Source organism: Amblyomma maculatum, chromosome 8, assembly GCF_055883805.1.
Source record: "Amblyomma maculatum isolate TAMU_Amacu chromosome 8, ASM5588380v1, whole genome shotgun sequence".
Lineage (NCBI taxonomy): Eukaryota > Metazoa > Arthropoda > Arachnida > Ixodida > Ixodidae > Amblyomma > Amblyomma maculatum.
In genome coordinates this window covers 26,626,629-26,698,717 of record NC_139351.1, presented here as the reverse complement: position 1 = coordinate 26,698,717, position 72,089 = coordinate 26,626,629, and the positions used below count along the sequence as shown (strand labels likewise).

The following is a 72,089-nucleotide window of genomic DNA, read 5'->3' as shown; positions in this document are numbered from 1 at the left end:
ATTGTAAAAATAAAAAAAATTAAAAGTGACAAGCATTGTATGTGCGAAACACAATAACGTCTTAACAGCGGAGCATCAGTGTCACCCTTATTTTTAGATTTTCCGACGTGATCTAGGTAGGTTGCCTTGGAAGCGAGTGCATTCTCGCTATGCACACTCCTTTTTCATCGCGTTCCGTACAAATTAACGTTTTCATAATCATTATGTTTTTGAGCAATAACAGACACGCGAACCGAAAAAAATTTTTGAGGTGTATGTGTGAAGTCTCTCACAGTTGATGCCATCTGAACCCGAGGCTTGAGGCGATTAAAGGACTGCCTTATAAAGGATCGACACACCTCCTGTTATTGGGATATATTCCAACCTGACAGGTCTTGTATACTTGCATAACAGCTTTTGGCGCTTTCTTCGCCCCTTTTCTGAGTTGGTTCATTTGTTTCTGTGTTTTCTGCTGACTAAAACGGCACGAATCAGCCAGCCTCTCCAAATTACTGCCGCGAAGCGCACGTTTTTTATGGGTTAATGTAGTGCACTTTATGTTTTCTGAACCTTCATCCTTATCAAAAGCTTCAGACCCCTTTTATCGTTAAAAAGAAATTCGTCCTGTTTGTAGCAGACAGTCCCTCCGCTCTGAAAGGTCCAACGAGCCTTGCATAGTTTACAAAACATGCACAATCGCATCTACATCTCTTAGCGAAGTGGTTGTCAGATCCATACGGGCAACGTCGACACCAGTTTCCGCGGTTAGATATTCCGCAACTATAATGATCTTCGCGGACTGCGCCACTAGCTCTTAGTAATATTCCTGCATGAAAAAAAAAAATGAGCCTATGATCAATGCATATTTTTATCCAGAGCTGCCGATCTCTATGTAACCATAAAGCGCAAATTTTTCCCCCAATAAGTTGATTAAATTTCACTGGTCTGATTTGCTCGGTATCTTTCGCACATCGCTTTGCGTTGTGTCACTGAGTGCAACTTTGATGGTTCTTGTTTTTAGATTTTTGCCGTTCCTGATGTAGACAGATGTATGATTAGGTCATATGCTAGGAAATGTATGACGCCAAAGGGACCGTGCTGGTAGCTAAATTTTGACCACTTCTTCGGTGAACGCGTTTGTAGAATTTAACAATATAACTTCTTCCCAGAACTGTGCGTTGCACGCGCTTCATGTTGTTCGCAACAATTTGGCTCTCCGGGGTACCTACCGTTGCCTCCCAGTTGCATGACACACGACCATTTGGCGGCGGAGAGAAGTGTCTCTTCTCCCAGTTACGCCGGTGCCTTCTGAAACATTATGGCTCAAAGCACAATATAATATGCTTCCTCAGTCCAGACACATTCTGAAAAAGATAACTGAAAGAAACCACCAACCCTCTGAATGATTATTTTCAAAATTTTGCGCTCGATAAACGTCCGGCAGTGCGTGGTACTTGTAAATCGATTAATAATTCATGGCCAATGCCGGCGCCCACATTGAACTGCAGGGTAACATGTGCAGTACAGCTGAAGATTCGCAGGCACTAATACAGAAAAAACAACATAATTGTATGAAAAAAAAAAAAAACAACAACGCTAAATTAGTGCACGCATGCTAGCGCAGCACCGGCCGCGCTGCGGTATCGGCGCGTAGTCGGCGTGGATGATGATGATGATGCTCAGGGCCATACTTTTTGAAACGGTTCGGCACCAGAACGGGTGCGCATGCCAAAAGTGAGAGAAAGAAAGAAGAAAGTAAAAAAAAAAAGAACAAACAAACAAAAGACAGAGGACTGGGAGAAGAGAAGCACGAACAGGATGATGCCACACCCTCCCAGGTGGGGTTCGGGGTGGGGTAGCTGGCTCCACACTACACTCCTACACCACGCCGCACCACAGTCATCCACTCAGTTAGTCGCCTTTTTGTGACTGCCACAAACTTCGACCGCAGAGCCATCTCAGTGCCTAGGCGCAAAGCGCGGCCGCTTTTGGAGGCGCAGTTTCAGAACTAAAAAGGATCTATAAAGGATGACCGAGACAGCATGCGAAACCTCTTCCCGGCAAGGCCCTCTGATTCTCACTCTCTTCTCGTGTCATTATACCGTTCCTTTTCTTAATCCTTTTGCTGCCATGATAAATTTTCTTTTCTATAGCTACTTCCTTTCTTACTTTGCTTGGTTTATTTTAATTGCTGAGTTAAAGGACGCTTAATTTTTATTTCTATTTAATAAATTCGACCATACTAAACCAAGCGCCTTACCAGTCGTAATTATGGGCCGAGACTGAATACTGTCCAGTATTTCACGGCTGAGGTTGCTGGGTCAGAACGGCAGTGTTCAAATAATAAAAGCGTCCAAGGTGAGCAAGAGGAACTATATATTTAAAAAAGCAGAAAAAAAATGCTACCCTCAGTTGGAGATCGAACTTATGCCCTGTTAGCGCCAACTGCGCAAACAACTGCACCATAAAATTCTTTTTCTTTTCATTGCCGGTGAACAAAGTACATAATACAGGCATAAAAATCACTAGCCTACCTTTGGCTGAAGCAGTGTATTAAAAATTTTTTCTTTAGATTAATCTGTCGACCATATCCATCCACTGAGGCTGCTCAGGCTGACTACGGAGAACATCTCTGAGAAATGTTACATTTTCAATGAAGTTGTCTCTTTCTGATCTTAGACTTTCTTCTGCGTGCCTAAATGCCATGCGCGTTCTCCAAATGCTGTGGAGGCCAAGCACTATAATCATATCGTACGGGACCTCGTCACTTTGTACGGGTAGAAAGTGGATGCCTTAAGGATTATTGAGTAGTTCTTTTTTTAAACTTCTTTGTAATATACCCCAGTGAAAAGCAGGATCCCAGTAGCCTATAAAAACGTTATCCATAGTCTCTGGTTTTTTACAGATTGTGCAGTTGAGGGTCCAATGTACAAACGTACCTTTATCATTAAGCCAAATTTTTATGGGAAGGGTACCTGAATGAATTAACCTTGAAAAAAAAGCGATTTGACGGTCGGCTTAACCGGCATCTTCCTAACTCTCTTTAGGACATCTTGTCCTGAGCCTCCACAATATAAGTGTACGGGTAAAAGTAGGTTGAGTGAGTCCGTATATATATTTTTTTTCCTGGGTATAGTACTACGGTATCCCACCGAAAAATGGGCACACAAAATTTGTAAGGCGGAAACTTCTCTTAAAACTCCAGTGCCAGCGCGATTTCTGGCCGGATAACTTGACAAAAGAAAAGTCCGCCATAACATTACATAAACACATCTGAAGCATTAGGCTCAACAAAGGGTCTATTTGATCGCGCAAATAAAAAAAGAAAGAAATCGTAACACACAACCTGACTCAGAAAAAAGTTTGAAAGACTAACACTACCCCTTTTCCTGGGAAGAAACAAATCAGTGCGACTAGTGCGCTCCCAATTTGAGCTCCAAATAAAAAACTGGAAATACTCTGCAGTTTCTGCCCGTTTAAGCGGGACGTGTATACAATTTTCAGCAAATACAATATTGCACACACTTCAGCGATAGTGTCGCACAAAATTCTTTTCGCAATATTAAAACATGCAAATGTTGGCTGAGTGATATCCCAAGATGTGCGGATAGCGTATGAAAGCTATGTTCCAGGTACCATTGTGATTAAGCAGTTATCAAAATGTGTGCTTGTAAGTTTTTCAGTCCGCCAAGGTTGCCCGCTCTCACCTCTGCTTTTTGCTATTTTTCAAGAGTCGTTTCTGTTATCATTTATACATAATGAACGTGTCTATGGGTTCATTCTACAGTCTACGCAGTATTTGCTTACGGAGACGATATCGCAGTTTTTGCGCAGATCTGGAAAGCGTTAAAGTTGTTAGAGTGGCACGCGACTACAGGAAAAAGAGAGAATGCGAAAGCAACCGGGAGAAGAGCATTGGTTGTTGTCACGGGGAATGGGATAACACACCGGCAATGGTTGCTAATATGCGGTGGACGACGGTTCGGGCGCAGTACTTGGGTGTACCGTCAGAGCATTGTAAGACCAGCAGGAAGTTGTTGAACGACACACTAGACGATGAAATTCGGGTTTCAGATGATGAGATATGGTTTCAGGCATTCAGATGATGAGATATCGTTTTTGCTGATACGCTCTCTTGCAGTGCAAAAGTCGCGGAGGCAGTAGCAGCGATAGCAGTTTACCGCCTACTCTACAGTTAGGTACAGCCTTGGTCAAAAAACTTAAGGCCGCTGCGAACAGCCCGGGAGCGGTTGCTCTCCGCTATCGCGGCGCTGCCACCGCCGGCGCGCTTCGGCGCTCGCTGGCGCCTAGGATAAAGAGGGCGAGGGAAGCATCTCTCTCGCTCTCAAGCATCCTTTGATAACAGCGCTCAGGAAAAACTAGTGCGGCGTTCGTTCTGCCCGCTGCGAGCTCTTCTTGCGGCCGCCGTGATACGGCGGTTGTTGCGAGTAAATGCGATGGCCTGGGCGAGATGCTTCCTGAGCAGCCGTGAAATTTGATACAACGCAATATAGCAGGAAAGGGCGGAGAGGAGGGGTAATTTTTCTTTTATTTTTGTATTCTGCTCGTCTACTTTGATTCATTTTTTTGTGAAGGAAGCAGGAGGAAAAATTACAGATAACTGAATCAAGAAGAAATGGGCACGTTCAGCACACGCTTCGAAATAGTAGGGTGATTGGAGGCCGATTAAGGCAACGGAGTGCGTTCCAGGAGAAGGGAAGCGTAGCAAAGGGGTGACAGAAAGTCACGCGGGCAAACGAGATAAGTATGCAAAAGGGAACTGGCCACAATTGGCCGGTTAAAGTCATGGTTAAGCAGCTGGGTATGGGAGAGGCCTTTGCCTTGCAGTGAAAGTAGATAGGCGGATGATGGTTTGTCCTACAGGGATACTTTAACATAGAGCTCACCGAAGGGCTACAGGGTGTCTTATATTTATATTGGCAGACCATTTTGCAGGTTCGCTCTCATACTCTGTATTAGGAATACAATTTCTTTAATTGCGATTAAACCAAAATTACTTGGGTTGCAAGACTACCAAAACAGTGTTGCGACACCGTAGTAGGTTCTTGAAACGACTTATTTTGCTACTCTTATGTCTTTAAGAAAATTTTGAGAAGATGGTGGCAGAGATGAGAAGTGGGTGCTTTTATTTTTCTCACAAACAATACAAAAGTAGAAAAGATCACTGTTATTTTGTACGGCGGAATAAAAGAAAGTTCTTGAGAGAAAATAGAATCTATCGTGTGTAAGCTTTCGAAACGAAAGGTGACACTAATGACGTGTGAAGGCGCCTTGTGCCTCGACTATGTCCTGAATGCGTCCTGGAAGTGAGGCGTACAAACGCGACGTGAGGCTCCTGTCACTCCTGAGTTCCTCCCACACTTCGTGGATGACAGCCCAAAGGGCCTCCTTTGTTTCGGCCTGAAGAGTACGCCGCGAGATGCGGCGCTTCATCAGGCCCCAGACATTCTCGATGATATTAATATCCGCTCCCTTGGGTGGCCATTCCAATGTCTGGACGCCAAGATCATCCAAAGTAGAGCGGACCAGCCTAAAAAAAAAGGGGTGGTCGGGCCAATGAAATAAAATGCAGGAACAAAGATTTTACTAATAAAACATTTTTACATACTAAATAACTACAACGCGGAAAGTGAACTTTAGTGGCCAAGGAAAACGCGTACTTTTGACATCACATAATTTGAGCTACAAGGCCAGTTCTGGAAACCGGAAAACAGCGCTCCCATTTAATAATGACGATCATCAAGTTTTAATTTTGACGTTGGCTCCTATAGAAAACAATAAACAGTTGATTAGTTAAATAATTTAAGTTTTATTGATCATAACTTGTCCACCCTGTTTAATAATATAGCTGCTGAAATTGCAATAACCTCTCTCTAAGTTCATTTGCAACATAATTCTGTAAACCAAAAAATAAAACTTGTTTCATATGTATCCTTTCTTTCTTTTTGTTTTTTCACTTCGCTCGCGACGTCAAGGGGCCAAGCAGCTGAGGCTAGCCAGAAATTGTTGTACTTAATTTGACGTGCGAACAGGGCTCCTGTCGTGCTGAAAGACAAAGAGACCGTCGTGAAACGGTCCCTCAAGAACATAGGGCAATAACACCTGCTGAATTATGTCTAAATATTCATATGAAGTCAGGATGCCGTCGATGCGATGGAGCGGTCCAAGTCCATCATGAGCAATAGCTCCCCACACGCTTATTCCACATCGTCCACTGGCAGCAACTTGCTGGGTATATCTTGGCTCATATCTGGAACAAATCAATTGGTAAAACGAGTTTAGAACAGTGGGATTCAATCTGAAACAACTGGTTGAAAGTCCAAAATGATTATTCTTCCTTTCAAGATCCATTTAACTAGCACGTTCTATAGGGCCGCACAGGCTCACTCTTCCGGTATCTGTTAAACACCATTTGTTTCAATTCGAACATTTTCTCGAACACTCACATCATTTAAAATGCATTCTCAAAACCTTATACGCACAAGAATCCATAAACGGAATTTATTCGACGTCTGGAGTCAAAGTATTTTACTTCACGCTCATACCAATTTTACTCGACCGATACATTTGAGCAGTCATTATGAAATTTGTTACCATATAAAGGGGTTTTTACCTTGTCCCGACAATTCTCCATACACGTTGTTGCTGATCCCAGCGGGTGACGAACGTCGACTCGTCGCTGAAAATGACGGATTTCCACTCGTCTGAACCCCAAACCTGATGCTCACGAGCAAACTGTAGACGGGCTGCTGTTTCTCTCTCAGTGAGTTGAGGTCTTTGACACGCAACACGACTACGAAGCCCCGCTGCGTGTAGCCTGCGGCGAATGGTTGGGATAGACGCTGCCAATCCTAGCTCTCGTCGAAGCTGTTGGAGGGTGAGCGTCGGATCGCAGTTGACTGCCGCCACGATTAGCAGATCTTCTTCAGCTGTCGTAGCAGGAGGCCTTCCTCCTCGTGGCGCGTCTTCAACGCGTCCCTCATCTCGATAAGCACAGACAATGCGGTCAACAGAGCATACTGCTACAACCCACGGTCCTGGCGATATTCCGTCGGCTCATTCCTCCAATAGCAAGGCCTATTATTCTAAGCCTTTTCTCGTGGTTGATTCGCACCATTCCTCTCTTGACGGCAGCGAACCGATGCGTGGACGGGTTGCCTCTGACTTGTCGAAGAGAACTTATCGCGTACTCAGCGGGCGCGCAAAAACAAAATAATTTGGCAGGAGAAAAAGACGGCGTCATGTTTTTGACTTCTTTTATACGAATCTGCGCATGCGTGTCCGATGATTTTATTCCCAGATGCCGAACCACAACTACGCACGACAGACAACTACGAGTTCGCCGCTTGACTGTGATGAGCAAATCATTTTACAGCACAACTTTGTGTTGCCCGTTGGTGGGCTGAGTGGCACTTGTTGCCACTCAGCCATTGTCGCCGGTTTCACCAACCGGCTAAACGAGCCGGATCAGCGAATGAAAAAGAGCGAACATGGCAGATTAAAGCCAACAACAAAAGTCAGAACGATAAGAGAGCGAAGAGCGCGAGGAGGAACGTGTAGGAAAGGGATGGAAGAAGTCAATTCTACGGTGCTATGGGCCTTGCATGGCGCGCTATCACCTGCTCATAGTTTACTGAGGAGTGCAGCGAGCGCAGCGCGAACGATACGATGGCGAAGCAGAAGCCACCCGGCCGGCAATCATGTCATTTGCGGCGTATGCTGTATGAGCGGGGGTGGTCTGTGGCGACCACTGTCAAACGCACCGCATTCAAATTCGGCTATTCCGAGTATCGTAATCATCAGATATTATTTTTTGAGACCAAGTTAAAAGGACAGCGCAATGTATAGTCTTGTGTATGCTCGAAGACGAGCACTTTGCGAGGATCGTAGCTAAGATCTGACTTCAGCAGTTGAATGCTATACTATATAATGTTAGATGCAAAGTTGGTGTTGTGTACAGAATTCCACTCTCTTGTGAAGCCTGTTATATAAGAAAAACAGGGCGTTGTATCAACCAGAGACTGATGGAACACCGGAATAACTTGGATAGTGGAAAGGAGACAACCTTTCTAGTCTCGCATTGCCATTCCTGTAAAGCAATGAAGAAAGAAAAGAAGTGTGCGCCCCTATTCAACCAAGTTAGGATTTTGTATCGCCACAAAGAAAAGTTGACTAGGGAACTAGTCGAAGCATATTTTACTACGAAGGACATTAAGTGTGTCAGCAAGACTTCAGTGTCTCTTTCAAGTGAAGAGGTTTCTTTTTTGAATAATTTTTTTATGTAGCAGGTGAATCCAGGGTCTGTTTCAGGTGACTGCTTCTTTTTCTTCTTGTGTGTTTTTCTCTGGGCCTTGGAGTAAAGGCTTAAGCCTAGTTGTGAGTTCAGCGCTTGTCCTGTGCTTTCTTGTCTTGTGTCTGACTGTTGGCGCTGTTTGTATTAACTATTAACCATTATGAGAGCTCGTATTTGTCATCATTAATGTCACATGTGTCAAATTAATCAAGAAAGCATAAGCTTCGCCCCGCCGGGGTGGTGCAGTGGTAAGACGCCCGTCTACTGTGCCAGAGTACCCGGGTTCGATCCCGACCTCGGCGGCTGCGTTTCGGTGGAGGCGAAACGGAGGGGCGTCCGTGTGCTGTGCGATGTCAGCGCACTTTAAAGAACCCCAGGTGGTCGAAATTTCCGGAGTCCTCCACTACGGCGTCTCTCATAGCCTGAGTTGCTTTGGGACGTTAAAACCCACAAACAAACGAACAAACAAAAGCATAAGCTTCACAGTGTCACCTGCATCTCTCGACGAAATCCCGGGGGAGGTGGAAGGGGGGCATGTTTTTAAGGCATTAATTTTGATTTGGTGCTTGATTTCCCCGAGACATTGTAGCTTACCCTCATGTTTGATTGACAATTAGCAAAGACATCTACTTTACTTGAAAAGATGCTAGGTGATCCAATTTAAAAAAAAAGCTGCCTTTCGAAGCCATTTCTCGTAGCGACGATCGACGCCTGAGTACACCATATCCGAAATACCTCTTCCAGTGGACCCGTAAAAACGACAGCACCGCTACGTATTTGAAATATAGTAATGGTGGTTACAAGTCCTTTCCGAAGAGAGCCATTGTTGTCAAAATTACTGCTCCTACTCCTTTGTAAATGAATTATGGGATTATAAATACACTATGAGAGTATACCGTGAGATTATAAATACAACCTGGTTCAACGCTATGGAGCACTGAGAAGCGTATTCAAAATGCAGATCTAAAAGCATAATGTGAGCACTCTCGCCCTGGAATGTGTAGGGTAATTGCACGGAAATTGCACGGATTAGGATAACTTTTACATAATAGACCCTTTGCAAAACATCGAAAGTCACCTTTCCTGAGTAGCGAAATCCCCTTTACTCTTGCGGCGCGGCCTATCAATCGGGCAGAAGTTTGGTTGGGTTTGGTTTATGGGTTTTTAACGTCCCAAAGCGACTCAGGTTATGAGAGGCGCCGTAGTGGAGGGCTGTGGAAATTTCGACCACCTGGGTTTCTTCAACGTGCACTGACATCGCACAGCACACAGGCGCCTTGCTTTTCGCCTCCATCGAAAAGCGGCAAAAAGACGTCTCCAGCGCTGCTCCAAAATTCTGCCCCCAAAATAGGTTCGGCCGTGATGTTAAAGGGGTCCTCGCTGTGCAGAGAAGGATACTTCCAGAGGTTTGCAAATGGTCTTTAATGCGCTGCATAGAAACCTGGAATCTCGCTCAGGCCACCGCGTTTACTCGCACGAAGCGCCGTATCACGGCGGCCGCAAGAAGAGCTCGCAGCGGGCAGAACGAACGCCGCACTAGTTTTTCCTGAGCGCTGTTATCAAAGGATGCTTGAGAGCGAGAGAGATGCTTCCCTCGCCCTCTTTATCCTAGGCGCCAGCGAGCGCCGAAGCGCGCCTGCGGTGGCAGCGCCGCGATAGCGGAGAGCAACCGCTCCCGGGCTGTTCGCAGCGGCCTTAAGTTTTTTGACCAAGGCTGTACATAAACATTGGAGGTACATAAACCATGCTTTTTGCTTCAAGCCCAAGTTGGAAACTAACTTATATATCAGCAAATTATGAGGTTGAATTAATGACCTCTTGCACTGCACAGTAAATAAGGCGCCACATACATACACAAGGTATATTGCAATTTTCTTTCAGTAAGTAATGGTGTCAACGTTTTTGGGTAATTATACATTTCACATCCTAATATTAGTAACAAAACCATGCCTGCTAAGGTGGCTCAGTGACTAAAGCACTTTGCTGTTGAGACTGTGGTCACAAGCCTGATTCCTGCTGCGGCAGTTGCATATTGATAAATGCTGAGGCAAGAGAAAGAGGTACAGTTCTGCTTAATGACCAATACGTCTGGTCTTGCACAAGATTACCAGATGCATCCTAAGAAAAAAGCAGCAGATATGCCCCTCCAAGAACGCCGAAGGTGGCAATTTAGTGATTTATACATTGCAGTTCATATGATTAATGTGCCTGCCTTGTGACGTTAGAAAGCCAATATGGGAGTGAGTTAATGTGTGGGGGTTCTCACTAGGCCGTCGAGTCTCCTTTGAGGTCTAGGCCGCAAACGCCGAACTCCCGCTATCCTACACCGCGGGCTCTGTTGGCAGTCTGCGTTAGCTATTAAATTCTGTCAGAGCTTATACGGAGTCCAAACGTAGATCACACAGAATGAGTGTGTATATATATATATATATATATATATATATATATATATATAGCATAAGTAAATAGACGTACTTGGTTGCTAGAGGTTACATACACGTGAAAAATTGCTTCATATTGTTTCCAAGTTTATTTGGAGTCGACGTTTCGGCAGGAGCCCTGCCTTTCTCAAGACTGAGGGTGCATGATTCTTGTTCATCTACTTATAGTGTTGGCAAGAGGTGATACAAACAGAATATGGGCACATACAGGTGAACCAGCTGGACACGCACAACACACACATACACATACAGGTGCGGAGAGCAGGCTAGGCCCAAAGGGTCATTCACCCAAGGCACCGGCCGCCGGGAGTCATCTGTATACAATACACAATACAGGCAGCTGCGGAACAACCTCGGGAAAAAAAAAAAGGTGAGGGAATGCTTGCTGCAGATGGTGAGAAAATTATTTTTCTTGTTCTCACTAAAAGATGGGAGCGCCAAGTGTGAAGGAGGTATTTGGGAGGGTCAACTATCAATGGTCAAGGCGTTGGCTTTGAAGATTTTTTCTTTTTCTCTGCTTTACCTGTTATCCTCCCCACCTTTGCTCCGACCCGCGGCCCAACAGGATGAAAAAAAAAAAGACACCACAACCAGGTGGACATTGCTGGTTAGAAGAACCTGACAGCCGCGAGTAAAGTTCCAGCCTGCTTAGAGCGGTAAGCAAACTCGCGACAAGAGATGAACCTCAAAGAAAGAAAAGAAGAAAAAAAAATATGTGGGACAGTAGAATGGTGAAATACTTTGAGGTTTTCGCTAAAAGATGTGAGCGCCAAGCACGAAGAAGGTTTTTACGAGAAGTGGGATGTGGAGGGTATCAAAGAAGCGGGAAAAAAAAAGGCGGGGGGAGGGGGGAGGAAGAAAAAAAATGAGGAAAACTGTCAAGGGATAATGATTGTTATATGTGCTTAGCATTAAACTTGCAGGGCTCATAAGGACGACATTGCCCCAATGTTTTCATTTATCCCAGTATTAATTGTCCTTTACTTATAAATAAAGTATGACTCACGCTGCTCCCATTCCCGTGTACTATTGAATCCCCCCTAATGAATGTTTGTTTGACTGAGTCGAATGTGTGCTGTTTCTGGTTGATATGTTTTCAAAAAGGAAGGTTGGGCAGAGAGCGGACATGAGCACGGTGATTATTAAACCGCATTCGTAGAGGGGTAGCTGTCTGGCCAATATACTGCATGCGGCATACACCGCATTCTTGGAGATATATAACGTTTCAGGCATCGCAATCAAAGTTACCATCTATTCTCTACTTAAAATTTGACACTGTGCTTGTTGCGCAGCTTGATGTCTGCATGTGCCTGCACACCTGGCATCTACTCTTTCCACAAGGCCGGCACCCCAACCGCGGGTTATTACCTATTTTTGAATGGACTAGGATGTTGCGGATGTTTTTCGGTCGTCGGTAGACAACCTGGGGAGGAGTGGTGAAAATATTGGAGAGACATTCGCTCTGTTCCAGAATGTTGAAATGTTTCTTTAGGATTTTGTTCACGTTGGGGGCGTTACTCGTGTAGGTGAGTACCAGGCTTGTTCGACGGTCTATGTTTTCCTTTCGTGGACGTCCCTCCAGTATTTCCTCTCGGTTGAGTTCATATGCCTTTTTTATGTCGTCGTCAACAATATCTGGCGGGTACCGTTGTTTAGTCAGGACTTCCCGCATACGTTTTGCGTTTCGTGCGAAGTCCTGATCTTGGGAACAAATTCTTTTGAATCGATGAGCCTGAGAATATGGAATGCTTGTTTTTGAGTGATGATGATGACAGCTTTGAAAATGTAAGTATTGTTGTCGGTCCGTGGGTTTTCTGTATACGCTTGTGGTGAGCGAACATTCATGAACCGCAATTTCAACGTCCCGAAAGTTAATTTTGTTTCGGGAATATGTGTGCGTGAAGTATATGCTAGGATGGAGGAGATAAAGTTTTCATTGAAATGTAGGAGTGATTGTTCTGTGTCAGTCCAAATTAAGAAAACATCATCCAAGTAGCGTTTGTATAGGGTGGGCTTAATAGGGGAAGTAAGTAAAAATTCAAATTCAATGCTATGCATGAAGATGTTAGCATAAGTAAGCATAAGCATTTTTCTGCCCATGGCGGTGCCGTTAATTTGTAAGTAGTGTTCATTGTCGAATTCAAAGTTGTTGTATTCCAGTACCAGTTTCGTCAATACCTCTAGCGCTTCTGGAGTGGGGGATCCTTCCTTCCTATTCTGATTACAGGCCTCAATTAGAGCTTTGATTCCGACGGAATCAAAGCTCCGGACGCGATATTCAGAGATCGTGGGTTCGGTTCCCACCATCGGCATGTTTTTTTTCTTCTACTTTGTGTTTAATTCTCTTTCCCCTAAATAGACTACATTACTAATTTCTGTGTTTATCGAAGTAATAATTATAAAAAAAGGCATAAAGTACAATCCCCAATGCTTTCCTTGGCCTCGCCGACTGTTGGCTTCTTTTCTTCATGTATTATATCGATCACCCTCATTCCCCTTCATTTATCTGCTTGTAGCTTATGGGGGTCTTGGTTCTGGCAGCCTTGAAGCCATATGTAGCGTAAGAGTGTTCTAGCACAGCTTTCGCCCTCGCTCTGGATCACGTTCTACGTGACGCTGGCGGTAACACAGGACGTTCCACGTCCGCCGCTATGGTTGAGGGTGGCGCTGGTGAACACTCTCAAGGTTCGTATACAGACAACATTAATACCCAAGAAAGTAGGAGGGGGGACAGCGGCCGATGTAGCTCAGTTGGAAGAGCACCGGACGCGATATTCGGAGGTCGTGGGTTCGGTTCGCACCATCGGCACGTTGTTTTCTTCTTCTACTTTGTGTTTAATTCTCTTTCCCCTAAATAGATTAAATTACTAATTTCTGTGATTATCGAAGTAATAATTATAAAAAAAGGCATAAAGTACAACCACCAATGCTTTCCTTGGCCTCGCCGACTGTTGGCTTCTTCATGTATTATATCGAGCACCCTCATTCCCCTTCATTTATCTGCTTGTAGCTTACCGGGGTCTCGGTTCTGGCAGTCTTGAAGCCATAGGTAGCGTAAGAGGGTTCTAGCACAGCTTTCGTCCTCGCTCTGGATCACGTTCTACGTGACGCTGGCGGTAACACAGGACGTTCCACGTCCGCCGCTATGGTTGAGGGTGGCGCTGGTGAACACTCTCAAGGTTCGTATACAGAGAACATTAATACCCAAGAAAGTAGCAGGGGGGACAGCGGCCGATGTAGCTCAGTTGGAAGAGCACCGGACGCGATATTCGGAGGTCGTGGGTTCGGTTCCCACCATCGGCACGTTGTTTTTTCTTCTTCTTTGTGTTTATTTCTCTTTCCCCTAAATAGATTACATTACTAATTTCTGTGATTATCGAAGTAATAATTATAAAAAAGGCATAAAGTACAATCCCCAATGCTTTCCTTGGCCTCGCCGACTGTTGGCTTCTTCATATATTATATCGAGCACCCTCATTCCCCTTCATTTATCTGCTTGTAGCTTACGGGGGTCTCGGTTCTGGCAGTCTTGAAGCCATAGGTAGCGTAAGAGGGTTCTAGCACAGCTTTCGCCCTCGCTCTGGATCTCGTTCTACGTGACGCTGGCGGTAACACAGGACGTTCCACGTCCGCCGCTATGGTTGAGGGTGGCGCTGGTGAACACTTTCAAGGTTCGTATACAGACAACATTAATACCCAAGAAAGTAGCAGGGGGGACAGCGGCCGATGTAGCTCAGTTGGAAGAGCACCGGACGCGATATTCGGAGGTCGTGGGTTCGGTTCCCACCATCGGCACGTTGTTTTTTCTTCTTTGTGTTTATTTCTCTTTCCCCTAAATAGATTACATTACTAATTTCTGTCATTATCGAAGTAACAATTATGAAAAAAGGCATAAAGTACAATCCCCAATGCTTTCCTTGGCCTCGCCGACTGTTGGCTTCTTTTCTTCATGTATTATATCGAGCAACCTCATTCCCCTTCATTTATCTATCTATCTATCTATCTATCTATCTATCTATCTATCTATCTATCTATCTATCTATCTATCTATCTATCTATCTATCTATCTATCTATCTATCTATCTATCTATCTATCTATCTATCTATCTATCTATCTATCTATCTATCTATCTATCTATCTATCTATCTATCTATCTATCTATCTATCTATCTATCTATCTATCTATCTATCTATCTATCTATCTATCTATCTATCTATCTATCTATCTATCTATCTATCTATCTATCTATCTATCTATCTATCTATCTATCTATCTATCTATCTATCTATCTATCTATCTATCTATCTATCTATCTATCTATCTATCTATCTATCTATCTATCTATCTATCTATCTATCTATCTATCTATCTATCTATCTATCTATCTATCTATCTATCTATCTATCTATCTATCTATCTATCTATCTATCTATCTATCTATCTATCTATCTATCTATCTATCTATCTATCTATCTATCTATCTATATATATATATATATATATATAATACGAATCAAAGACACCAATAGTGGGCAGTCGGCTATCCGAAAGAGAGCCGGTGGATATTTACAAATTTATTTTTGTTATTGATGTCAGTTGGTGCTCTAATCATTTTAGGGATAAATATAATTGAATGCAAAGTAGAAGGACAAGCAACCCTCTGATGGTGGGAACCGAGCCGACGACCTCCAGATGCAATATTCGGAGGTCGTAGTTCGGTGAGCACAAGACAGGAAGGCGTCATCGAGAGCGTAGCAAGGCAATCACTCCCCCAGGATCACAGCCCTGCTCGCTTATGGATTACTGCGTGACTGTTCTCAAACAATTTATTTTTTCATTATCGTGCATAGTAGTTGCACCACTGCATCCAATTCTCACGCACTCCAATGGACTGTGTCTGGGCGCTGGTCTGCGCTGATCTTCATAGAAAACAGACGAGACTCTGTTACATGTGCTGCCGGTTTCTAGAAACATGTCGAACCAACTCGCCCAACAACACGTTCTATATTCCCTTACGTTCCTCTCATAGAAGCAATATTTCACACGCCTCTTGCCGCGATCAAAGAGTATGGATTTGTGGAGCCACTACGTTATCTACGCAGGAAGGAAACCCACCATTAACTTTTGCCGGATGAAACAATGTCGCCTTCATTTTGCGTTGCGATCCACGCGTTCACTTTATTCAATATGCGCTAGTGAACGTTGTTTCTGGTTGCGCGGGCGACTGGTGGCAGTGTAAGCAATCCGACTACCGCGCCTACGCAGCCAATCCACAATCGCTGCCAGGGGGGCGACAACCAGAAACCCGTTCCACTATAGACGCATCAGCATGCTATCACCAATTAATTGGTAATGGTGTAGCGAAGCGGGATTGTTTTGAAACATCTGCATCAAAAAATTTAAAAAAAGACAGAATTTTCAACGTGGTTTCAACAGGCAAGGAGCTGACGGAATATGTTGATGGAAAGAAGTGTACTTACCGCGGGCGCCTTGGTGCATAGTGAAGTTGCTCAGCCGCTCACTGGAATTAGTACTAGTTCGCACTGCTCAAAACTATTGGAGTGGGGAGGGGGGGGGGGGGGTCGCTGAGGTGTTTGATGATGCAGGAAAGCATTGAACGGAGGTTTTCTTTTTTTTTTTTCAAATTTCAAGTCAAGTTGAAACTGCTCCTTTCTAGACATACTTCCTTCTCATTTAGAAACACCAAAAGGAAGGACGAAAACCCAGTGGAAAAGAGTACAATGCAAGTCACACGTTTCCCGTTCAAAACTCGCTCTTCCTCTTGAATAATCAACGCGGTCTGCAATATGTCAAGTTCGTGAAACAAGGCTGCACACCGAAGCACCAGAACTTCCTAAGCCCTGTATATTTGTGCCCCTCTCGCTAGCACGGTGGAAGCTGCAGCGGATCCGGCTTCGAACAGCGCAGAGAGAATCAATTTCGACTACTCTCTCGCCCGATGCAAAGGCTACACTGGATATTTTTCAAGTAGCGGGCCTTTCTTGCAACCGCGAAGAACAGTACGTCTGACAGTACAGGTTATGGTGAAAAAGTGCACAAATTCGTTTTCAAAGCAGTAGTTGACTGCAGGACTGCTCTCGCCTAGCCTAGGCAGAGACGCGCGAGTCATATGTGGACGTAATGTGACCCCCCTCCCTTGAAATGAAACCCTTGACACCAGGACTCTTGCTAACCTAGCCTTGTCTTCTCGCTTGATGCGAGCTGGGGGAGGCGGGGACATGAAGTGCTTGCATTCCAAAGGCCTAGGATATTAGTACAACACGGAGTTATTGTGCAGCAGCTTGTCGCATCCATGAAGCCAGGGATGTCGGTTCCTGGAAAAGCACCTGCAGCGAACGCCCCCCTCCCCCCCCCCCCCCTTTGTGCGTGGCATCCCGGCGAAGCTGATGGCGAAGGAGGTTTCGGGAATGCGCAGTGGCGCTACCCGAAAAGGTCCGTTCGTCATGATGCATAGGGAGGGCACGGGGGGCAACGAACTAGACACCCTACTCGATCAAGTGCGTGGTGTTAAAGGCCGCGAAACAAATGGTTCTTAGCACAACGAGGCGTACCCACTCAACATGGAAACGTGATCAGCGTCGTAAGCGAAGGAATGACTGGATGGAAAGGTTCCTGCAGCAAAGCCGAAGCGAAGTCTCGAAGACCATACGTTGTTCAGTTTCCTGCAAGAAATCTCAGCGGCGCTGCTTTGATTAGCAGCCAACTGTGGTAGTTATCGTAGGTATGGCAGCATGTCATGAGGAGGAGCATTTTGACAGTCATGGTAGTGGTTACACAGTTCTCACTGGTTGAACCAAGTACTCAATGTTACGCATGGGTACGCCTCGAGGAGGAGCATTTTGACAGTCATGGTAGTGGTTACACAGTTCTCACTGGTTAAACCAAATACTCAATGTTACGCATGGGTACGCCTCGAGGAGGAGCATTTTGACAGTCATGGTAGTGGTTACACAGTTCTCACTGGTTGAACCAAATACTCAATGTTACGCATGGGTACGCCTCGAGGAGGAGCATTTTGACAGTCATGGTAGTGGTTACACAGTTCTCACTGGTTGAACCAAGTACTCAATGTTACGCATGGGTACGCCTCGAGGAGGAGCATTTTGACATTCATGGTAGTGGTTACACAGTTTTCACTGGTTGAACCAACTACTCAATGTTACACATGGGTACGCCTCGAAGAGGAGCATTTTTAGTCATGGTAGTGGTTACACAGTTCTCACTGGTTGAACCAACTACTCAATATTGCGCATGGATACGTCTCGAGGAAGAGCATCTGGTCAGTCATTGTAGTGGTTACACAGTTTTCACTGGTTGAACCAACTACTCAATGTTACACATGGGTACGCCTCGAAGAGGAGCATTTTTAGTCATCGTAGTGGTTACACAGTTCTCACTGGTTGAACCAACTACTCAATATTGCGCATGGATACGTCTCGAGGAAGAGCATCTGGTCAGTCATAGTGGTTACACAGTTCTCACTGGTTGACCCAACTACTCATTATCACACAGAGAATACCTTATTTATACATTGACAGTTTTCCTGCTCTGAATAGCAAGGTTCACTTCAGTGCAGGCACTGCCTTCTTCCTTTTAGAAGTGACGTTTTGAACCTACCTTTCTCAATGGCAAGCCAATTCAATTCTGTCTGGCGGACTTCCATGGAGCGCGTAGACCGCGGGTTAGTGATTTCTGGAAGAATGCAGTCTCTGTAGAATCGAATCAGAAGCTCCTCCAGTTTTTCTCCCGAGCTCATCATCTCGCTGGAGCCGCTGCACATGGATTCCTTTTGTAGTGTACACAACCAAATCACAGAACAACCGCCTTGTAATGTGAAGCTGACCCGGAATTTGATAAAAATATTGGTGAGACTGCTAAAGACAAGGAGGAGTAGTGATGTCGGTTTCCGCACAGATATTTCGAGCAGCTTCGAGTGGGTCCTGATCTTTTGTTGTGTACGGATATTTTACCTTCACAGTGTCATCATTTCCAGCAAAACCTTCTGGTGAAGCGGCCAGAATACCATGATCAAGGTCGACAAAACGTCCACATGGCTGCACCTCAGTTTGCATCTCTGTCTTGTACAAGCATAATGCTTTTTTGTGGTGTCTACCATGCTCCAGAGCTTCAGATGTGAAGCTCTGTTTGTGCACGAGGCCTTTCACAAGTGCATCACATGGTGTAGAGTCCTTCCCCTTACAAACAGCATGGAAGTATGATGCTGTAAACAATGCTGTCACTCAGGACGCCATGCTGGATTGTCAGCCTGACCCCGCGTTGCCTCATCTATTTCCTCATATTGTTTGTGACCAATCTGCAAGCTCTGAAGCATATCTCTGGCCTTTTCAGAGAACTGTTCAGGTGGCATATCTGGCTGCTCACAGTAAAGGCGCATAGTGATGCAAGGATTCACTGACTGTGGGATCTCGGTATCTAGGCTTTTGTTGACACAGTCTTCAAAGCGCCGTTTCCTCTGCAGCCTTTTCTGCACTCTTTCCTCACTTTGTTTTCTACATACTTGTTCGGGATAGGTGCTGGACTCTTGTTAGTTGCTGCGTTAGCAGCTAAAACTGAGGCCCAAGCTGAAAGCTTAGTCGACCACCTCGGCACCAATGCTCACAAGAGCCTTTTTGGCACTTGTTAATCTGTTTGACACTTGAAAACTTGGCAATTTTTGCATTTTTCATGGCAGCCAAAAACATGACTTGGTCAATTCAAGAGGTCAACAGTCAGATCTCGTGTGCTGTGCTTTATCAGTTCTTGACTGTCCTCTGAGGAGCCCTGAAAATCCCGCAGGGTACAAGCATAAGGGCTAATTGCTTTGCGGGCACCATTTTTATGCGCTTTATTCTAGGACCACTTAGGATGCTGGCACTCTGAACTCTTCACAACACCTTAGAGGCGAGTGGTATAACATTTTGACTGCATAATTGGCACGCTCACTCTTCTTTATGAAACGACCGTAGTGTACCTTTGTGCTGATTTGACTGTAACATCGTCGTCCCCTACAAAGGTACGGTATTCTTGGCCATGCATCTCTCCACTCATTTTGAAACCTTCCACAATAATATCAGCCTCCATGGCACCAGAGCTTACACTCCAATGTTTCTAGGATATGCGCTCATTGACCTTTTTCTGTTCTCTTGTGTAGTACTCACAGTTACTGCACAGTTTGTTCCTCATTTCCAGGCAAAGTAGCTTCTGCTTGCGTTCTCCAATTACTACTGCAACTCCAGAATTTGCTTAATATCTGTGGCCGTGACTTCGGTGTGACCAGGCGCCGTCAACCACTACCGTAATATGTGGAGTGGTGCCATCCTCGCAGAACTGCCCAGTTTCAGCAGCCAGCCTTTGCTCCTTCTGATCAGCTTTGAGCATATGTTCTGAATACATGCTTCCAATGCTGAAAACAGAATGGTTGTTCTACATGAGTAAGCCAACGGAAATTACCATGCACAACAATGCACAATAGACAAACATGGGTAGAAGTGCATTCTAGAGAGTTCTTCATGCTTTTGAAGTGAAGAGGATAAGTACAACGAGATAGGCCCAAAAGAACTGATGTAACGCATCTCTAGGTTCTGCCATCTTGATCAAATGTGCTTTCCGCCATCCACTTTGGATCTGGTGAACTTCCTCAAAGCACAATCCCTGTGTTGTCCCTGCTGGCAAAGGCAGTGTGTGCGGTTTTGTGTTGGGGCTCATGAGACGCCGCTGCATAGATGTTTATGATTCAAGTCTATCTAAGCTGCAAAGAAAGGTGGCATTCTACAGGTGTTGCCTTTTACATTCCATTTCGGTCAATTTCCATGCAGCCCATGTTGCTTTCAATCCTAATATCCAGGGCTTCAAACCAGCACGAGCTGCATCAACATGGACCAAAGTGGACATGCCACCAAACATGACATCCCAGTGACAGCAGCAATACAAATCATTTTCTTTTTTTTCTCGAAATACACCAGCAGCTTCAGGAGAAATTATTATTGCTACTCTTACAAAAATATAGCCTTTTTTGACAGCCTCAGCATTTGCAGTATACCACACTTCGAGGCAACTTGCAGCAGCGTGCAGATGTACGCATCAATTACCTTTGTGTAGTGAATTTCTGGAATGCTTTACATTCTGTGAGAAAATGCGGTTTGCATGTTTTTTACGTCCCCGCAATTATTAAAATGTTACATTCAGGCAAACTGAGGCACTGGTGTGGCCAATCTTGACAAATAAAGATCAATTTCGGCTCATTTCAGACATCAACACTTTACCCTTTCCCTATGTACTATCGATGTGTAGCCCCCACACATTGCACATGGTGGGACATGCAAGAGGCATAATATCATTTTGCCTGCATACCCACCCTCTGTCCGTTTTCACTCCAGCATTGCCAGCTGTGCTGCTTTCAATGCATAAAGCTGTTTTTCAAATCACACCACAGGATTCTATAACAGTAGTTTGTATTATGCCCAAAAACATAAATGCCTGCCTGGATTCTCCTGTGTAACCAAGGTCGGGACAGCTTATACCACTCGTTACTGACCTCATGCCTTTGCAAGTTTGCATAGATTTTACTTTGTAGCTACAACAAATTTTACAGTTCAAGTGACTAGAGATGGGGGCCTATGTGGTAAAGGAAAGCCTGTCAGCAAACATTTTTTCATGCAGAGTTGAAAAATTTTGAGAAAATTGTGCACTCTACACCGCAGAAATGCGAAAGGCTGAGCGTCGCTGCTGCACATGGTGCATCACGTTTGCTCTCATCATTAACTAAATTACGGCCATTATTATTGCCACGGTCATTGTTATTATCGCTAATTGCAGCGTCATTGTCATCGCTACTATCATCCTCACGGTCATCATCATCATCAGCCGGACTATAGCCAGTGTAGTGCAAATACCTCTCCGATGCTCCTCCGAGTAACCCAGTCCTGCACTAGCCACAACCATTTGACCCCTGCGAACTTCACCTCATCCGCCCCCCTAACCTTCTGCCGCCCCCTGCTACGCTTTCCTTTCCTTGAAATCCTATTTGTCACCCTAAGCGAGAGTGGTTTGTCCTCTCTTCGCAATAAATGTCCTGCCCATGCCTATTTCTTCTTGATTTCCACTAGAATGTCATTAACACGAGTCATTTCGCTGACCCACTCTGCGCGTTTCCACATCTTAACGGTACACCTACCACTCTTCGTTCCATAGCCCTCTGCATTGTCCTCAACTTAAAAATTATATTATACTCATTCTTCCTTTGCGTTGTATTATATGACGTCGGCCTATCACATATGTCTATGCATTGATGATCACCAGCTGAAAGTGAAACTCATCTTTGCTCGAACCAATCTTTTTTTTCACTCGCCTCTCCTCATCGCCATCCGTCAATGGAATCTGCTCCCTGTCATCATTGCATTGGCCAGCGATTACGAAACGTTTGCAATCGGACTAAAAAATTACTTCGAGCTGTAACCTTCATCTTTGCATTTCTTTTTTATGTTCGTGTTAAAGCGCTGCTCTCCGAAAAACGTGAATGTTTAGTGCCACCCGTATCTTTATTTTGAGTGCTTGAAGCACTAGCCTTTCAACATTATGTGCCTGGCTAACTATCGGTAGTGTTCTTGTTAACGACTGTATAAGTACCGCAATTTTGGATGCATTGTTTTAACTCTTGTCCCCCCCCCAACATGTAATGTCCGCCCAGGTCTTTAGGGTATTTGAACAAATGAATAAATTAAGTAGAACTTTTTCCGTTAACCTCCATGTTTCAGCCCCATAGGTTAGTACTGATAGGATGCAACAGTTGTACACGATACTGATAAGCTCTAAATCATAATGTGCCAGTACCTTCCAATTACGCTGTATCCCAATTTTATTCTATTTATCTCCCTTTCGTGGTCCGGATCTGTGGATACTATCTGTCCTAAGTACATATATTCACCTATTCCTTCCAGCGCATCGGTTCTTAATTTAAACTGCTGTTCCTTTCCCAAGCTTGTCAACATTATCTTAGTATATTATTCTTTGGGCCCACCTTTCTGCTTCTGCTGTCTACTTCATTAATCATTAGTTGCAATCGTTCCCTTGATATACTTAACACGACAGATTACTTAACAAGACAGAATAACAAATTACTATTCTACATCGCGCCTGACGCCTAACTGCTCCCTTTCCATGTCTTTCAACACACCCTATAAACAAAACTGGGGAGATGGTGTCTCTACCGAACACCGTTCTCAATTTGAGTTTTATCACTTTCTTTATGCAGAACTATGGGTTGCTGTGCAGCCACTATAGATATCTTAATTTCACATATGTCTCACCTACACCCTGCCCGCGCATGCCAGCATGACGGCCGAGGTTTCGACCGAGTCAAATGCCTTTTCGTAGTCAGTGAATGGTATGTATAGGGGATAGTTATATTCCGAGCACTTTTCTATCACCTGGTTGATAGTGTCGATATGATCGATGGTAGAGTACCCTCAGGAATCCTGCTTGATCCTTTAGTTTATTAAACTCTAAGGTTATTATGGTCCAAGGTAAGGTGGTGGAATAACGACTCAATATTTCACAACTTTTTTTGTGGAAGAAAAGTGCTACTGAAGTGTCAAAAAGTGTTGTCAATGCTCAAGGATCTTGTCGCCTTCTATGCGTATACTTCGTCGTAACCGCCCTCAAATTCCCGTTTCGCGCATCGCTGATGGTAGCTACCAGTTCTCTGTCCGTCATGCGACTCGCAGACTTCTTATCGGCTTGCACCAATGTGTCTATTTGACGCGCATATTCTACATTACATATCATATAGAAACCCTTATTTCATGCAACGTCTCCCAATCTAAGGCTGCCCCGTGTCCTTGGCCATCGCGGTATCACAGGTAATCGGCGCGTTCATGCGTAGCCCGTGGGCGGAGCTTTCGGGCTCCTGATGATACCCAGCCAAGGCCAGCCCTACTCTTGTGAACCAAAACTTTCTTCTTGAAACGAAGCATCCTAGGGATGACACCACTTCCCAGCTCTTTCGGCAAGTTTAGAACACAGTAGCTGAGTTGAAGCAAGCTCGCGATTATGCTATTCTCGCTAGGGTGGAGCTCCGTCGCTGCCGGTCGAACGAACCGTAGAGCAGGCACTCATGGTAAGGCCGCCCAATTACATTGCTATAGTTTTTGCGATTATTTTTCAAAAAAGCAAAGGCACAAAACCACGCAAAATTTGATCACTTGAAGAGTGAGCTCTTTCCCGTGTCCCTGAGCCAAACTTGCAAGATGCACACTTTTCAAGGAGGTTACAAAATTTGAAGGTTCAACGCGCTCAATTTTCTGGACTTAATAAAACGAACACACTGCGAATGAATCCTCTAGCATACAAACTGGACTAGGAAACCTGTCCAGATGGTTACAAAAGATCGATTGAGTCAAATAAATGTCTGAGTGAATTGTGACCTGGCGCAATGTTCGTGGTGAGAAGTTGAGTGCAGGCTTCACAACCTGTCTTTTGCTGTAGGTTACTAGCTGCGTATGTCGCAAACTAACTGCGTCTCGCCTTTCTTAATTTCGCTCCTCCTGTGATCGTCTCTTCTGCGTCCTCTACATTTCCTCCATAGACAAACTTGTCGAGTTGATCGATAACTGTCGGACGGGCTCGAGCGTTTCTTGACGCTATAATTATGCTCGTCCTGCGGAAGACAATTGAGCGTAGCCTCCGTATCGAAAAATCTGACAGCCCGTGTCTGGTGTTTTCACCAGAGCGGAAATTCAGACACAGTTCTAGTGCCCATGCTAGTGTGTCCGTTCTGGAGTATTCGTGCTGGCGTTACATGGCCTGAGTGCTCCCGAGCTGGTGCTTTTATACGACCACCTTGCTGTGCTTTCAACACGATGGCCTATCAGGTGCGTGCATGGTCCATACATACATACATACATACATACATACATACATACATACATACATACATACATACATACATACATACATACATACATACATACATACATACATACATACATGCATGCATGCATACATACATACATACATACATACATACATACATACATACATACATACATACATACATACATACATACATACATACATACATACATACATACATAGATACGTGCACACACTCACACACATACAGATATATTTGTTATGTGCTTAGTACGCACAAGGGGGTTTATTTACAGAGGGATCGATGGAAGCAGGACCGCGACAACAAACGTCCTTCTGACCCTCGTTCTTCCTCTACCGATCGTCCGACGGTTCATCTTCTTCTTCCGTCGATCTGCTATGGTGCGTGACATTTCCCTCCTCGCAGACGAAGCCCGTCGGGCGAGTTAAATAGATCACCTGGGATGAAACCGTTTGAGGCGGGCGACATGCGCCACCTGCGACAACTGTAGTTAAATGCGTACAAAAACAAACGTCCTCCACTTCGACTGATGGTTAAGTCGGCGGAAGGGCTTCCCTCTCGGTTGATGGTGATGGGTGCGAGAGGAGGGCCTCGTGCCGGACCCTGGGGGACTTACTTTGCGACTGACGGCTGCAGAGTTGAGCGCATGTCCTCCATCAAATGAGCGACCTCCGTCCGATGCTAACCAAACATTTATTAAATCAAAATAAAACAAGCAAAACTAACACACTTTTCATTACATTCAGATTACACGGCGCTGAGCCCACTATCGGCCACCGCCACGAACTTCCTCTCTACTTCAGCCATGTTGTCTCCTACCTACGGCCCCGGGCCACCACCAGTCACACACGACTGGCCCGCACGGCTGCCGTCCAGTAAAAGCCTCGCACTCTCATTCCCGCACCCCGATCTCAAGCAATTGCCGCCAAAACTTACTGTTCAGCCAATGACAACCCCCTCGCAACACCTCAGCCAATGAAGAATTCTCCCTCCACTTTCTCCCGAATTAAACACATCACATAGAAAAGAAAAACAAAACAACATCACACACAAGCCAAGCTGCTCGCCGCCCTGGCCAGCTTCGCCAAAAGGAAAACACACACAGATACAGGGTTCTGGCCATTTCCTTAGCCGCCTCGCGCGCAGAGCGTCTCCGAAAGACAACCACACGCTTCTCGGCAGAGAAACCCGATCCTCGGCAACACCGGAGAGCCGAACCAGCGCGACGCCGTTTGAGGGACAAGCTACAGTACCCTCTCAAGCTCAAGCGCCCCTTCTCCTTGCGTCCCCGCCGCGCCTTTCGTGGGACCAGCCCGCTCTGCCTTTGCGTCCTCATTTGACCGGCGTGCGCTATTTTCCTCCCGCTGTCTTCTCCACGAGGTACTCCAGCTGCGTCGTGTCACCTCCCCCTTCGCCCCTTTTTTTTTCTTCTTCGGCCAATACGAAAAGAACAGCTTCCCGGTTAGTTATCCCACACAAAACAAGAAATGCCACCGAAAGCCCTCGTGCCGCCGCACACTTGCCCCCTCGCTCTGAGATGCACTAAATCTTTCGCTCGCGGCACCAGGTTTGTAGGTAAAATAGCGAATAAGAAATACATACATGCAAACACATAAATTCACGATACACTCCTCAAAACAACGCAGTACAACCCAGAAACACTCATTTTCAGCCTGTGGTGAAAAAAAGAAAACACGGCGAACAACAACAATACACCAGTTGCATAAATGCCAGCAACGCTGTGAAATGTCGCAGGTTGTTCTGGCAACACTGCCGCGCCGCCATCGTGGATGAGATCATTTCCCTCGTTCTATCCTACGCGCTGCTCCGCGTCTGATCCCAGTTTTTTTGTTTTGTCTGCCGTTTGTTTGACATTTACTATGATGACACAGCCGGTCATTTTCCCCATCACGGGATGGAAGAACAATTTGACCGGGATCCCAACGCTTACGGATCGGAGCGTCCGTGAGTTTTATGAAGAGAGATCGGGCGCGCATTGTAGCTACGAACGTAGCTACAACTTTCACGTTGAATCCTACGTGAACGTGGCAGCCCTGATTAGGTTACCTGCGATTCCTATTTATGAGATTTAACATCAGCTACTTAGGCTGTGGACGCGGAAGTGAATGGCTGCGAATGAATTTCGACTGGTTGGTGTTTTTTAACGTGCATCGCAATCAGAATACGCGCTACTGTTACATTTCTTCTCCACCGCAGTGCGGTAACCGCGGCAGGAACGTAGTAGCTTGTGTACCAGACAGGATTGTTTACGATGCTGTCGAAAAGTCTTATGGCATTGTAGAAATCAAATGCCCCTACACTTTGCGTGGCCTGAAAGCGGATGAACTGAGAGCAGCTGATTTCTGCAGCACAATTGGTAATGGGACACCACATTTGAAAGAAGACTATGCCTACTACCACCAGATTGTGGGCCAGATGGGTGTTTCGGAGCTATCCTGGGGAGATTTTGTTGTGTATGGTGAAGATTTTATTTTGATAGAGAGGATACGGTTTGAGCGGAGTCAGTGGGAAAAAATGAAAGAGGTTCTGGATGAGTTTTATTTTAGTACACTCCTCCCGTATCTATCTGGCGTTGCACTGTAAGGTGACTGCCGCTAAATGAAGGCCATTTAGTTTGTGGGGTTTAACATCCCAAAGTGACTGGGGCTATGAAGATGCCATAGTGAAATACTCCAGAAAATTAGAACACCTGGGGTTCTTTAATGTGCACTGACTTCACACGGCACACGAGCGCCTTGCTTTTCACCTTCATTGAAAAGCAGACCGCTGCGGCCAGTATTTGATCCCGCATCCCTTGGCACTGCTAGCACTCTGAAACAATAATGAAGATCCATAGAGAGCACCGATGCTGCGATAAGGGACAAGGCGGGCAACGTCATCACTAATATGGACAAGATAGTCAAAGTAGCCGAGGAGTTCTATACAGATCTCTACAGTAGCCAAAGTAGTCAGGACCGTAATGAGATTGGCGGTAGGGAAAAACAGTCAGACGTTCCACCAGTGACGAAGGACGAGGTCAAGAAAGCACTAGAAACTATTAAAAGGGGGAAATCAGCTGGAGAGGATCAGATAACTACAGATTTGCTGAAGGACGGGGGGGGGGGGGGATATCATGCTAGAAAAACTGGCCACCCTGTATACGCAGTGCCTGGTGTCATCGACGGTACCGGAACTATGGAAGAATGCAAACATTATCCTCATTCACAAGAAAGGGGACTCTAAGGACCTTAAAAATTACAGACCAATCAGCTTACTGTCTGTTATGTATAAGGTATTTACTAAGGTAATCGCTAATAGAATCAGGACAACCTTAGACTGCAATCAAGCAAAGGATCAAGCAGGGTTTCGGAAACGGTACTCTACTATCGATCATATCCATACCATCAATCAGGTGATAGAAAAATGCTCGGAATATAACCAGCCCTTATACATAGCATTCATTGATTACGAAAAAGCATTTGACTCAGTTGAAACCTCAGCGGTGATGCAGTCATTGCGAAATCAGGGGGTAGACGAGCCGTACGTGAAAGTGCTGGAAGATATATATATAGTGGCTGCACAGCAACCATTGTTCTGCATAAAGAAAGTAACAAAATTCCCATAAAGTTGTTAGGCAAGGAGAGACAATCTCCCCAGTACTATTCACAGCTTGTTTAGAGAAAGTATTCAGAGACTTGGAATGGGAGCAGTTAGGGATAAGGGTAGATGGAGAATAGCTCAGTAATCTGCGATTTGCTGATGACATTGCCTTGCCAAGCAACTCGGGAGATGAACTTCAAATAATGATTGATGACCTAGACAGGAAAAGTAGAAAGGTAGGCTTGAAAATCAATATGCAGAAGACTAAGGTAATGTTCAACAGCCTCGGGAAGGAACAGCAGTTTACATTAGGTAGCGAAATACTGGAAGTAGTAGGCAAATATGTCTACTTAGGACAGGTAGTAACCGCAGATCCGGACCATGAAAAGGAAATAACAAGAAGAATAAGATTGGGATTGAGCGCATTTGGCAAGCACTCGCAGATTATGACTAGCAGCTTACCGGTATCGCTCAAGAGGAAAGTATACAACAGTTGCATCTTGCCTGTACTCACCTATGGGGCTGAAACGTGGAGGCTAACCAAGAAAGTTCTACTTAAGTTGAGGACAACCCAGAGGGCTATGGAACGAAAAATGGTAGGGGCAACATTAAGAGATAGAAAGCGTGCAGAGTGGGTCAGAGAAATAACTCAAGTTACCGACATTCTAGTAGAAATTAAGAAGAAATGGACATGGGCAGGACATGTAGTGCGAAGAGAGGATAACCGATGGTCGCTGAGGGTAACAAACTGGATTCCAAGGGAAGGAATGTGTAGAAGGGGGCGGCAGAAAGTTAGGTGGGCGGATGAGATCAAGAAGTTCGCAGGGGTCAAGTGGATGCAGCTAGCACAGAAGCGGGTTAAGTGGAGAAATATGGGAGAGGCCTTCGCCCTGCAGTGGGTATAATCAGGCTGATGATGATGATGATGATATAGAGCACCACTCTTCAAATGATATCAAAGCTGCGGAATGAAATATACACTTCTTAATGCTTGTTAGTCCGTCAACCTTTCCGTGAAGTTAGAGGTATTTATTTTTGAACCAGATGTGACTAGAAATGTATGCTCTAAATGAAGTCCTTCAGATGCAGCATTTGTTGAGTCTCATCACTCATCATCCTTCAGAAGGGGGGTTGAAGGTTCGTCAGAATGGCGCACACAGTCCACATTTGGTTCACCAATGGCACCAGGGAGATAGGAACAGGGCGTTCAAATATATGGTAGCCTTTAATTCTCTTTATCTTTCTCTCCACATGTATCCTTATGGAAGCAATCTCCTGAGTTTCCTTCACTTCCTTTGCAGTGAACTGCCCTCGCATTAAGAATGGAGGAATGTTCAGTTCGACTTTTTATTTTTTTTTCAAAAGCTCTTCGATCTTGAAGCCTTTGTCTGCCATTACTGAGTCTTCTGTACCAAACGGAAGTTTCAGAAATCCACTTTTGATGACACACTCTTTGTCTGATGTGCAGCCGATAAAAAGTTCGGACACAAATGTCAGCACAGCACTAGGAGCAATTCCTATTAGTCCTTTCAGTGTATATGTTGACTTGGAAGAATACACCTGTGACTGTGTCACAAAGAACGTTGGCACTTCACATCTTATTTCAGTGGCATCTAAAATGACGCGCGTTGAAGGATACTTGTCTTTAAAGACGGGTGGCATGGTCGCATCAACAGCTGGTCGCGACAACCAAAGTGAAAGTTCTGTTAGCTGTAAGTACATGTAATCTGTCCATGTCGAAAATATCCTCGACACTGTGCTCAGTGAAATGTTGAATAAATGGGCAAGGTGCCGGTGAAAAAGGCCCACTCTGAGCTTCACTAGCACAAGGAAAAGCTGGTTTTCTGTGCTTATTTTTTGCCGCCGTCCAGTGTTTTCTGTACTTCTAAGACCGGTACTAGTACTTTCACTGCGGGACATGTTTTCACCAGTTTCACCTACGTCTGGAAACTCCAAGAGAGCTAGAAAAGGGGAATAGTTTGGGAGACCAGTATAAAACTGCATATCTTCCGTACTATCTTTTAATCTATCAATATCAAATGTACGAGCTTCTTCAACTTTCCCTACAATTTTTTGTGCCTGAACTAGCTCATTACGGAGCAAGTTCAGTTCATTTTCTTTTGACCTTAACAGCTGCTTGAAATGCTCTATTTCTCTCTTATTTTCCAATTCTTTTGTCTTGCTGGCAGCTAGTTGTTTTTCTAGCTCTTCAACAGGTTCTTTGCAAGAGCAAATAGAGTTTTTATCTCTTTTCAAAGGGGATTTTTGCTCGGTGCTGTCTGTAGTCAGTGGGCTATTGAGCCTGCTGCTACAGTTTTCATCTCCTGGGATGTCATCGCTGGCTGCCGGCTCAGAGTATGCTTCCATGGAGCCTAGGTTTTCTTCACTCAAAAGCCAAATTTTGTCCTCTCTGAGGTGATGTGTCAATGGCATTTCGTTTCCTCTTCGATGGTGGTATGCTCTGAAAAGGGACCCTCGGAGCTGGTGGCTTCCTTGGAGTCTTGGTATTCTTGAACGAAAATATTGATGGTACAGCAAAGTGGTGCAAGTGCCGTTGCCCATTTGCAACATAATCGCTCTCAAGAAAATGGTGAGAGCAGACCTTTGTTGCTTTTGAAACCTTGAAAAGTGGACCTTCATCACGTCTTATGGCCACAATCCATTTTCTGTACACGTCTGGTTCCCTAGGAAACCTTCGGTATGAGACCTGAAAATAAAATTTACTGACTTACACTATGCACTGTTGTGACTTTCAGCTGCAGGTTGTCTATACATGCCATTTTAGATAACTGCAGCTTTTTTTTTTTTTGTAAGCCAGCATGCCATTAAACACATGCAATTTGTAACTCGCCAACGATTTGGTTGCGAGCTAGATTCTGTCGAGGTTTAATGCGCTGCTTGAGATATGGATGCTAACATCAACGTGCTGAAAAACACGTTGATGTTAGCATCCATATCTCAAGCTTGAAACATGCCTGGCCATAATTTCTAGCAAATCTATCGATTCCAGCCTTGGCAAACGGATTTTCATCTTTTTTTTCGAAACATACACACCATCTTGAAATGCGGTCCTCGCAGACTTCTCATTATGATGGCTGATGTTGCTTAGAGTACCGACAGCTAAGAACGAGACCCGTTGACTTCTCGCGATCACCTGTCTACAGACTCCTTTTTCGGGCAGCCCGCGACCACCAGGTCGATATATCGTCGGGCTGCCCACTTGAGCTTGGTACCGACAAGAAATAAGGTGAGGAGCCTGTGCGAGCGCGATAAAAAATAATTTAGAACGTACCCGGGTACGTGTGCTGCGCGATGTTGTCGGACTTAAAGAAAAAAAAAAGGACCTGCAAATGGGCTACACAACTAATATGGAGCTCTTGGCGACCCTCTCTACGGAACCTCATAGCGTGAGTTGTTTTACGACGTTAGATACGACAAGTCGCGCCTTGCACACGCGCGCGTACAGAAGGCATGCACACTGCGGAAACACAACGGAGGAATCGCTTACTTTTCGTTCTTCTTTGTCGACACGACCATACTGCGTGCACAGTGGAACGTAGCAGTTAACTGGCATGACATAAGCTGGTTTAGGGTAGCCAGCTAGTCTAGAATAAGCAAGGAAGTCAGGCAGCCAAACACGGAGAAGCGTCGTGCCGTACGGACGCACAGACATACGCAACACAACCACGGAACACCTGTCATCCACGATGGCGGCTGCAACGAGCTTCGCGTGCATCAACACAGATGGCGCTGCTCCAGACCGTGTTTTGCTACTCGTTTATTGTCCAAAAAGGCGAGTCTAGAACACCGCTGCTCTCTTGGTGTGTGCTCCGAGGACTTCCCCTGCTATGTTTGAATGCGGGATAGAGCGTCGGCAAGCACGTTGTGGCCCTGAAGCTCAACGATGCTGCTTCTTCCGTTTGTTCCTCCTCTTTTTGCTGCGCAACGACAGCCGCCACAGTGTCTGATAGGGTGTCCAAATTGAAGTCTCCCTCGGGCTTCTCGGTTTCTTTCTGTTTTACTAGTTCATTATAATCCGCTACCGTTAGCAGGCAATTAATTTCGGTCGCCAACTTTTCTGTCGCTGCATACAAGATTGCCACATGTGAGCCCCGTCGATCAACTCTCAGTGGCACATACGCCAGTTCTGCCTCAATCTGGTGTCCGAAGGCTCCCTTTAGCGTTATTTTTCCTCTTGGGTCTATCTTTTGGTGTGCAAGAAGCGACGTTCTTATCACTGTTATGTCCGCTCCTGAATCTAAACACGCTAGGAAAGACGATTCCCCTGAGCATAGAGAAATATTGCCTATCTCAGAAACCGCTTCCCACTGAGCATTTGCCTTTGACCCTGGATTTTGGCCCAGAGTCCCAGTGTCAAGAGGTTTCGCCTCGATCATCCTGGCAGCAATTTTCTGAACCTCTGTCTCCGGGCATTCCCGGGCCATGTGCCCTAAGCGGCCCCCGAAACAGTGACGCTAAACAATCTCCTTTCCACTGCCGGGCTCCCACTTCCTGCTGGTGAGCTGCCCTTCCGAAGTAAAGTTCGAGCTTCTCGGCAGAGAAACTCGAAACTCAAAACCCGAGCCTCTGCACACCAGGAGAGTCGAACCCCCGTCTTTCCGGGAAGCGCAACGCCGTTTGTGGGACAAGCTACAGTACTCTCTCAAGCTCAAGCGCCCCTTCTCCTTGCGTCCCCGCAGCGCCTTTCGTGGGTCCAGCCTGCTCTGCCTTTGCGTCCTCATTTGACCTGCGTGCGCTATTTTCCTCCCGCTGCCTTCTCCACAATGCACTCTGGCTGCGCCGTGACAGCTGTAATCGTTGACCACTTACAGGTAGGTATGCTATAACCTAGTTTGTCACTGATGCACTCTAACACAACAAACGGTCCAGTGTAGTGTGACAGCAGTTTCTGACAAAGACCACGCTTATGCAGAAGTGTCCACAACAGCACAATGTCACCAGGAACATAACAAACTTGTCGGTGTCGCCCGTCGTAGCGGTTCTTAGAACGCTCTTGCATAGATAAAATTCGAGCGCGGGTAAGCTGGCGAGCTTCTACAGCTCTGCAGAGCGTGGCAGCAAGAGATGGTTAATTATGAATGAAAAATGGCAGTATCGTGTCGAGGCCACAGCGAGGCGAGCGAGCATAGAGTAGGTAGAAGGGGCTGTAATCTGTTGTCTCCTCTTGCGCTGTGTTGTATGCATGAGTAATGAACGGTAGAACACCATCCCAGTCCTTAGGATCTGCAGCGCCAACATGGTGGTAAGAGTCCGATTAGTGCGTTCTACAACACCGTTCGTTTGGGGATGATATGGTGTGGAGTGGCGAAAACTGCATGCGCTGAGGCGAAAAAGTTCTTCGACAATATCCGCCTTGAATTGGCGTCCACGTCACTAACGATGACTACAGGAGGGCCGTGCCGAAGAATGACAAATCGATGTAAGAAATGAGATACTTCAGACGCAGTAGCGGACGCAGTAGTGGCTGTCTCACAAAAGCGGGTTAAATAATCGACGCACACAAGAATCCATCAGTTTCCTTTAGAGGACCAAAGAAGGTCAATGCCTACTTGCTCAAACGGGGCTGTTGGAGGTGTTACTGGGCGCAATTTGCCCGGTGGACTTGAAGTCAGCAGTTTAAAACGCTGGCATTGCACACAACTGGCTACATATCGTTCGATCGTTGAACGCATCTTCGGCCAGTAAAATCGCTGCTGTGTGCGGTGGAGTGTTCGGGCCCCTCCCAAGTGACCAGACGTGGCGTCATCATGCATCATTTCTAGAACTGTGATGCGTAGGTTTTCCGGAACGACAAGAACCATGCGTGCTCCCCTGAAGGCGAAATTCTTTTTGTAAAGCAATCCTTCGCGAAGGCTAAAAGTGTTGTTCATAGAATCTTTGGCCGAATAAAAAAAAAAAAAAAAGACGTTAATATTTGGTCTTTGCGTTGCTCGGTTCGGAAAACTCGAAGATCGCGGAAAGTTTGTGAAGTTGGAGCCAAATATTGATCGAAGTTGTCTGCGTCGTTATCAGTCGTTTGAAGCGGCAAACGCGAAAAACAATCAGCAGCTTAGTCTTTATGGCCGGTTTTGTGCACCACAGTAAATTTAAACTCTTGTAGGCGTAAAGCCCATCGAGCGAGCCGCCCACAGGGGCCATGATGACTAACGAGCCAGCAAAAGTGAATGGTGGTCGGTCACGACGGTGAAAGCATTCCTGTACAGGTAGGAGCGGAAGCGCTGTACAGCGAAAACAACGGCGAGACATTCTTGCTCAGTAACCGTGTAATTTCTTTCGAACCTAACGAGCGGCTGGCATATGCTATGACGTGCTGATAGCGGCCATGGCGTTGTATAAGTACAGCGCCGATACCGATACCACTTGCGTCAGTGTGTACTTCAATTGGAGCTGATGGACAGAAGTGGCATAGGATGGGGCCCGAGGTCAAAAGAAATTTGAGATGACGGAAAGCTGCGTCACATTCGCTGATCCAATTGAATGGTGCATCATTATGCAGCAAACACGTGAGTGGGTAAGCGATATCTACGAACCTTGGTATAAAGCGGCGAAAGTACGAGCTCTTTTGCAGCACAAAAATTGGAGTGAAGGATTGGGGAGAAAAATGGACAAAACACTTTGGGTACGATCTAAGACGACTGCGCTGGCTGTATCTCTTTGTGAAGACAGTAAAGTAAACGCAGGTGCACAGGTCTAACTATGTAAATAACAGCGCAGGGAACGAGACGAAGCATGAAGAACGAATAAGAAAGAAGGAGAAGTGGTCTCGTTCTCAGCGCTGTTATTTAGATACGCAATACCAAATAACCTCGCTCTCGTCTGCAGGTGATCTTCATAGTGAATCTGTCACTTGGAGTGTTTCAATGGCAATGCGAAGGGACAAAAAGGATTCCCTGATGTTCATTTATGTCGCAATCCACTGTGGAGCCCTGCCCACTGCGGGCTCCATGGGAATGAACAGGCCATTGTTGAAGCGAAAAGCGCACTCATCAATGGCCTCCAAACAGCTGTGCCTTTTTCAAGAGGTGACACGACGTGCCTTCTTGCGAGTTGTATGAATAATGCTACAGCAGCTTACTGGGCCCAGCCAGACGCCCGACACATTCGTCTAAGGAGGCTCGATCAAACATTGAAATTTTATGTACCGCGTGATATTCGGCGTCATCAGGCATGCTTACTACATAGACTCGTTTAAACGTGGCTTTCACGCACAAGTACTTACATTTAATTGGACAGATGAACTCGCCGAAATGTTCAACTTGTGGCATCCCAGAGACTGTGGACCATATACTATTGGTGTGCCCAGCGTATGCGCGCGAAATAAGTGTGCTAGCGGCTTCTTTGAAGCGTTTAGACAAGAGGCCTCTGTCGGAGGAACTGCTGCTGGGCGCTTGGCAGGACAAGGGGAAGGGTGTACAGGCAGTGCGTGCTCTTTGCCGTCTTTTGTGCGCCAGCGGACTTGATTCGCGCTTGTAAAACAAGCTACTGTATCTGTATATGTATTTCATATGCCTTCTCCCACATCGTTACCCATCATGACCTTCATTCTTCTCTCCTTCCCTTTCCCTAGTGCAGAGTATCAGGCCAGATTTTAATTATTCCGGCCAACCTCTCTGCGTTTTCCTTTCAATAAATACATCTATCTATGAATAAAGTACGAGTCACGTTGCTCATGGTCACGATTAGTTCTGAACTTGCTTTGTAGTAGAGTAACTTTTAGTTTTTCAAAATCATGGCCTGTTTAATTAGTGCAATTGGATAGGGGAAGGTTAGGTAGTGACTTGATGTGTGTGCGGTGGTCATTGAATCCGATTCTGAAGGGAGTGTGGGTTTGATCTATGTATTGCATCTAGCAGTGGCCACTTTGCGGTAGGTATGCAACGTTGCCAGAGTCGCAGCTATAGTTTTCCTTAATATCACGTTTGAAATCAGAATGTATACTGTTAGCCTGTTTTGTTGTCTGTATGTGTTTGCATAACTGGCATCGACTTCTGCCTTAGGTAGGCAACCTGCGGCAGGTGGTTTGTTTACATTGGTGTGGACTACGCAATTTTGTATATTTTTTGGTCGTCTGGAGGATTTGGGAAAATTTAGGAGAGTTGGTCACTCTGCTCAATAATATTAAAGTGCTTCTTCAAAATTTTGTTGAGGTTAGGGGCGTTATTTGTAAAGGTTAGTATCAGGTTACAGAGGTGAGAATTCGCAGGCGCATTTTGACGTTTCCTGACAATATTCTCGCGACTTAGTTTGGTAGCCTTATTAATAGCGTCGTTATTGATAGGAACAGAATAGTGTTGGTTCTTGAGGACCATCCGCTGGTGGTTGGCGTTTTCCTCAAATTCATCAAGGGGTGAGCAAATTCGCTTAAATATTAGGGCCTGTGAGTAGAGGATGTTGTCAGTGTCTTGGATGGCTGCTCTTAAAATGAAGGTATTGTTGTCTGTCAGGGGGGGTCTTTTGTAGAAACTAGTGAGTAGTGTGCCCCCTTCTGCTTGGATAGTGAGGACTAGAATGCTGATTAGGCATATCTGAAAGGTATTGTTGGATGGGCATTGTTGAATGGTGCAATAATTTGGGTTAGGTCGTTTTCTGTGTCTGTCCATATTATGAATACGTCGTCAAGGAATCGCTTGTAAAAGGCTGACTTAAACGGATTGGAGGAAATTTGACTCGATATGATGTATGCATATATTGACGTAATTTGGTGTGATTTTAGTTCCCATGACCGTGCCGCTCATTTTGGAGGTAATAGCTATTATTAAATTCGAATGAGTTTAGTTCCAATTCTAACTTGGTGAGTGTCATAATTGCTCTCGGGCTAGGGGAATCTGTGCTGCTGAGTTTTTCGTAAGCTGTGACTAGGACCTGGGTACCATCATCGTGTGGAATATTAGTATAGAGGGAAACCACATATAGGGTTACAAGTGCCACGCCTTCGGGAACATTTACTTTCGTTAACTCTTCGAGAAAGTGGCTGGTATCACGTATGTAGGACGGGTTAGAGAAGGTTATGTGTTTGATTAGAGAGTCTAGCTAATATGGGTTCTGTGAGCGTGCCGATGCCGCAAATTATTGGTCCACCTGGGTTGTTTTCTTTATGTACTTTTGGGCGCATGTAGAACCGGCCCGGAGACCGGTTGGCTACTGTAAGGACCTTGTTTATTCGAGGTGTTATTTCTCCTTCCTGAGTTAGTTGGTTAAGAGTGGTCATTATCATATTTTGATGTCCGGCGGTGAGGTCTGCAATGTGGAATTTGTAAAATCGGGTATTGTTAAGATGGATGTATTTTTCTGTATCCAAAATTACTATGACCCCACCTTTGTCCGCGGTTTTGAAAGTGATATCGTTTCGTTTGTTGAAAGAATCTAAGTCATCACGTTCGTTTTTTGAGAGGCTTGACGATCCGGCCAGTTGTTTTGCGAGAGCCTGAAGTATATCTTTTCTACAGCATATATATATATATATATATATATATATATATATATATATATATATGGTGTTCATTGTTCTTAAGTTGGTGCAAGTGAGCTAGCAGGCCTTCGTTTGTCAAAGAAATATTCGTGTAATCGGAGTTTACGGCAGAAGTTGTCCAGCTCCTAAACTAGTTCGTATTCATTGTGGCGGCCTCTGCTTGGGAAAAATATTAGACCTCGGTATAGAATCGATACCTCGTCCTTGGTTAGTGATGCTTCGAGAGGCTAATTATGTTAGCCTTTCGATTGATGGTGTCTAGTCCTTGACAGGGGCGGTCAAGTAAGTGTTGGAGTGGTTGTTCTTGTCCCCGAGTGCGACATTTAGGTTGTTGAAGTTTGGTGCGGCAGAGTGCTATACTGCCTCGCAGGGGATGTTGTGAGTTGTGAAAATTTATGGAATTTAATAGCCCAGATTTGAGGTGGCATATATCACGTGTATTCCAGGTCGCTGTGTACAGATGCACTTGAGGGCCTTTTCGTATCGGTCGATCGCTTCCTCGATGTCACCGCTGTAAACGTCGTTTGTTCTCACATGAAGGAGTAATTCTCGAACGTTTGTAGGCACAAAGTCCAGAGGATTCTTCAGACTTTTGATCCTCACTCCAGGCTGCCCGATGAAGACTGGAAGGCTGGAGAGCACACATTTCAGGTATCGGCATTGTCTATATAAGTGTATATATATATATATATATGTATATATATATATATATATATATATATATATGTATATATATATATATATATATATATATATATATATATATATATATATATAGAGAGAGAGAGAGAGAGAGAGAGAGAGCGAAGGGTACGCTTTATTTAAAGAAACATTTTATTAGACTCGACGTTTCGATCGGAGACCGATCTTTCTCAAGAGTGAATCTTCTTGGATAGTGTTGCGGCTTTTTAAGCATTTGGACATAGACCACACCTGGGTAGGAAAACAAAACGTGGGAGACAGAGGAAAGAGACAGATACAGTAGGGAAGGATGATGTCCAGGTGTGCCATCGCAGGTGCTGGACAGGCCTGTCGAACTGCGCTGACACAGGTGCCTGGATGCATAGTCTCTGCTGCGAAAGAATGCGGGCTATTTTCACTCTTCCTGGCCACGACGGCCGAAGAGTGGGAGTAGGGAAAAAAATATATAAATGAATAAATAAATAAATAAATAAATAATATAAAAAAAGAAAAAAAGGGGGGGGGGGGAAATGGAGGTGGATAAGGAAAGGTGTTAGCTTAAAAAAAAAATGTCGGAAGCAAGCGAAAGAAAACAGAAAGTGGGGAGGGCAGTAGGAGGTAAGTGGCTCTGACAAGACCAGAACACACCAACACTTTGGTATTCAAAAAAGGTGATGACCTCAGACGACTTGGCCAGGTGTGCACATTTCCTGTGTTCGTGACATCGGAAGAGAGGACAGGACCCCGTGGTTTTCGTTTAAGCCCTGTTGTAGAGTATTAAATTTAAAAATGAAATATGATTCTCGTTGTTCGCGCTCACGAGTGTTTTTGAAGCCCCTCTGTAATATTGTGACTTTAAGATTATCGAACTCATGTCCCTCCTTGCGAAGGTGCTTCGAAAGGGGGAGGTTGGGAAGGGTTTGAGCGTGCGTGCGGTGGTTATTAAATCTCAATCGGAAGGAATTATCTGTTTGGCCAATGTACTGCATACCACAGTCACCACACTCGAGCATGTAAACAACATTGCTAGAATCGCAATTTAAATCTTCTCGTATAAAATGTTTGAAATTTGAGTGGGTGCTTTTAGCTAGTGCTGTGGATTGCATGTGTTTACAGATTTGACATCGGCTTTTTCCGCATTACGTGCAACCCAAAGGTCTCGGTTTATTGACAGTTGAGTGGACAACGTGGTTTTGTAAATTCTTTGGTCTTCTGTATGTTACCTGAGGAGCAGTCGAGAATATTTTGGAAAGTCGTTGACTTTGTTCTATGATATTGAAATGTTTTTTAAGGATTTTGTTAATATTTGGGATATTGTCTGCGAAGGTTAGAATGAGATTACAGTGTTGTGGTGTTGGCTGTGATTCCGCAAGGGTGTGATGACGATTACTTATTTCAGCCTTTTTTATGGCATCTTCGATGATAGAGGGCGGGTAGTGTTGTTTCTCTAGTGTTACTCGCATGCGATTAGCATTTTCTTGAAAATCTGTGGATTTTGAGCAAATACGTTTGAATCTGATAGCTTGCGAGTATGGGATTGAAGTCTTGCAGTGGCGTGGATGGCAGCTTTTGAAGTGAAGGTATTGTTGTCTGTCTGTGGGTTTTTTGTAAACGCTAGTGATTAATGCGCCCCCTTCAACTCGAACCAGAACATCTAAGAAGTTGATTTTACTAGTTGAGTAGGTGTGTGTGAAAGAGATGCTAGGGTGTATGTTGTTGAATGAGGCGATAAACTTTACGAGTTCGTCCTCTGTTTCGGTCCAAATCATGAATATGTCATCCAGAAAGCGTTTGTAAAAAATTGGTTTGATTGCACATGAGGACAGAAAGTCGGACTCAATTTTGCTCATAAATATGTTTGCGTAATTTGGAGCCATTTTGGTGCCCATAGCTGTACCACTAGTTTGAAGATAGTATGAGTTGTTGAATTCAAAAGTGTTAAGTTTAAGGACCAGATTGGCTAGTGTCTCGATGGTACTTGGACTAGGAGAGTCTAAAATTTTATATTTTTTCGTATGCTCCGATCATGGCCTGGATTCCGTCGTCATGTGGGATGTTAGTGTAAAGTGACACCACGTCAAGGGTGACTAGAAAAGCGCCATGAGGGAAGGTAATATTGGATAATTCTCTCAGGAAATGATTCGTGTCGCGTATGTAAGATGGATGTTTCGGAGGTATGTGTTTGATTAGGGAATCGATATAATCTGAAATTGGCTCTGTGAGTGTGCCAATACCGGAAACGATAGGTCGCCCTGGATAATTCTCTTTGTGTACTTTCGGGAGCATATAGAAGCGCCCCGCTGAGGCTTTTTTTGGCGTCAGTGCCTTACTTACACGTAGGGGTAATTCACCTTCATCGGTTAGTTTAGTCAGAGTTTTTCCTATGATGCTCCGGTGTTCAGCGGTGGGGTTCGATGAGAGTTTCTTATAGAATTTTGGGTTATTGAGTTGACGGTTGCCCTCCTGAATGTAATCGTCTTTGTCTAAAATGACTATACCTCCACCTTTGTCGGCGGGTTTAATAACAATGTCAGTTCGTTTGCCGAGTGAGCCTAATGCATTACGTTCTTTCCTTGTGAGGTTAGGTGGGCCAGATCTGCGTGTCCCAAAGGCCTGAAGAATATCCCCTTGTACTGCTTTTATATACATGTCAAGATATTTTTCCCTACCAGGTTTGGGCGTCCACGGTTCCTGAGGTCGGGGGAAGTGCGGATTACTCGAGTTTGGTTTATCGAAAAAGTATTCACGTAGTCTAAGATTTCGAGAAAAGTTATCCAGATCTTTGAATAATTGAAATTCATTATACTTTCTATTACTTGGACAGAATTTTAGGCCCTATATATATATATATATATATATATATATATATATATATATAGGGCAGCTTGTCTCTAGAAATGATCTTGTGGCTTTCCATGCTTCGTTATGGATGTTACTGCAAAATATTCAAAATGTTCAACAAAGTATGACATGTTCAGATGCACACAAAAGGTGCCTTAACTCGCGTTTATTAGGTTTTGATCATGTCAGCCACGTTTGACGTTGGGTTCCCAATGGAACGCTATGAAAGATGCATAGTTTCTGGAAAAGAGAAAAAGATTACAAGGGAAGCAAAAGCAGAAAACAAACGAATTTCAACTGATATGGTTCTGAATATTGTCTTGCTCTCCTGCTTTTATGTGCTCAATTATGTGTCATGAAGATACACCACACAGTTTATTATCTGCGCTTTTCACTTCAAAAAGAAATATGCAAGCACAGACGTTTCCAGTTTGAAGCATTCAGAAGTGCAACAGAAGAAGAAGCAAGCCCTCCGCTTAAACTAGTTATAAAAATATTATAGATTAAAGGAAACTGAAGCCAAAGGCTGATACGTTGCAAAACCATAGTGGAACCTAGAAATACCAGTCAAACGCAATGGCTGCAATATCTGCATTTACTGATAATTTCCACCGCAGTTAGAGAACGTATTGAACCAGTTCCGGTGCGGGGCACTCCTGACAAGGCTCCCCAAATCCCGAGGAGTTCAGCATGAAGAGGGGTAACTTGAGGTAGGCGGCAGGCATTGATTCCTATGAAGCTTAAAAAGAAATCGCTACTCCGGGTTCGCAAGATGCAGCTGCTACGGCCATACAGCGCCTCCTTAAACGCAACCAACTCGCGACCAGAATTGTCGTTATTCAGGGGACCCCATGTCAGTCGGCGAATCAGGGGGCAATGCGGCGGCACACGCCGCGGCTGCCTTGGCAGGTGGGACGTCCACATTTACTTCCCCACACCCCTTACTTCATCCTTACTCGACCTTAAGCGGGCAACTCACCCCTTCTCTTGCCTTTATGCACTATACTCGGACCTGTCTTCGTAGCCTCAGTCAGCATTGCATGCAGGTGGCCACACCAGGTCCACCTTTTACGCGAAAAACCCACCTCACCTGAAGTCAAGAAGTCTTTTTGAAAAAGCTCATCGTCCATGCGGCTTACACGCCACGTATTATGGCCCGCTGGCGTCAGTATACAGAGGAAATTATTACGTGCCCACACTATACGACACTAATGCGCGGCGGCATATCTTATTTACTCTGGGATTGCCCTGCTTTTATCTACTGGACGCTCCGAAATCAAACCCTCCCGCCTAAACTACCGTTCCCTTCTAGAAACTGATGCTAACACACAGATGATATTTGCCAAGTATGGCTCCCTTAGTGGCCTGTTTAAAGCAATATGATTTGAGTGACGACCTAAACAATGAAGTTATGTCTACTCCTCTTTACCCCCATCCATGTCCATGAGCCTTCCCATTCAATAACGGACGTTCAATCAATCAACCACCGCAGTTAGTAAGCTTGATGACACCTTTCGTGAACCTGAGAACCATCAAACGGCTGAGTTTAGTAGCATCTTCCCCTGGCTGCTCCAAGAGTGCGGCTGTTCGAAGAAAATAGACTGCGCCTTGCTGAGCTCGTCGAGCCACAGCTCAATGTTTAATTTGAAATATATATTTGCAGGTCTAGGTGCACAACCATGTGACACATGGGTGACGTAGCCTGCAAGTCACAAAACGTATTAGTCAAAAGACGGGATGTGTGGGAATGTAGAGTGAGCGCCTATTCTCTACATCAGCAATTATTTGTTTTCGTTGTTTTCCGGTGGTTTGGTGCAATAGGTGGCATGCAAAGTGACACCGGGACATGGAGTCATGAGTGCATTTTCGCAGCCAGTTGCAGGGATTGTGTGTTTGCTCTTCTGACTGTAATAAAAACAGGCAAAAGTGTTGGACCTTATGCGGGGTTGCTAATATATTCAGTACGTATGCATGAGTTACATGTACACGCATATGCACCGTGCGTGCCTTGCAGTTCTACAATTTATGTGCCGTTTCAAAGGCATGTAAATACTGATGTTTGGAATTAAACTGTGAAATATACAGGTTGTTGTTTAGCTTATGAACAGAATTTTCTGTCACTAGCTGTTTCATATAACAGCCTGAACTTAAGATACAAAAATGCCTGATTGAGCCCAGTGCTCTAACGCTTCACACAGACGCCGTCAAATTTTCTAGCGTTCCCTCCACTGCCGCTCTGGCCAGCGCAGCCCATACCTCAAGGAAAAAAAAAGGAAGCAAGCGTGCATACTGCTGTGTGCTTTGCCAAAGGCATCTCTAAGCCAGCATTCATTTGAAAGCGCACCGTTGAATTTCGCCAGCCTGTCCGCCCTCCTTTCATTCTTTCCACACTCCTAGGAAAAAAAAGCATGCGTGCTGCCGTGTGCTTTTCTCGCAGGACGGCTAGACCACTCTAGACAATAATTAATTGAGCACTGAAGGCAGCTCCAAGCGCATTCAAGTTAGTGGCAGCCAGCCTACCAGCCTCTCCTTTAATCCTTCCCTACTGAAAAATCTCCCATATAAATTTCAAACATATGGTATTATATGGGGGATATGTTTCATACGGGACATATGGGGGTACGGGTGATATGTGCAATATGGGCATAAGGACATTATGGGCGATACGGGTGATATGTGCAATATGGGCATTATGGGCAGTACAGGCATTATGGGTGATTTCGGCAGAATAGGTGATGTGGAATCCATGGCCATATAATTCCTTTTCAGGTGTTCTGTGCAGGTGTTCTGCATTATACAATAAGAGAAGGTTGGTAATAACTGCAATTTTCGCCATTATTTATTTGTTTTCTGATATACATGATTGAATTTTTCATCTCTTCATGTCATTCAGCATTTCTGCGATATATCTATTCATTTTCTGCATGCGCTTGCTTGTAGGCAGCTGATCACTTGCATTCCTGCTAATATATGTAGCAAATTCATCTGCAAAGCAATGAAATGAATTGTTGAAATCAGTCAAGAAACACCAAAACAATTCGAAGGAATTCATATTCTCCACAAATGTGAAGGATGGTGTGCTGCGTTTATGTAAAACAACATGAAAATGACTGAAAAAAGATAATTAGGTCAAGGTTCAAACACTTACTTGTTACAGCTGCCAACTTGTGAGGGGTCAGGGCTTTTTTCGGAGGCTGAATAGAGTCCGCGTTCAGAAAGCGGCGACATGGGACCCCTGTCACACTCCTGTTTTTGAGCTCTGGCACAGGCCAAAGCGCCTTCACCGTTTCTTTGCAAAACCGAGAATCCTTGGGCCGTGTCAGGAGCCACTGCCATCTCTCTACTGGGATGTACACTCCCTTGACAAGGAGAACCTGCATGGAACAGAGAAAAGCATTACCCTCTGCATTCATGCAAAGATAAAATACTCCCATTAAAGAATAAAATATACACTTTCAATACCCTTAAGCAAAAGGCGATTTCCCTTAATATTTCTTGGGAAGATATTTACCAGTTGAGCTCAAAATTATTGCAAATATTTTTCGAAGTTATGGCGTACTGATTAAGCCTCTTATTGCTCACCAATTTTTCCGTGTTTTGAAAACCGATGAAAAAGAGATGCATCTTCAGTTACAAAAATTACTCCACTAGTACTTTTTTGTGCCTAATAAAAACCTTTGTTCACAGATTGCCTACAAAAAATTTGCAGTGCAAAAACACAATTTCATTTCTCATTAGACTAAAAAATTGAAAAGGCGTGTTACATAATACCACCTTTAAAGAAAATTGGCTTTGAACAGTTCAGTAAAGCCATAAATATTATAGAAAAAATCGCAGATCGTAGAAGACACGAACTGGTGCATTTGGAGTATCAAACGACTCACTATTTTCGATATTGATTAACAAAATAAATAATCCTCTATGCTTTCCCTGCTACAAGTGGCTATAGGCTGATCTTATATGTGCCATACAATGAGCCTCTTATGTCACTACAGTTTGATCACTAGCCAAGTAGTGTTTTAATAATGTTGTATGGTAAATGCGGTGAAATAAGTGGTTATTTTCATGCGTACCCAAGTGCATGGTAATCATCATCATCATCATCAGCCTGATTATACCCACTGCAGGGCGAAGGCCTCTCCCATATCTCTCCACTTAACCCGGTTCTGTGCTAGCTGCATCCACTTGACCCCTGCGAACTTCTTAATCTCATCCGCCCACCTAACTTTCTGCCGCCCCCTGCTACGCTTTCCTTCCCTTGGAATCCAGTTTGTTACCCTCAGCGACCATCGGTTATCCTCTCTTCGCACTACATGTCCTGCCCATGTCCATTTCTTCTTCTTAATTTCCACTAGAATGTCGGTAACTTGAGTTATTTCTCTGACCCACTCTGCACGCTTTCTATCTCTTAATGTTACCCCTACCATTTTTCGTTCCATAGCCCTCTGGGTTGTCCTCAACTTAAGTAGAACTCTCTTGGTTAGCCTCCACGTTTCAGCCCCATAGGTGAGTACAGGCAAGATGCAACTGTTGTATACTTTCCTCTTGAGCGATACCGGTAAGCTGCTAGTCATAATCTGCGAGTGCTTGCCAAATGCGCTCCATCCCAATCTTATTCTTCTTGTTATTTCCTTTTCATTGTCCGGATCTGCGGTTACTACCTGTCCTAAGTAGATATATTCGCCTACTACTTCCAGTATTTCGCTACCTAATGTAAACTCCTGTTCCTTCCCGAGGCTGTTGAACATTACCTTAGTCTTCTGCATATTGATTTTCAAGCCTACCTTTCTACTTTTCCTGTCTAGGTCATCAATCATTATTTGCAGTTCATCTCCCGAGTTGCTTAGCAAGGCAATGTCATCAGCAAATCGCAGATTACTGAGGTATTCTCCATCTAGCCTTATCCCTAACTGCTCCCATTCCAAGTCTCTGAATACTTCCTCTAAACAAGCTGTGAATAGTACTGGGGAGATTGTGTCTCCTTGCCTAACACCTTTCTTTATGGGAATTTTGTTACTTTCTTTATGCAGAACTATGGTTGCTGTGCAGCCACTATATATATCTTCCAGCACTTTCACGTACGGCTCGTCTACCCCCTGATTTCGCAATGCCTGCATCACCGCCGAGGTTTCAACTGAGTCAAATGCTTTTTCGTAATCAATGAATGCTATGTATAAGGGCTGGTTATATTCCGCGCATTTTTCTATCACCTGATTGATGGTATGGATATGATCGATAGTAGAGTACCGTTTCCGAAACCCTGCTTGATCCTTTGCTTGATTGCAGTCTAAGGTTGTCCTAATTCTATTAGCGATTACCTTAGTAAATACCTTATACGTAACAGACAGTAAGCTGATTGGTCTGTAATTTTTAAGGTCCTTAGAGTCCCCTTTCTTGTGAATGAGGATAATGTTTGCATTCTTCCATGCTTCCGGTACCGTCGATGACACCAGGCACTGCGTATACAGGGTGGCCAGTTTTTCTAGCACGATATCCCCCCCGTCCTTCAGCAAATCTGTAGTTATCTGATCCTCTCCAGCTGATTTCCCCCTTTTCATAGTTTCTAGTGCTTTCTTGACCTCGTCCTTCGTCACGGGTGGAACGTCTGACTGTTTTTCCCTGACGCCAATCTCATCACGGTCCTCACTACTTTGGCTACTGTAGAGATCTGTATAGAACTCCTCGGCTACTTTGACTATCTTGTCCATATTAGTGATGACGTTGCCCGCCTTGTCCCTTATCGCATACATCTGGTTTTTGCCTATGCCCAATTTCTTCTTTACCGCTTTAAGGCTTCCCCCGTTCTTTACAGCATGCTCAATTTTCTACATGTTATACTTCCTTATATCGGCCACCTTGCGCTTATTGATTAGCTTTGATATCTCGGCCAATTCGATCTGGTCTATTGGATTTGAAGCTTTCATACTCTGCCGTTGCTTTAGAGGAGCTCCCCCAGAAGGGAAACAGAACCCACAAAGGCCAAAGTGCGGTAGGAGAGCCCTCCCCTGTCGATTCCTGCAATCAGGGCAGTTGTAGATCAATGCATCCCATGCATTCAATGTTGTCTTGTACTGCCCTCACCAAAAAGCCAGCAATCAGGGCTAAAGTGCTTGACCTCAAGCTCTGCTGCGGCAGACCTTAAAATAAAGTGTGGTTTGGTGTAAGAAATAGGTAATAACAGGCTTGATAGCAGTTACAAGAAACGGTAAACTGGTTAGTGATTTTGTTGAATAAGTGTACGCTACAGTGACCTTGGCATTGACTGCAGGTCAACATGTAGTTAAATAAAAGCTACTTGAGACATGTTTCAGAAAATGCCTAAGCACATTGTGCGCTCTTGGAATTTCGGCCAAAACATATATGCTTCACTGTTATGCCCTTTTACAAACATGCAAACCGTTACAAGTAAATTCTTAGCTATGTTTTCAGCGCTTGCTCCACAATGTATTGATGAGGACAAAATGCATACTTGGGTATCGTTCCAACGCAGACAGGTAGGGGAGCAAAAGCTTTCTAATGTCCTTTCCTGCAGTGCCTTTGCTCACTGCTTGAGCAGGCCGATGTGATGCTGCCCCTAGCTTTCCCACCACACTTTCGGCATTGCCACTGGCTGACGAATGAATGGTGCCAGTGACCAAAATCTTCTGCAGCGCCGACAATGCTGTGTAGGCATCAGTTTGGTCATTGCTGCCATCTGCCTAATAGCAGAAAACAGCGACTCTACGTCATCACTGGAAAACTTCCCTGTCAGCACAAAGTGAAATCCTGCATTTAGCAGGTGTTTTGTGCACACAACAGTGGACGCTGTTGTTATGGTTAGTGCCTCGTGAGTTTCTGCAGTGAGAAATTCCAGCTTGTGAATGGTACCTTGCTTCCACAAGGCAAAATAATCTAAGCATTCTGCCTCCAGCCATAGAAGCCTGCAAGTAAAAAAAAATGATTCATGATGCAAGAAAGTGGCACCGAGCTATTTTTTTTTTTGCAGTATGGAAAAAAAAATTACAGAAGGGTTTTAAAAAGAGAACATGAGTATTAACTTTCGCATGCACTTTTTATGTGGATGCTTTCTTCAAGTATACCAGCAGTTTTGCAAATTGAGACTTTTGAAAGATAATTGCTTTTAGATATTTCAACCGTAGTGCATATACCTTTCATCACTTGCGCTGTAGAAGGGCATCCTCCAAGCATTCCTGCTGACAGTGTAAAATGTGGTGCTCTTGATGTTGTGCACTGAAAACTATTTGTAAACTATCTCCATAAATTCTACTGTGGGCAAGCAATCCTCAAACCCAGGAGCGCCAAGGCGATGTCCGTGCTGCTGCAGAAACCTTAGGACTGAAGTGACCTTTAAAAAAAAAAAAAGAAACAGCAGTGAGCACCTAAGCTGACTTCTGAAGGTTGGATAAGGTAAAACTGGAAATATTAAAGAGATGCAAACAGTTTATAGCTTTTAAGCAGTCCTACAGACTGCGACTGCCATTTATATTTACACTGGTATATACAACGTTCACACAAGAAAATTTATCAATGCATATTTTACCTGTGGTGAGAAAATGTCAATAGCTCTACTGACATTCATTTTCTCGAAGTTACTTGGCCAGAGGTGCTTCTTTGTCAGGCCCCGCACCATTTTAAAAGCGCCCTGCCGCTCTTGCACCTTGTGGAGCAACCTGCGAAAAAGTAAAGGGTTAGCATAATACTACAAAAGTTACAAAGCAAAAAAGCATTGTTTGTTACCTTAAGTAATCTGGCAGGATCAGCTTCCCTTTGTTTCGGAAAATTCTCTTTTCATCAAGAAACTGCGACCTGATATTTTTCAGGATATGACAGTAGCCAAATGACAAGTAGAGCTGCCGGCTTTCATCTAGAGGATGCCTAGAAAAATGTTCGTAATGACTATTATGTCACCTTAAAGCAACATTATAAATCCCATACACAACCACCAGAATGCAAACATGACAGAAGACTTAGCACAAATATTCACAGCAACACATGCATTACATAAGGCAACAGTGAATGACCACTCACGTTATGATAGGCTTGATAGGGCCACCTGACAAGCTAGAAAAAAATTTGCAGTTTGCCTGATGATTGTCTCCAACTAGCCTCACCACCTGAAAGCCTGCCTCTTCGACAGATGCCATTACTTAAGGGCAAGCATCTCTAGTTGCAACATTAGGATCCCATGGTCAGTTGCAGGAGCTGTTGTTGGTGCCATGTAATGTGTGCTGCTATGAGAGTTTGTGTGACTTTGAGAGGAAAAATGTGGATATTTTTGTTGTGTATTAGGATTGCAGTTTTAGGGGCCTGATCGGATGCTAGAATTTTGTCTTTTAATGTGAATGATGTAATATTGTTGTTGTGATAGTATGGTTCTTGGATGAGTGATATGTCCTGAAAGTGTTGTTTCTGAAAAACATGAAGTTCATTTGCTTTGGATGAGTGTACCAAATTGGCTTGTAATATTTTAAGTGTGTATGGTGTGTTGTGAGTGTTCTGTGTGTTGCGTAGAGTGTGTGTGGTGTGATGGGCTAGTGTTGTCGGAGAGTGTGCTATGGGAATTCCGTTGTTGGTTGGTCATTCTCTGTGTGTAGACTGATTCGCTTATTGCCAGCGTGCTTCCTGTTGTCTCTGGAGCTGTTGTAGGGAGTGGCAGAATCTGGACCCAACTGTGTGGTCAACTGTGCGCTGTCTTGTTAGATAGCAGACATTGCATTTAGCTGTGTCTGCCCAACACTTGTCTGGATGATGGGGTTCTGCACAATTGGGACACTTGCGTGTTTTGCTGTGGCAGTGCTTTGTCACATGACCGAATGTGGTGCATTGTTTAGCGTGGAATGTTGATGTGAAGGTAGGCAGGATATGTCATCCAACCTATCCTTACGGACTTCTTCTCCTTGAGAATGAGATATGTTGGAATGTCCTTTGTGATGGTTACCACCCTTCTGTTGGTAGGGTTGACATAATCGCCTGAGATGGCGATCTCAGCTTCGGGGTTGATGCTTTGGTTGTCTTGTTTGATTAGGGGAATGGTCTCCTCACCCTTCATTCATTTATTTATTTTATTGATTTATTGAATCCTCAAAGGCCCCATTTAAGGGGTATTACATGAGGGTGAGAGTTCAACTTAAGTTGAGGACAACCCAGAGGGCTATGGAACGAAAAATGGTAGGGGTAACATTAAGAGATAGAAAGCGTGCAGAGTGGGTCAGAGAAATAACTCAAGTTAACGACATTCTAGTGGAAATTAAGAAGAAGAAATGGACATGGGCAGGACATGTAGTGCGAAGAGAGGATAACCGATGGTCGCTGAGGGTAACAAACTGGATTCCAAGGGAAGGAAAGCGTAGCAGGGGGCGGCAGAAAGTTAGGTGGGCGGATCAGATTAAGAAGTTCGCAGGGGTCAAATGGATGCAGCTAGCACAGAACCGGGTTAAGTGGAGAGATATGGGAGAGGCCTTCCCCTGCAGTGGGTATAATCAGGCTGATGATGATGATGATGATGATGACACGAGGGTTGGGCTTGGAGTACGGCGGTTACAATAAAAAATGTCTTTCGATGGCAGTCTTGAAATGATGAATGTCAGTTAGTGAGGCGATGTGGTCGGGAAGGTCGTTCCAATCCAGGGCAGTGCTGAGAAAAAAGGACTTTTGGAATGTTGTATGGGCGCGCTGGGGGTAGACGGCATTGGAGTGGAAATGACGAGATGACCAATGGGCTGGACGGATGAACACGTTGTTAGGTGGCAAGCTGTGATAAAACTTATGATAAAGAGAAAGGCGAGCTAGTTTCCGGCGTAAAGCTTGATTGTGAAGTTGAAGTTTGGATTTTAGTATGGTAACACTGGTGCGATAGGAGTAGTCTGAAAGAATGAAACGTGAAGCTCGAATTTGAGTAGATTCTAGTAAATTGATCAGATTAGTCTGGTGAGGATCGAATATAGCTTGAGCGCACTCAAGTTTGGGTCTGACAAGCGAAGTGTAAGCAATTAATTTGACAGAAGGGGGAGCTAATGAAATGTTGCGGCGTAAGTAGCCAAGAACGCGACAAGCGGAGTTGGTTATATGAGAAATATGACTGGACCAGGATAGGACACTGGAGATATGAATACCTAGATATTTGATAGTGTCAGTTTGATTTATAGGAAAATCGTAAAGATGATAGGTAGAAGGTAAGTAGTTACGCCGACGGTGTAAAGAGACATGAAACGTTTTATTAACATTTAATTTCATAAGCCCACTGCTTTGAACATGGGCTTCTTGGGATTTGGAGTGAGGGTGGTTAGTTCGTGTGCTCTTGGGCTTTCATCTATTGCCCTCTGGAGCTTGGTTAGACCCTGTGGACTGGTGGACTGAACCACCACCTTGTCTGCTGCAATCTTAATCTCCACCTCACTGAGTCCAAACTCTGCCGGTTTGAAGGTCCTTTGTATAAATGTGGCGATCGCGTTTGCGTTGGTTCCAGAGCGGGTCTTAGATTTGATGATTAGAGTTTGTCTGGGGGTAGGAGAAGGCCCTTCCTGTTTGTTCGAGGTTCTCTCACTGTTCTGAGGGGTGTGGCAGCTGCTTTTTGTTCTATGTGGGCCTTTAGCTCCCCTGCGAGTTCTGAATTCCTCAGAGAAACTGTGATCAGTGCTGCCTTAATGTTGTTGAAGGCCAGCAAAAGCCTGGAAGAATGTTTCTATCCAGACCGTAGGCTCTGCTCGAGGCCAGTGCCTTGCTGACTTCAGTGTCCTTATCAATGAGGAAGTTCGTGATCTCCTCATGTGTGGTTTGGGAGGCCATTCTCTCTGTCTGGTCCCTTTGGTTGGGTTCATTTGTGCCAGGTTGTCGTGTTGTTCTGGTGAGTTCCTCATCAGATTCCTCAGAGCTTTGATGTGTTTCTACTGCTGGGTGTGGTGGCTTGGGTGGCTTCCTTTGTGCGTTGTGTGATGAGGATGACTGAGAAGCCTGTCCCTGAGTGTCCTGAAGTCGTGGGAACTTTCGTGTCTTGTCCTCCGCCTTTTTCCCCTATGGTGTGTCCATTTGGGGCCTCTTAGTCTTCTCCCCTCTCTTGCTAATACAGTGTAATTTGGGGTCAGTTTCGGTGGTGGCGGCATTATTAGCGGCGGACTTTACCAGTGAAACAATGACAACAAAACGAAACACAAAATACTAATTGGGATGACAAACTCAAAAAGGGGAAAAAAAGGAAGCACAGCGAGAAAAAAACACAAAACACAGACAAAAAAAGGAAGTTACTCATAAGGAGTAATAGAGCGGTGATGTAAAGGCTGGACTATAAGTGGTAACAAATTGAATTAGGAGAGTAAGTTGAACTGTATGGAAAAAAATTAATGATAGCTAATTAGGTGATAATTTGTATAATGAGTTGGTGTTAATAATTAGAAGTAAAAGGTGTGAGAGGGTAAGGTGTGACCAAAAAGCTCAAGTGTGGAGAACTTAGATGTTCAGGGAGGTCAGGACATCCCGGAGTGTTGAAAATGACTAAGTCCAAATTGAAGTTTTGGGGTAAAATGTTCGAAATAACGTTTAAGTGAACGGAATGTGTTCTTTCTGGGTGTTGCTTAGGCTCCACAGGCCAATTCTTATGGTTTAGGAGAGTTGGATGATTTTAATAACCTCGTGGGGGAGGAAGCTTGAAGATGTTTTGGGGCTAAGTCCGAAATTGAAAATTTAGGTTAAAATAGTGCAGTTCTGGGTTGCGTGGGGGGATTTGTTGGAATTTAGTGTTATTTTGTTCGGCAAGGAGTGTACTTTAAGTATATCAGGTTAGAAATGTTGTGTACTTCTTGATTTGAAAGATAGGTACACACGTGGGGCTGTCCGACTTTGAAAATGTGGGAAAAAATAGTGTATATTTGGATTGTGTGGGGGGATTTGTGTGAGTTCAGTGTTGTTTTGTTCAGAAATAGTTGTACTTTAAAGATATGTGGTTATGGATACTGCATAATTATTAGTTTAAAAGTTAGGTAAGCACGTGGGGGAAAAAGACAAAGGAATTTGAGGTTTTCCGTTAATATCTTAATTATTTAGGTGAAAAGGTTGATGCGGGTGTCGTTTGAAAAAATGAGGAGGGGATCTATTGGTTGTGTCAATTAACGGGTCGTGCCAATAGCAAGGTAGTTATTTGAATTTGTTTTCGTTATTGAGTTTTCAGGTTAATGGCGTAATTAAGTGTGTTCCGCTTGTTTGTCAGCATTGGGCTCGTGGAAGAGTTGGAGGGGGGACCCTAGCGCTTATGTCGCTGTGTTCTTTTAAGTCGTGGGCGTTAACTGTACGGAGTGGCGGGTTAAAAACGTTGGAATATTTTAATGAAACTGTGGTGATTATTTCGGTTCTTAAGCTGAAGATAATATTTAACGATAGGATTAAAAAAAAAAACTATATGGGGTTTTGCGGAACGTTAATATCTACAGAATGATGTAAATTTTAGAAAACTACGACTAAAATTGGCAAAAATAGAGGGAAAAATGTGTGGCCGTACGACCAAGACTCACTTGGAGGGCTTAGCTGGCGGAGCTCGGAAGCGTGCGTCCGTCCATGATGGCGGCCGCTTAGGACATATATTATGGTGAGGCTACCAAAAAAAAAAGACATACAATAATATGCCTCTTCCCGTGCCACTAACGGGCTTACCGGCTTAGGACAGTCCGTCGTCCTAAGCGAGCGTACGGGAGAACGTCCGTTTTCTCTTTCGCCGCTCCGCCCGCGCGCCTTGCGGGCCGGCTCCTCGAAACGGCAGGAAACACACACAAAAAATAAACCCGCGCAGACATGCACTATTGACTACCTTACAATTGCTTTGTACAAAATGAGAATTACCAAAATAGAAAAGTACCAGGAAGGTCATCAAAGCTCCGCAACATGACATATTTGATGTTCTGCCTCCCAGGGATTTACAAGAACTATGTACAGGATGTTCAGCACTCGAATCTGTACAGAAGGGAATCCCCATGATTTCTAACTGGCACATTGCCAGAGAGCTTGCTGAATGGAAGTCACTAGCTTCCAGCAAGAGGTGACACGTTGCAACAAGAAAGTACTTAAACTCACGATGAATTGACTTTATTACCAATAAAGTTGTATGACATTCTTTTAGTTGTATATTCACTTGCCTGAATGTTCTCACTATAGCACTGTTCCTAAAAACTAAATTAAAATTAAGAATCACCTCACCTCCCATCACTTGCTCCTCGTCTTTAATGAACAGCTGGGCCATGTCTACTACTGCATGATGTTCCATTAAAGTAGTGCAACAGTCCCTAAATCAGTTTTTTACATAATCAAAATCTTTCGTCTCTTCAGCTGGTCCATTTAATCCTCCTTAATGTTGTGCGTTATGGCTATGATGCACACCTACTACCTACATAGTACCTGATATTGTGCGTACAGTAGAAATATTTAATTCGCCTTGAAATGAGCATGCTCCGCCAAAGATGTGCTATCAAGCTCAACCTTTTTGAACTCAGTTGAAACATATAGCAGCTGCTGCTGCTGCTCAAACGCTCAAACTACTAAGTTTAATACCTCTCATGCTAGCCATCACCACTGGGCAAATTACAAACACTTCAGGACATGACCTCATTCTAGAGATCTCAAATTATCCTTATCCTGCACAGCCACTCTACATGGGCCTATTTTCTAATATTATTGTTCCATTTGATTCTGTGCTTAGGGAGCTAATGAAGCTGAAATTCTAAATGAGAACAGCCCATTTAGCTACAAAAACAAAAATGATAGAAGTATATCAACAGAAAGAGCCATGCGATTTGGGGAACTAATCCAGTCTCGCTCGACTAAGTTGGGAATTGAGCAGATGTAGTTTTCACTGCCACTGAATCTGATTAAACACATGGCTTTGCTATATCAGTGGTTTTCATAGGTACCAAATAATACACCAATGAAAAAAAGCACTGTGAGTTGAGCTAGTTGGTGCTTCATTTTTTAAAAATACACAGCGTAACAAACATAGGACAAGCGAGTAGACGGGAACAGCGCTGTTCCCGTCTACTCGCTTGTCCTATGTTTGTTGCGCTGTGTATTTTTGAAAAAAAAAGCACTCTGAAACCTGTGAAGGAAGCCCCTCAGTACTACTATTAGCAATTATCTTTGCATAGAGAATAATAGTTCGACCATTTGGAACGGAAGCACTCGTTGCATCCGATATTAGCGAGATTTAGCTTACCGTGATCCGCTACCGTGCGTGGGTGGGGCGCACAAGCTGATTGGTCCCGACGCGACAGGTCTCTGTGCCGACATCCAGTATGTGGAGCCATTTATCGATGTCAAGGGATCTGGGCATGCGCAGTGGAACGCGCGGTGGCGGCTCATGGTAGCGGAACACGGTAAGCTAAAACTCTATTCTCTTAACATAAAAGTCACCTGCCTTGCACAGAAACACACTACTTTTTTTTACTTGTGCGGTACTTTTCGCTATGGAATATTGTTCCAAGATAAGAAAACCGGAAGTGCTCTTGCAAAGATAATACATGACCAAAGTACAACGAAGCATGCAGCTTCTCGATTAGAGAGGGAAGGTGCAGCTTTTGGCGGACCAAACGTCCATCCAGTTCCGATACATCTGGCATGCTTTGTTTTTGGGTGGTCATAAATATCATGCACAAAGATTGCACATTAGCAGGCAATGGCAGTAGTGATAACAGAATATGTAGCTCCTGCAACATCACTACTCTCAACAATTTGCTCGGGCACACCTTTAGTTGCATTCCCCAATTTAACAAATGCACCATTCCCACTCTCAAATGTAAAAGCTGAATGTGCCCAAAGAGGTCGAAAGTATGGAACAGCTTGTGTCAGGTGCAGAAGTTGATGGACATTGAATGTCATGCATCGTTGTCCATAAAGGCTAGGCGCTTGTGAGACGAAGCTTCTCAGAAGGTGTTCTAAACAAAAAATTGCATATAAACATCAGTGTAATTGTACATTCACCAATGCACTTAAGATGACTACAGTTATATAACTGATATACCAGCAGTATGCAGTGTAAACCTAGTTGTTAGCATGCATGAGTTTTGCTTTTAGGTCAGATACATTGAGGTATAATGTCATGTAGATCACATATAAGCATACCCGCATATTTGCTTATTGCTTTCACTTCACCCCTAACAAACAGTTACATAATCCACCACTTTGGTCTGCTATTAATTCAACCAAGCATTTGTTGATATTTGCACCGTCTGGGATCCTGCACTGACCTTTATGGTTCCGGAGATAGAGTGCCTGTTGTTGGAACAATGTGCAGGAGTGTAGTTAGATGTTATGCTAGCCCTTTTTTAGCTGCCAAAGGTTTAAACAGTAATGTTAACTGACATCTGACAGCAAACATGTGCCTTGCTTTTTGGCTCTACTGAAGAGCAGTTTGCAGAAAGGATAAATTTCCACATCCTTAGGTGTAGCAGTCGAGCACTCTAGCCGATAATCCACCACGGTGGGGATTATGCAGTATAGCGCATATATGTTAGTGTGGCACACACATCACCACTGACTATTTTAGTAACTTTGGGTAAATGCAGCCAAAGTGCTCATACCTGTATGACCAATTTGATGAACCGAGAGCTCTTCCAGCAGCAAGGTGAAAACTGCTTCAGCCAGGAATCAGAAGTGCCGAAGGTATCTTGGAGGAAGAATATGTCAACAGCAGGGTAAGCAGTAAAATAACAACCAGTTGTGCCATTCATGCGCTTTCCAGTATGCCTCTCTCGAAGTGAATAAATCTATAGGAACATATATAATAACTCTGTCATCAATAAAAGAATGGGTCGCAAGAACCTGCAAGATATCTTTTCATACACCCATTCAAACATACAGATAACACATCAGCTGAAACAACGTAAAGTTTTGCAGGACGTTGGTAGCTGCGACACCCAGGGTACCGGACAGCAGGAGGTCTCCTCTCAGCCGGCGCACGGATCGGACGTGCTCCACGACCGTTCCAAGGCATCGCTGTTTCCCCTCAGCCGCGCCGCCTCCTAAACGGGCCTCCCGAGACGCCACGCGTCTGCAGGGGATCCCCACCAGTTTTGAAGCCTTCGCCTCGCCACCGCGGTGCCACGTCTAACCGAGACGAGGCCCGTGTCGGCCCCGGTCGAGGATCCCTCGGCCATGGCTGCTCCAAATCAAGTGACCGGATACGACCCGGAGACCCTACGGATCGTAAACATGGATACGGTCCAAACCAAGGATATGGCTCAAACCGAGGCACCTCCACCTACTGAGGAAGAATACCTTCAAGATATGGTCCGCGTCTGGCACGGACGGAAGAACACGGCGGCGACAACGAGGAATGCCGGTATTGGTGCGGCCGAGCAACAGGCGGCGGCTCATTCCGAGCATGCGTAGGGCAGGAATGCACTGCACACAACCTCGAAGCGCGCCAAGCAACTCCTGTGGCGGTCGCAGAACACCCCACGCATCGAAAAGGACGACGTGATTGCCGTGCTAAAACTACGAGAGACTCTCGACCTCAAGGCAACTTTCCGCCCTGGACAGGCCGGCGCTGCACTACAGAGCATCCTCGGGGATGATGCAAATGCGGGACTTGCGGTGTGGCCCGTCTGGGAACAAAACGTGCTGGTCTGTGCATTGAAATCAGTGGACGCAGCGGAGAAACTACTCCGAGATATTATGCTGCCGGTCGGGGGACGTCAGCTACCATTCCGGGGACACCCCGGTGAGTTCTGTCAGGGCGTCATGAACGTCTCCCCAGACGGAACAAATGAAACTATCAAAAGAAAACTCAGTGCCGAACAAAATGTACTATCTGTGGGCAAGCTAGGGGGATCGCCGGTCGCTGTGATAACGTTCGCTGGAACCAAGGTACCACGGACAGTGCTCTACAGCTACGAGCGGCTTCCTGTTCGTCTCTACAAGAAAACTGTACCTGTGTGCCACCGCTGTGGCACAGTGGGTCATCGGGCCGACACCTGCCCGCGACCGCAGCCAGGGCCCTGTGGACGCTGCGGAATACAAGTTCCTGCTGCCACACCTGACGGCCCAGCAGAACACCAGTGTACTCCGAGCTGCCTCATCTGCGGAGGAGACCGCCCAGCTGGAGCCCCCGGCTGTGCCGTGCGATTCCAAAAGGCCGTCAAACCAGGCGGCCAGCCCGGATCCAAGCCTAAGCAGCTTCCTGCTTCCAAGGCTGGCCAGAAGAAACCGCCATCTGAGAAGCAGAAATCCAAGAAATCTAAAACTGGACAACCTAGCACTCCAAAGTCCGGAACCATGGCGAGGCTCCCGGTCCTCAAGCCTGACGACTTCCCGCCCTTGGCAACCGCTCAACCACAGGTGAGCAGTTGGAGCGGGGCAGTCTCGGGGCCCCCTCATCTTCGCTCCCCTATTGAAACCGCTCTACAGCAGCAGGTAGAGGAACTAAGGCGCCAGAACTAAATTCTAGCGCGCAAAATTCAAGAACTAGAGGCCAAGCAGGTAGGGCCATTTGAGCCCATTGAAAGAAGACGAGGATGACAGATCATCCGTAACATCCTGCCTAGCTAGCGTCTCGCGGCAGTCTGCGGACACGGTAATTGTATCAGTTCCCACTGCCGGCCACGAGGGCCTCGAGGCCCTGCAATGCCAGACTGATCAACTATAGGAGCGAGTGGCAGCCCTCCCGAATCAAATCATGTCGGCAGTCCGCGAGTCCTTCGATGACATGTTCAAGGCGGCCCTAACGCAAGCACTCCCCGAAATTGTGGCCCATGTCACTGACTCGGTCCTTAAGGCCGAGCAGCCCTGGGTCAGCACCCAAATTAAGAACAGTTGCTGCGACTCTCCGCTTCTCAAGTGCGAGATAGCCTCCTGTCAGTCAGCGGAGGAAAACTGTTCAGGACCGGCTCCCTGTGGGTCCGTGCAGTCCCCGACTGGGGCTGCGCCGCCTACCGGCCTGAGCCAGGCCCCTGTCCCTTAAAATAAATACAACAACATGGCTAGCTCACCTAACAGGACAGCAAAAAAATTTGAAAAATTGGAGATCATCCAATGGAACTGCTGGGGCTTCAGGGCATGGAAAAAGCGGTCACACCTCTAGCTCTATTTGCAGTCCCTGGGTGACATGCCGTCATTCGTTGCCCTGCAGGAGCCCGCCATGGACGCTGAATTCTCAGGCTACAGCACTTTCCAGGGGGGCCGGTCGACGTGCATCCTCGTGAATAAGGCTTATACCGCAGTTCAGGTCGACTTAGACTTGAGCACCGAGCATAAATACACAATGGTCCTGGTGCTGCCTCTCAGACGCCACGACACGTCAATACATATCCTCAATATATACTGCCCCCCACGTAAGGCGCGCGTAACTTTCAGTGAAATTTTCGTTCGCGCGGTCAAGCTTACAGACAAAGAACCCCTAGTGATCGTTGGAGACTTCAATGCTCCAAGCCTTCACTGGGGCTATCACTTCGAAAAAGCCAGAGGACGTAAGCTGGCGGAGCTCATCTCCACTCTTCGCCTCACGTTGCTCAAGGACCCGGCGTACCCCACCCGAGTGGGGAACTCAGTAACCCGCGACACGTGTCCTGACCTCTCTCTTGTTAAAAATACTAGAGATGCTGCATGGGAGAACTTGGGCGATTCTCTAGGCAGTGATCCTTGCCTTCTCCGTGTTACACTCCTAGAAAAGGCAGCGCGCAAAAAATGGGGTCAAGCCAAGCTGACCAATTGGCACAAATTTCGAAAGCAAACAATCCCTCCGGTACTCTTTCCCGGCGGCTACGCGGAGTGGGCTAAACACATAGACGACATTTGGAAACAACACGTCACTACACTACAAACTACCGAAGAGATCCCCGCAGTGGACACACACCTCCAGCACTTGTGGGAGGTGCGCTGGAGCTTAACTAAACGGTGGAAAAAGCAGAAGACTAATCGCAATCTACGCTCCCGCATAGCTCAACTCACAGAGCAGGCTGCGTCGTATGCTGCCCAGCTCTCAGATTCAAATTGGATAGCACGCTGCGACGTTGCAGCTAATCAGATGAGCTCGAAGGGGACATGGCGTCTCCTTCGCAATCTCATCGACCCCTTTCAAACGAGAGTGGAGACGCAAAAGCAGCTTCGGTGGGCTCTGCACGGGTACCAAGGTACGACGGCGCAGCTTGCGGACACCCATGTGCGACAGATATCTCTGTCGTACGGAGGACCCGACTGGGCCTGAGTACACGTACTCTGGCAAGCCTAATCAAACACTGAATTCTCCTTTTGAGTTGCACGACCTTAAGACGGCCTTAGCTAAAATGCGCCGAGGTACGGCTCAGGGACGGGATCGCATAACTGTGAACATGTTAGCGAACCTCCCGGACTCAGCGTACCTCCATTTGTTAGAATACATGAACCAAATCTGGAAAGGGCGTCCACTCCTTCCCGAATGGAAAATGTAACTTGTGACGTTCATCCCCAAAGCAGTTAAGGCTGTGAATACAGACAACCTGAGGCCTATATCACTGATCTCGTGTGTGGGCAAACTATGGAGACGCTAGCACGGGATCGCCTCTCTCCATACCTGGAGGCCAAGGGCTTCTTTGCAGCAACCATGTTCGGGTTTCGCCCGCATATGTCCGCGCAGGACATCTTCCTCCAGCTACACAGAGACGTAATACAACACACAGCTATGCAACGTAATGACAAAGCCATCCTCGCCCTTGATCTGAAGGGGGCTTTTGACAATGTTAAACACCGTAACAGCCTGGCCAACTTGAGCTCAACCAATTGCGGAGCTAGGGCCTATGCGTATGTAAGAGATTTCCTCTCTAAACGCCAGGCGTTTCTTCAGATTAAGGACGAGGAGCATGGTCCTTACGTCATGGGAACACGGGGAACCCCTCAGGGAGCGGTACTATCACCACTTCTGTTCAACATAGCTATGATGCGCCTCCCAAGCCAACTGGCACGGGTGGAAGGAATTCAACATGCATTATATGCAGATGACATTACTATCTGGACCACCTACGGGAGCCTTGGGGAAATGGAGAAGCGCCTTCAGCGGGCCGCTTCCATAGTCGATGCGTATGCGCCTATGCGCGCCTATGAAAGAAAGTCCGGAGCCTATGCCTGCGGCTGTGCGTGCTGTGCTGCAGGACGTCAGTTTTGATGATTACGTTGGAGTAGACAGCGATGCAGCAGTGTGCGGTGCCCTAAGTGATGAGGACATTGTCGCTGAAATTGTTGGGGAGCAGTCTGTCCCAGAAGAGGCAGAAGACGAGGACGACGACGAGGAGCAAGAGCCCGTGCGTCCATCCGCGGCAGAAGTTATGGGAGCGCTGAATGTCGCGTGCCTTTTCTTCAGCTTTGAAGAGGGGGAAGAAGACTCCCTGCGTCGCATTCGCATGCTAGAAGACCGAGTGAGTACGGTAGCCCTCAGAGAGAAGAAGCAGAAGATGATAACAGACTTTTTTGCTAAATAAATGTTTTTCGTGCCCTCCGGGCATCAAACGCCTTCATTTTTGCTCACTTTCATTAGTTCGAATTTTGGTTAATTCGAACTGGCCTGGCGGCCCCGTGGAATTTGAATTAACGAGCTTTTACTGTAGTATACTCTGATTTGTTGTTATTTTAATTTTTTTTTGTCCTTCTCTCCCCTTTCCAAAACCTCTTGATAGCTGTTCCCATGCAGCTAGCTGTATTGCTTATCAGGTCCCTTTGGAATGCTTGTCCCTTTCAATGTATGAAGGAGCACTGAACAAGGGTAAAAGGGGTACAAGAATGCTGAATTGGGTGAGTTGGTGCGTTTGCATTTGTCCTTGTCTTCTTTGCGCTACGTTTCCTAAAATGTAAAAGGGGTACATCTCAGTTTGCAGGTCGAGCCAACGTTTCGACAAGTGGACTTGTCTTCGTCTGGGCAAAGCGATGATCAGTGGCAGGGGTTTAAATACGCTATTGCTTCCAAAGAAGAAAAGCTGTGGAGGTGAAGATGGGTGAGAAGATGAGAAGAAAGTAGGTCATGGAGTGAACGAAAAAAACATCTTCAGTATGTATATTTCTCAGCCTGGAACCAGGGATCCTGTGGCCAGCAAAAGAAGTAAAACAGCATACCAGGAAAAACTACAATACCGGGCAAATGATTAGTCACCACTTAAGAGAATCCCTTAAGTATATTCCCTATGCAATATAACTATTCGAGGAAACAATCCCACATAGCGTTAATTGTACAGTTTATTCACAACGCATGTACACTCTATTCCCTTCTGCAATAGCATAAGCTGTACATGCTTCTCCAAACACATTTCCCCCTTATCACTTGTTGCTTGAGTTTGTCCTCAAACTTTTTCTTTTGCATGTCATTTGTGGTTCACTGTGCAGTTATTATCCTGTGACTTTGTACTAACCGCCCCCCCCCCCCCCACCACCACCACCACCAGCTTTGCAGAAAGTTTTAAGAATTGGCCCCCTTAGATATATTCCTTATCAGGGCCCTTTGCAAAGCCTGTCCCTCTTAAGTGGTGACAAATCATCTACCCGGTATTTTAGTTTTTCCTGGTATGCTGCTTTTACTTCTTTTGCAGGCCACCACAAGATCCCTGGTTCCAGGCTGAGAAATACATACTGAAGATTTATTTATTTTTCACTGCATGACCTACTTCCTTCTCACCCATCCTCCCCTCCACACTCCTTCACCTACTTTCTTCTCACCCACTTTCCCCTCCTAATCTTTTCTTCTTCGAAAGCAAAAGAATATTTAAACCCTTGCCAGTGATAATCACTTTGGCCAGACGAAAACAAATCCACTTGTCGAAACGTTGGCTCGACCTGTGAACTGAGGCGCACCCCTTTTACCCTTGTTCAGTACTTCTTCATACCGGGTAAACCATCTTCGTTTCGTTCTACCTGTCCCCTTTAAAGAAACACGTGTCAGCATCGAACCTGCTTTAGGTGCTGACAATCGTTTACTTTGCATATTAAATTTTCTTGCTGCTGCTGCTTTTTTTTTTTCATGTGATGATGAAAGCACTGGTTCCATGCTCATAGAAATTCATACCCAAGGAAACATTCTTTCACTTCTCGCCCTGCTTCTTTCTCCCCCCCTCCCCCCTCCCTAGATTGTCTTCTTCGGAAGCAAAACCGTATTTAAAACCTCCACCAGTAATTGTGCTGCCCAGACGAAGACAAGTCCCCTTGTCGAAATGTTGGCTCGGCTTGCTAACTGAGGCTCCCCCTCTACACTTGTTCAGTGCTCTTTCATCCTACAAGCGAATTTCCTACTTTGATCTAATAGATGTGCCACCTTCATGGTCCCAACAGCGCAACAAACATTGTTTAGACTTGATGTTAAATTCTTCTGTTCATAGTAAAACTGAAGGTGTATCTGGGATGATTAGATTTCTTACTGCTTAGACTGTGCAGCTCTGTCAGGTCAATTTTCAGTGCCCCAATGAGGCATTTACACTACCCAACTTGACACACAGTACTTTCTGAGAGAATCATGCTTAGCAACGGGTATAAAAAAATAATGCAGAATAGGTGCCTCTTATAAAGGGCTACAGGTTAACTTAATTTTCATTGCATCAGTTGATCAACACTTACAGGACAGCCAAAACACTCAGTACCTCCAGTATTTCCTGCTGCTGCACCAGCCATCCCAGAAGTATTAAAGACGTCAACAAGTTCTGGCAACTCTATAAAACAACAGAACATTACAGAAAGAAAACATGAGCAACACTGCACATTGGAGCTTCAGATGGGTGAAGTTTAAATTTCGCAAACTTATTTAGCTACCGACAGCACAGAGCAACACAAAGATGCTACTCAGCTAGAAATCATTTGCACTATGTCGTGCAGCAACCAACAATGCTACTGAGTAAAACTTATTTGCCTTTGTCTGGGCCTTAGAAAATAACCGTTTTTTTTTTTTCATTTGCTCCTGCACAAGGTCTGCAGACATAATCAGAAAGGTATCACTTGCAGAGTTTAGAAATCGTCCTTGAGGTGGCACCACAAAAGGCAGCTATGTATTGTACAACCAACGCCGATTGAGCTACCACTGCACAGCACCAACTATAAGATTGGAATGCAAGGAGGCAGTGTCCATATTCCAGTGCGCCTACATACGCACCCGCCAGCTGCTCAGTTAAATGGACTCACTTGCTCAAAATAATGCGCAATGGTCTCAACTGCCTCAGATGAAACAGACAAAGCGAGCACTCAGATTAAAATATTCAAGGTGCATTCTGAATGAGTGAGCCCAAGAAAATTTGCACTTTTCTTTCTAGATGCAAGATTTCTGGTTCCCAATTCAACGAAAATGTTTGTACTCTAAAAAAGTAGTCGCATACAGTGCTAAGTCTGAACGACAAGCACTGTATCGCAACAGTGCTCAGATAACAACATTTTAGCGCACATTATTTGGATTACATAACTGGTTTTAAAGCCTCCCTTGACCTTCACCCACTGGAAATTCCGACGGAAAATTGCACAACTTTGTCCTCATTGACCAAACTTGCTCTTAGAGTTGCCACTAGGCACTTCTTGTTGCCATTATAATTCAATGAGCGTTCAGCGTCTTCATGGTCACACTGATGCTTTCAACAGGTCCTTTTTTCCTAGACCAATTGCAGCATGGAATAAATTATCCAAATCAATCGCCTCCAACCGAATCAATAGCCTCCAAGCATGACATTTAAATTTACGGCTATACTTGCTGCCGATCTAAACGAACAACTACAATGGTTTCCTTTCTGTGCAATTTTTATTCTTTCGAGTTTATGTGATTGTGGTCTATGTTGCATTTGTTTTTGCTCTTATACTGCCATAGTCTGTTTTAGGAGTTTTTGAATTGTGCTCAGGTACAATTTATGGTATTCTTGTATTGCTGTTGTATTACTGCATTGTAGTGCCTGTTCTCGCTTTTCATTTCCTGACGGCTGATACATATGTTATCGATCCCCCCCCCCCAATGTAATACCCCACTTGGGGCCTTTAAGGGATAGAAAAGGATGATGATAATTATGATGAGACAGACTATTTGGCTGGCAGAAAATGTCTGCTCCTTTCCAGCTCTTCAACACAGTAAAGGTTATGTGAACGCATAACTTTTTCTATCACGCAAACAAGACAGGCAGTCTTGTGCTCGTGCCAATAACTTTGGCATGTAATTATGCGACATAGTACAGCTAGAAGCAATATAAGAGAGAACACAGGAGCACGTGGCCTCCACACTTTGCAAAATGCTGCCACCGACATGTGATCAGAATCAGCAGTAAAGGCGCACGCAAAGTAAGCTTGGACGGCTCCTCTTTCCGAGGATGCCCTTTACATTATTTCTTTAAACAAAGAAATAAGTGGTCAGTGGTACCATATACTCATGGATTGACCCATAATTTGATGAAGATTGCACACAGACATGGCATCCGGATTGTGTCCTGCGACATAAAACAGAGCCAAAGGCAAGTTTGCTCGAGTGAATAACCAGGAGTTTAAGTCTAGATGCCAAACTGCGCACCGGACAAGGTACTCCGATTGTATAGAGGGGATTGTCTACCAGATTCTCTTACATAGTAGGAAGCAATACATTGATTAAAACTTCCTGCTGGGCGAGTTGGTAGTTCATCTTGATGTAGGGTTTTTTTTTTTTGCGCTAAAAAAAAAAATCTACATCAAGCAGTACATTGGACAAACAGGAAGATTCATTAATGACAAAATTAGAGAGCACGCTGCAGCAATATCGGAGAAGTCAGACACCAACCTCGCAGTGCACTGCAGAGGCTGCTTTATTTGTATTTGCACAGACCAAAAATGTCCAGCTGACCTTCACAATGTGAAGGTTTTGAGAAGGAATAAGGACAGGTTAACAAGGGAAATTTTCGAAGCACGTGCAATCAGGAGCTCGGAAGACCAGTGTGTTACCACGCCTTCAGTGGTACTGTTGAAAAAGGAATCAGATTACGCTTGTTGGCAGGATGTTAAAGATAAGGAATAAGTTAGCTGCAGAGGTAAAGTGAAGGGAGAAAAGATGTGCGGGTTCAGATCAGTATAGTTGTCAGTGCAGCGTTGTCCTTGTGTCTGTGTGCGCTTCTTCGGTTTTGTTCCCCTGCTCTGCTGCCTCCTTCCAAGATGTTACACCAATTAGCTCAACATTCTACTCTATTATTGTTCAACTGAGTGATTTCATGTGAAAACCAAAGCCTTGAATGTACACGGCATTGCGCTCCACTGTTCAGGGTATTTAAAAGGCAATAGATGAGAAATGTATGTGACAGTCAAGCACAGCAAAACTGAACATGCCGCGCCTACATTTCTTGCCATCACTCCCTTGTGTTTCGCCCTGCAGCTCGGAAATTTCTTTCTTTCCCTACTTCTTGCTACGCTTTTCCGCTCTTTTACTACTGAGTGAACTGCACCACCTTCCTTCCATATTCATAGCCACCTTTACTTTTTTATCCTATGCACTGCATTCTTTCCTTCACGGTTCTAAGGCTTATGTAAAGTTGGCTCCTTAGTGTTGGTGAGCCTGATGATAAAGCCATTAAAAAAGCAGTTTTGCATTTTTTGTTTTGTTTTTTTTATATCTGCCCTTCGATTCTAAGTAGTGCGTGTGCAGTGATGTAATTTCAAGGGAATTACATCCCCGTGGCCAGGGTCACTTTACGACAACTGATTGTTACCAAAAATGTTTTTACCATTTAGGCAAAAGATGTCACTTATGGAAGAGAAACTGGGACTTCAGTTTCATTTTACTATATCCGAGTTTACTATAGTGGGGTTCCACTGTATTAGCACTGCGCTGCATGTTCGTTTATTGTTAGTTTCGCTGAGCTAAGACAGTGCGCTCTTAGACAGGCCCTCCAATGGTTAACCGGCTTCAAGACATAGCAATAAATGAACCAGCTGTGAATGGACCCCTTTCTAAGTCAAGCCAGAGCTTTGAAATCAATACTGGGTTGCAGGCAGTCACAAATTTGCAGTGATGGCAGATAGGACTGGAACAGGCATTGAAAAACATTCCTCATCATATGTCTAATTCTGCACATGCACCATGCCAATCATTTAATGTGCCAGAGAGTGCCATGTAATGATTGATCACAGGCCTTTAATTGTGACACTCAATTGTACCGTGAAAATCCTTCCCCCTTTACAAAAGTAATCATTAGCTGTAAAATGACCTGTAGAAATTGACACAGAGAGCTGAGGCTGTGTGATCACTACATGCATAATATGATGCTGCATTCCCAGGCCATTAAAATTGCAAACAAGCAATTCATTTCTCCAGTAGACACAATATGAAAAATTTTTGACTGATTTTAACTCTTATTTATGTGGAGGATCATAATATTGCAAAAGTGTATTTAAATTGCCAATGACAATTTTTTATTCAATATGAGTTATGCATAGATAAGCCTTCTAACTACTTCAACATAGCTAAAAACATGTAGTTGCTTACCTTTTGATCTAATTCCAGCCTAAGATGCTGTCTCCCCCTTTCGTTTTCCTGGCTTCTATTATACAAAAAAGAAACACCATAATTTTTTTTTCAAAAATGAGGTTTAACTGCTTAAACACAAACAATTTAGAACTGATTCCTAGCTTTTAACAAGCAGCAGTCATTCATCAATAAGAGGCCTGGAGGAATGTAAGAGACTAATGGTATAATGAAGAATGCAATTTGAACATTATTTTCAATAGCAAGCTGTGGTACTTAAGAGAATAGTGAAAGCTTAGCATCAACACTAAGGCAACAGGTGATGCCACCAAGCTGCCCATTAAGGCTCAGAAAAATAATTTATTTTGCCAATGTACTGCATGTTAAACTCGCTGAAATTGGTGTGCCAGACTTACTGAATAACATAAAAGGCTTTCTGCTGAATAATTTGACAATCTACCAGCTCCAAGATGCTGTGGAGCTGGCCGATACACATGGGGTTCACGACCACCCTGTACAGGATTTCTGGCTCAAACAGGCTTCTGCAGCACACTGCTAACTCGAATAAGGAAGTTGCTACATGATGATCTTAAAACATATCTTAATGGCCTGCAGATCTATTTAATTTCTGACTCTGTCTCAGGGATTAGATTGCAAACGTAAGCATTTTATGCTGTTGTCAAAGAAGGAAAACAATACATTTTTACAGAAATCTAAAAAGCAATACAAAACATTTTCTCACTATGGCCTATAACACACGAATGGAAGGTACAGAAGACAGAAACCTTGCTGGTCTTCAGTCGATGGGCATCACCATATCCCTCCTCTTCCTCAAGCATTGCATTCAGTAATATTTCCAGATTGCTGCGCACAGCTAGGAAGAAGAAAACCTATTAGCAGACATTCTCATACCCGTCTTTGCTTCACTCTATATTATGGCTTGTGAATGACATCACTTGCCTTAACATACAAATGGCACAGTTCAAAATTGAGCTCTTGCTCTGAAAAGGCAATGACTACGTTCATATTTGTTTTTACATATCGAACACCCTGGGCGGGGACACTTATATCCCCACCCACGGTGTCCGATATGCAAGAACAAAAATGTTGAAGCCGACATTCACCACTTGCTGTGGGACTGCCCAGCACTGAAATTGACACGAATCCGGCACTTGGCGATAGCTAGCCTACCAGCAAACAATCCTGCCTCGTATATCACCTGGACGGAGGGACATCATGCTCACTCCTTCACTTCATAAAATCACCCAACCTTTTTTCATTAACTTAATCATTTCTTCATTCTTCATCTCATACCCTACTGATGCCCTTAGGCAGTAAATATCGTTAAAAAAAAACAGACGGCACAAGCAGGCAATGTACTTTCCGGTTCTAACCAAAAAACATTGATAAACATTCGCCGGTAAAAAAATTACGGCATCTGAAAAACCCAATAACGCCGGTTTTTGGTATCTAGGACCAGTTCTTGACGAAAAACTTTCCTCTTCCGTCCCTTCAGAGTACAGAAACAAGCATAAAGTATTTTAACCATGGCTCCACTTGTTTACGTCACTGCAAAATCCGGACACTGCGATATGTGCCAAAAGTCTTTCTGTGGTGTGACATCGTATTTTTTTCTCCCTTAATACCAACGTTGGGGGAAAAAAAAATTACTGCACTGTCGACATGTTGAGTACTACGTGCATGCCCCTTCTCCCCAAGGAAGGGGCGTAAATATAAATAACCAAATAACCTGGGAGACCCTGCACAGCTCTGACCCTGAGACCCAGCTGGGCGCGATCAACCTGACCGAAGAACAACGCGCACCAGCCAGCATCCGAGGCGAAGCGCCAGACGCGGCTGGAGGAGATACGCGAAGTCTATTCCTCCTTCTTGATAAACATGCATGCATACCGCCACAGCGAAATAGCAACGCTATCTGGCTCAATGCAAGGGCGCCAGTTCTACATCTGCAAAAAATACAATAACAGTCTGTATACTTACGGCTGAACTTGACAGCTTGCGCGACGAGCAGCTTTGATGAGCCAGTTGCCCGCCGTTTTTTATCCTCTCGGGCCAGGCAACGTTTATCCGATTGACCTTCTGTGAAGGGCCGCTGAACGTCGGCAAGGTTTTTGAGTTACGTTTGACGACTGCGTCGTGCCCCTGAATTACATTAACATACTCTACAGCAAAAGACTCATCGGGAAATTGGAACAGCGCGAACTTGAACAAGGTATCACATGTCACCAATGGATCCCAAAATGGCCTAATCGCACGTGTGTCGCACCCGCCACCTATAAGGAGTAAATAATGTTTCTGTCTCTTCTTTTAGTAGTAACTCACACCATTTAGCCCAAATATAGCCCTTGTTATTCTATTTTAACGATCTTTTTCCTCATTTATTTTTTTTTTCACTTATGACATCTTTTTACCATGTATACAAGCATGGCCTCCGAGATGACCAAACAGTGATCTCGGAGGCCGTAATACAAGCTACTTTTTTTATATATTTATTTTTCAAATTTTATAGGCCTACACGACACATTTTTGTCTCGCTTGACATTGACACACACAATGTTCTTACACAGCTCCTTCTGCATCTGCTTTTGTGTCTGCTTAGGTTTTGTAACGCACCATAATGTGTACAGCTTCATATACAAAGGCGTAGCAATTTCATTATCAACTCCATTCTTATTTTATTTTTATTTTTTTGTCAATTAGCGGTCGCCGTCGTCAGACAAGTCGTACTGCATGTTGCTCCTTTTGCCCGGAAGTTAACGAAGAACTCGTCCGCAGCGTTATGAGGACGATTGTTCGAGAGGATAACAATTCGGCTTTCTCGCTGTCTCGGCATCATTTCACTAGAACTGCTAGCTGAGAGGCGCACACGACCACAAAACATCAGTCATGATGCATGTGCACCCCTCGAATGTATTCAGGAAAACAAAAGGGACGCAGGAGGTTTAGGAGGTATGATCTAGTCCTGAAAGTGGTAGTGTGTCCCTCTTAATCACTTGAGTAAGAGACAGAGAAGATCGGCATCGTGGCCACTGACGTTCCGCCACGCTATGCTCTGTGGCCATTCCAACGTGTTAGCAAACACATCGCAAGACATCGTCGCTGCCGTATTCAGCTGATTGTAGTACATATGTGAAAGAGCATATGTGTGATCCGTACTAAGCTCGCCATACGTGTCTGACACGACGTCCCGTATATTTGCTTGTGTTATATACGTGATCGGGATTGGGGCAGGGGGTCGGTAGAACACTGCATGGGAACGGGCCGCGGGCCGGGGCTTTCTGTGTATACAGCTTCTTTCGGAAATGAAGGAAACCTGCCGCTGAATTTGGTCCAGTGATTTATTTGACGCCGAATAAAAGAAAGCGTATTGTAGACAAAGGAGTAAAATGTCTTCCCAAAACTCTCTCGACGAAACCTTTGCTTCTACATATACTACTGCCCTTAATTCTCTGTTGAGAATATTATTACTGTAAGTTTCTTTTTTTTTTTGTCTCTTCTTGGCTTATTTTTATGTACTGGTGGTAAGCAGTACATTTTTAAGGCGTCTGCGCATGCAGACTTTGTCGGGCCTGGGGCGGGCCTAGTGGAAACGCGGGCCAGGTACGCGCCTGGTTCATGTGTGCATGGGCCAGGCCCAGTCCCGGGCTTGGAGTTATGGGCCCGGGCTGGGCTCGGCCTTTAAACGGTGGGCATGGGCCGGGCCCGGACCGGAAAATCAGGTGCAGTGCTCTAGTCATGGGGTCGAGCGTGTGTTAATGCTGGAAGCACGTAGAGCATGAAAGCTTGCAGCGCGAACCCAGGACCCTTTTTGCAAGAAATTTCTATAAGCCAGCCAGATATATCAACTGGGAATTAAGTTCTTTAAACAAATTAGACCATGCAATTTACCATGGGCAGTATCAGATAACTATATATGGTCCTTGAAGAAAAAAACTATGGCAATTAGACCATAATCGTTCAGCGGTTCAATTGTGCAAGTGCGTTACTGCAGGAAAGCCAAATTCAATTTCGAGCGACCCGGGAATTAATCTTGTGCCCTGAACGTCCGTTTCAACTTGGATACCGCGGCTGCGCTCATGTACCCATGCATGCATGTTCAACGGACAGTCCTTCACGCTCTTCAGCGTTTGAATTTTTATCCCGAGAATGAAAACGAGTGAATTAAAACGATGTAGGCCAAGGATTCTGTGGCTTAAAGGCTACTGTTGCAAGGTAGTTTTCACAAAATACAAAAGGCAGGTGGCGCATAGTACCACTTAATTTCAGTGGTATGTACATTTACGTTCATGATCTACACTATTCACCAGATATGTGGCAGTTAGCAGTTATCTATTTAATCACCACACCAACCACACCAAACCATAGATCCATAGAGTTAATCGACAAACACACACCGCTTTGCCAAGGGAAGGCCTAGGCCTAGCTGTAAAGGCAGGACGA

The 72,089-nt window shown here is 44.9% G+C and overlaps 1 long non-coding RNA gene and 5 pseudogenes across 1 annotated transcript; 1 reads left to right on the top strand and 5 right to left on the bottom strand.

Moving 5' to 3' along the window:
* Positions 1 to 5,250: 5,250 nt before the first annotated feature.
* Positions 5,251 to 19,152, bottom strand: LOC146180797 (uncharacterized; annotated as a pseudogene).
* Positions 19,153 to 19,466: 314 nt separating this feature from the next.
* Positions 19,467 to 20,135, bottom strand: LOC146180796 (uncharacterized; annotated as a pseudogene).
* Positions 20,136 to 29,108: 8,973 nt separating this feature from the next.
* On the bottom strand, positions 29,109 to 30,605 carry LOC146180795 (uncharacterized; annotated as a pseudogene).
* Positions 30,606 to 44,132: 13,527 nt separating this feature from the next.
* On the bottom strand, positions 44,133 to 54,482 carry LOC146180794 (uncharacterized; annotated as a pseudogene).
* Positions 54,483 to 57,358: 2,876 nt separating this feature from the next.
* LOC146180793 (uncharacterized) lies at positions 57,359 to 59,192 on the top strand (annotated as a pseudogene).
* A 4,284-nt stretch (positions 59,193 to 63,476) lies between these two features.
* Positions 63,477 to 70,008, bottom strand: LOC146180792 (uncharacterized). Its single transcript, XR_014700119.1, has 4 exons — positions 69,630 to 70,008; positions 68,414 to 68,502; positions 67,650 to 67,704; positions 63,477 to 63,888 (listed from the first exon to the last, which is right to left on the bottom strand). It is a non-coding gene; the product is annotated as an uncharacterized LOC146180792 (long non-coding RNA).
* Between the last annotated feature and the right edge of the window lie 2,081 nt (positions 70,009 to 72,089).